Source organism: Wolffia australiana, chromosome 8, assembly GCF_029677425.1.
Source record: "Wolffia australiana isolate 7733 chromosome 8, ASM2967742v1".
Taxonomy (NCBI): Eukaryota; Viridiplantae; Streptophyta; class Magnoliopsida; order Alismatales; family Araceae; genus Wolffia; species Wolffia australiana.
The window spans coordinates 2,695,694-2,767,782 of record NC_135842.1 but is presented as its reverse complement, the minus strand read 5'-3'; the positions used below and the strand labels follow the sequence as shown (position 1 = coordinate 2,767,782).

General features: G+C 39.9%; 2 protein-coding genes and 1 pseudogene across 2 annotated transcripts; 2 read left to right on the top strand and 1 right to left on the bottom strand.

Annotated features, from left to right (window-relative positions):
- The first annotated feature begins 30,420 nt into the window (after positions 1–30,420).
- LOC144707061 (expansin-A10-like) lies at positions 30,421–32,086 on the top strand. The gene is made up of 2 exons (XM_078580183.1): positions 30,421–30,679; positions 31,263–32,086. Exons 1-2 carry the CDS (start codon positions 30,547–30,549, stop codon positions 31,877–31,879), a joined length of 750 nt encoding a protein of 249 aa, XP_078436309.1. The 5' UTR covers positions 30,421–30,546; the 3' UTR covers positions 31,880–32,086.
- A 16,970-nt stretch (positions 32,087–49,056) lies between these two features.
- LOC144707290 (small nucleolar RNA R71) lies at positions 49,057–49,150 on the top strand (annotated as a pseudogene).
- A 14,075-nt stretch (positions 49,151–63,225) lies between these two features.
- Positions 63,226–65,016, bottom strand: LOC144706580 (putative WRKY transcription factor 35). The gene is made up of 3 exons (XM_078579575.1): positions 64,943–65,016; positions 64,020–64,160; positions 63,226–63,672 (listed from the first exon to the last, which is right to left on the bottom strand). Exons 1-3 carry the CDS (start codon positions 65,014–65,016, stop codon positions 63,363–63,365), a joined length of 525 nt encoding a protein of 174 aa, XP_078435701.1. The 3' UTR covers positions 63,226–63,362.
- Between the last annotated feature and the right edge of the window lie 7,073 nt (positions 65,017–72,089).

Genomic DNA, 72,089 nt, shown 5'->3' with positions numbered 1-72,089 from the left:
CCCTTAAGTATCTCCATTCCCAGCAGAAGTTAAATTCATGCACATTAAATGGGTTGAGTTTATTCAATCATATACCTTTGTCCTCAAACACAAGAGGGGTGTAGAGAACCGAGTCGCGGATGCTTTGAGTCGAAGGGTCCATTTGCTGAATGTTATGAAGGTTGAGGTTATTGGATTTGATCACATGAAGGACCTGTACCCTGATTGCCCTGATTTTGCTCCCATTTTGCTGACTTTAGGCAAGAATCAATTCTGCTAACCAAGACTATCTCTTAGAAAACGGATTCTTATTTTATGATCGACGCCTTTGCATACCCCGCCCCTCTCTTAGGGACTTTCTCGTATGGGAAACACATGCTGGAGGCCTTAGTGGTCATTTTGGGAGAGACAAAACCATCGCAATGGTTGAGCATCGATTCTACTGGCCCTCCCTTAAGCGAGACGTAGCTAATATAGTGTCCCAGTGTCGTGTGTGTGCTCTCGCCAAACAGGTCAAGCAGAATACTGGGCTCTACACTCCATTACCAGTTCCTCAAAACCGTGGGAGGATGTGAGCATCGACTTTGTGCTAGGGCTTCCAAGGACGAACAAGCGCCATGATTCCATCATGGTGGTTGTGGATCGTTTCTCAAAAATGGCTCATTTTATTCCTTGTTTTAAAACGTCTGATGCTTCTCATGTTGCTCAATTGTTTTTCAATGAAGTAGTTCGTCTCCATGGACTTCCAAATAGCATAGTGTCAGACAGAGATGTCCGATTCACTAGCTACTTTTGGAAGACTCTTTGGCATCTTTGGGAACAAAGCTTAAATTCTCTACAGCTTTCCACCCCCAAACTGATGGACAGACCGAGGTCGTTAATAGGAGCCTCGGCAACCTATTACGATCATTGGTAGGAGACAACCTCAAGTCTTGGGATTCTGTCATTCCGCGTGCCGAATTTGCTTATAACGCATCAGTCAACCGTACTACCGGTATGAGTCCATTTGAAATAGTGCATGGTCACCTTCCACGTACCCCTACCGACCTCATACCAATGTTACCGCATGCTAGAGTCTCAGATGACGGTCATGAATTTGCGCATCATATTAGAAGTCTGCATGAGGAAATCCGTACACGCATCACCCATAGTAATGCCTCATATAAACAATCCGCAGATTTGCACCGTCGTTTTCGTGAATTTAAAGAAGGTGATATGGTGATGGTGCGGATTAGGCCGGAGAGATTTTCTTCCAAGCGGGCTACTAAGCTTCATGCTCGTAGTGCCGGGCCGTTGCCGATCCTCAAACGAGTTGGGGAAAATGCCTATGCCGTTGACATACCCTCTTCGTGGGGAATAAGCACTACTTTCAATATCTCAGATTTAGTTGCCTTTAAAGCCCCACCTCCTTCGTCTGATAGCCATGTTCTACCCGCGGACTTTCTGGTGAGCGAGTTTGACTTGTCCACTCCCCCGTCTCTACCTTCTGACTGGCATGAAATCATCGAGGAAATACTGGACGAAGTAATCACCGTCACCAAAGGTGGAATGGTGCGGAAGTTTCTTGTTCGTTGGCAGGGCAAAGCCGATGGAGGACACGTGGATCACGGAGGACGACTTGGCTCGCTGCGCCAGACTTGGTCAGGCCCCTGGAGCTCTCAGCTGCTTACTCGACAGAGTCGAGTTCTTCGCACCCCGGGGGAATTGATGGCGAGGACGCCAATGCATCAGCCCGGGACACGTCACCGCAGGCAGTCGGGGTCAACACAGACGTTACGGATCCAAAGATGAAGTCAACAGAAGTCAATCTACCTCGGTCAACAGGAGTCAACGAAGAAGTCAACACGCCACAACCGTCGTCCGCCACGTCACCACCCGCGCACGTCTCCACGCGCGTCATGACACGACGCCAAAGGCAGATCCACAACTGCCCTTTGGCGTGACGTGATGCACGTTTTCCCTTGCGTGTCTTATTTTCTAGTTATTTTCTCTTTCCTCCAAGGCCTATATAAGGTCATTTGTTTCAAGAACTCATTAGGCAATCATAATTCAAGAATTGAGTTTTCTTTCTAACTCTTCTTGGAGGATTGCCCTACCCTTATCTTGCCCTAACCTTCCCGCCGCCGCTGCGCCGTCATCGCCGCCGCCGCCATGCCGCCATGCTGCTGCCGTCGTCATCACTGCCGCGCGCGTGGTCACCGCCGCGACCGCGACGCACGCCACGCGTGCCATCCCCGCGCCGCCGTGCGCCTCGCACGCCGCGACGCCGCGGGCGCTGCGCTGGCCGGCGGCGCCTTGCGCCGCAAGGCTCGCGCTGGGTGCGCTCCGCAGACTCGCGCACTCGCGCGCGCGCAGGCGCTCGCTCCGCGCTCGCACTCGGCGCTGCCGCTCGCGCTCGCGCGCTCCGCGCGCTCCGCACTCGGCGCTGCTCGTGCTGCTCCGTGCGCTCGCGCGCACCGCGCGCCGCGCAGCGCGCTGGGAGTTCGCGCCCGACCCGGCGTCCCGCTTCATGCGTCAACCAGGGCGGACAACGCCCGAGCGCCCGTTCGATCACGCCGCCGTGCGCCACGAGCAGAATTACCTGCAGCCTCTACACGCACTACGGTGCTGAGGTATACCTGAACCCTGTGGTGTCGACGTGTTCTCCGCTCAGTATTTTCTCGGGAAGTTTCCACCGCCGTCAGAATTAGACCTGGATTTCCTCTTCTTCTCTCCTTTTCTCGAGTGTTTCTTCGCGACGTGAATTCGAGGTATTGATTTCGGTGCTTAGGCATCGTCGCGGTGGGGGAAGACAGTACTCCCGCCCTCGATAAGGGTCGGAGCTGCACCACCAGATTTCATCGGTTTTAAGTCCGAGAATCGACCGTGATTTCTGTGGATTGTTTTATCCCTTACCCATTCCTACCCATAGCCTCGTCATCCGCCCTAAATCGTCCATCCCATAGTCGTCCTACGTCAAGATCATTATCGGCTGGAGGTTTTCATTCCAGTTCTTGACCAACTCCGTTCCGAACTTGATTGTCGGTTCAGTGAGACTGTGGGAGAGTTAATGGACTTAGCATCGTGTCTGCAACCGAATGACAACTTCCATCGTTTTGACTTCCTGAAAATCCTTCGCCTTGCAAGAGTGTACTCAGAAGATTTCTCGGACGTTGATCACCTGGGTTTGGAATCAGAACTCCGTTCCTTTAAGTCCACTCTCATATCCCATCCAGATTTTGGAGTCGAACTTAAGTCAATCGCTGATCTGCATCCCATCATCATCAAGAGCGGACTTAGTGTCAACTTTCCTCTCTGCACTCACCTTATTCGACTGATTCTTACATTGCCCGTCTCAACCGCCACAACGGAGCGATCTTTCTCTGCTCTTAAGATTGTGAAAACCAGACTGAGGACATCGATGGGTGATTCATGGTTGGTTGATCTTCTTACGCTCTACACAGAGAAGGGAATTGCCCGCAACATCCCCGTTGACAGTGTCGTCAGTATGAAATCGCGAAGAGTGTAACTATTCATTGTGAAATACATTATCTCTTTTTGAATTTTTTGGGTGAAATACATTGTGAAATACATTAACTATTCATGATATTTTTTAAGGCGGATCACTGACTACGGGTGGCCTTCCTTTCTCTTTCAAAAAAAAAAAAACAAAAAAACAAAAAAAATAATTTTGGGTGAGCCCCCCTTGGTGCGAAATCCTGGCTCCGCCACTGGTCACACATGCACATCTATGCACTATATGTATGCGTCAATTTGGTATTTGTGTGATACATGGTTGGTTGGGAAATATATGTGCTTGCAAGCCAATCACGATATCCACATCTCGTTTGGTAGTATAATTGTAGTTCTTGAATACATTGGATCAATAAGTGACTTATGATGACATCATAATACAAACATTACTAATCGTTAAACATATGTTCTAAAATTCCTATTCAAATGATACTTGAGAAGGATATCAAAACTTCCAAAAATAATATCACTATATATTTCCATTTGTATGACGAGAATGGAAAATACAATAGCCATTAATGAGGATACATTAATAACATATATTGTGTGCTCTTGGGGAAAAAGTTCACCGAATCGATCCCTATGAATTTATGACTAGTATTATACCTAGTGCCAATCAAGTTGATTCATGCCATGGTTGTATAAGTGGTGTTTAGGCTTGAGACACTAAAGGCACTTGTGGATGGATGGTTGCGTTTTGACAATGATCTACAAGTACCTAGCTTAGATGCTTCAACAAGTCCACAAAGGTGTTTGTGTGATCAATACAATATCATCTGCCTTTGGTATTAAAGGAGATGGACACAAGGAAGATGATGTAGTTAAATTCCAGACCAGGGTATTAGAAATGTTGAAGGAGGTTTTCTCAAATGATTTTGCTATGTATCAGGATTAACCAAAATGACAGATTAGAGTTTGATTGTTAATTAGGCCCTAAGTCATTAAGAAGCCGCGTGTAGATGAGGGATTATACATAAACAATAACTGATTATGAGAAAACTTCCACACAGGAGTTAACATACTCCTTTGTATATTCTAGGACAAGAGGTGTAGCTTGGCACCTCATGTGCCGATGACATGGGTTAATTCGATCCTTAATCAATTAATATATAGGTGATATATTTAATTCAAAAGGTAGGCTAAATAAATGTTATTCGGCCATTGAAGTTATTAACTAGACTAATACATGATCCTAGAAGGCAACACCCACAATATTTTTTGGAATGTTGGTTGATCTAATTAACTTTGAGGATTTTTTTATTAAATGTTACAATATAAGGGGACTTTGTAGATTTTTTGTATGGACTTTTATGAAAAATTTCCCAAAGAATATAAATAGAGGGAACACCCGCTTTTGATACCAGTGTGCCCCTTTCTTCTCTTCCTCTTACCAAGTGCTGCTTCTGGTGAGATTGGATGTAGAGGAAGTTTGTTTTTCCAGAGTTCAAGTGCCCTGAATATCATATATTCGATTCCTTCCAAGAAGATGGTGGATGCATATAAAGGCTAGACAAGAAATCATAGATTCGATTCCTACAAAGATGATGCTTCTGGTTTTTCTAAGTTTTTTATTCTTAGATCCATCTTACATTCAATATCCCATTGTGAAATTAAATTTAGAAAATGTTGATTGGGACCCCGAAATCCCAATAGTTGGCGTCACCATCTTTGATCATTCCACTAAATAATAATCATAAAGTAATGACTATTAAGATTTAGCAGATTCTATGAATGCATTTATTGGTGCACTTCCCCCCGTGATTAATAAATTAATCAAATCCTCAGAAAATGATCAGCCATTATGGCATATCTTTGTTATAATTAGGTTTGGAAATCATTGCACACAATATGACTGGTTCCATTCGACGAATCAATTGGAAACATGGTAAGACATGAATATTAAATCTGTAAATGTTTAAAAAATAGTTTATAATATGGATAATATAGACATTTATTTGTTGACTTATAAAAACAACATATTCAAGTTAATGTTCTTGATATTCAACTTGGGGAACTTTGAGCATTAACTTTGGAGAACTTTATGAAATCTTGATATTCTCTTGCTCTATTCCCTAATTGGGAAGAGATTTTTCTTGGAGGCTGAAAGCATTGATTCCTTTCCCTTCCTCGATTGTTACTCCAATTTTGAGAGTAACCCCTCAGCTAGTATTCTACTATGGAGCAAAAGCTTTGGTTTAAGGTAGATGCTTGTTTGCATGCATAGTTTGTCATTAGGGGAAATCCACTTCTCTTTCCTTTTGATGATGCATCAGGTATGTATCATGGGATTTAAGATTAATGAGAATTTTCTCAGAGTTCATGTGACCAATGTTTGGATTATGCTGATCAAAATATCAGAAAATTACATGCCTAATCTTCTCAATAAGGTACATGTAATAGAGGTTTCACTGACAACATGACCTAATGCTAACACCACTTCTGTAATAGATCTGAAGTGCTTGACATACTCGTCTGCCATCCTAATGCCTTTATCAATGTTGTGAAATTACCTATGAACCTCCATAACTATTGATTGTGTTCCGCTTGCAAATGTGTTTTCTAGTTTCACCCAAGCTTCTCTTGAGGACTTTGCCTTTGTGATGCGTGGACTGATTGATTCTGAAATCGTCCAGTGTAAAAACTATAAAAGTTAACGGTCAATTATCCACTAGCTTTTGAAATCCAGATTGCCCATTGTGTTTCCTTGCTTATCTCGAATAGATACAGTAGGCTGCATGCCGTCTATAAATTTATTCAAATCATACCCATTTAGCATAGGTATTATGATCCATTCCCATATCTGGTTGTTGTCATAATGCAGTTTGAAAGAGATGGACGTTTCAAGAGGAATCACAACTGGCATTTGTCTGAGATTTTTCATGCACATCATGCTTGAGGCAATAATGGCCATTAGCTTTGAGTAGTGCCCTGGCTCCGATACCTTAATATAACTTCTATGAGTAATAGACTTCCTCAAGAATGAGAACATGGATGGTTAAGAGGAAGATATGAGAGAAGAAGAGGAGGAGCACACCAAGATGGGTGATTAAGAAGAATGCTAATTATTTAAATACCACACAAGAGTACACAGATTTGCGCATATTTATAGGTTGCGCAGTAAAGTACGGAAGAAAGGTTTAGCCATTTTAATCTAGTCATTGTAATGAACTTTAATGCCTAAATTGAACTAGATCTTGGCTGTTATATATTTCGTATATATAGGTTAATCCTTACTGATGTTACTCAACATGTGGAGGGTAGGAGTCTAGTTTTGAATGGCAGATCTTTATACAAGCTCCTATTGGTTTTCTCTATGGTTGATATGGTTGGATAGTTGCTGACTTAGCATTCAGGATTCATCTTCCTCAACATTCAGCAACATTCATTGTTGTCAATGATAATAGGAAGAAATCCACATGACTAGTGTATGGGAGAAGGAAAGATTAGGCTCTCACTCTGCCAGTAACTCACAAGGGTATGGGAGCTCTCTCGCTTGGTAGCTTGCGCAAAAAATGGAAGAAGATAAACCATGAGAGAGCACTTTGAGAGAGGAGGACAACAAGGAATGCCACTTGATCAACACAACATACATTCACTACAGAACTCATATATATTTACAGACATTTTTCCATAACTTCCTGTAAATACAAACTGATCCTATCCGCACAGTTGTCTCATTACTTTCTCTTCCCAGGACACCTGTACTACGTTTCCTAAATAATTTGTTGACCCTTTCCAAAACTTGGCCCATTCAGAAACTAACCTTGTTAAATAATTTACTCAAGATTAAATACGAACGCTATCTAATTTGATCTTCCTTTAAACTTTTTTATGGATATTCTTTTGGTTTGTGCCTTTTTAGATAATTGATATCTTTTGCCACAATAAGTAATAATTAGCACAAAGATCCACAGGAAAATGTTATCAGTGTTGTAAAAAGTATCTTCTAGAGTACTCTTGAAGTTGACATTATATTGGGCGAGGAATGAAGTCGTAGAGCTCAATTGGGATATCCGTCTATTCATTTGCTGATGACAGTCGATACTTATTTTTATGCAGGAATTGTTATATCTGGAGAAACTCGATACAACGCTCAACAAGAAATCAGCTGGACAGAAGCCGATCAGACACCATGATGCAGGTTTTTATTTATACATATAATCGTTCGTGGCCAGCAAAGCAAATCTTAATGTTAGGAAGCTCATGATCTCAGCCTTCTAAGAACAATGGCATGTCCAAAAGTGGTAGTGGAGGGCATATTTGTGCGGATAAGAGGAGAGAAAAAATATAGAATGATTGCTCCTCTTTAGATCTAACCCTGATGTAAGAGCTAGGAATTTTAGAGATCGACAAGCTTCATCCATCACGTCACATGTTACCGTGACAGAAAAGTGACAGATGACGAAGTGGGCGTGACGGTGATAGGGTGCCCAGGACACGTGATGTGACAGAACGTCCGTCACAGATGACAATCGTGACGTTATTTCTGAATAGTTTTTACGGACAGAAAATACATTTAAAGATCATTATTTTTAAACATTTCGATATTCTGGCATTTTGCACATAGGTCCCTTTTTTTGCGTCTACAAACCGACACCGCCTATAAATAAGTGGAGATATATTCTTAAAATTTTCTGTCCTCTAAATTTTCCAAGTAAAAACCATAGGAAAATTTAACAATTATACCACTAAGTGTAGAAATTACCATAATATCCTATTTTCTTGATAAGTATATCTATTTTCCACTAAAAAATTAATTTCTTCAACTAAAAAATTCCGAAAAATTCATTTAATTTCCAGACATATTATAAAAAATTCAGGGACCCTTCCTGACATTAATTAATATTAAAATAAGTTTGAAACTTGGGTGAACCTAAAGCAAAGGTTTGGGCTAAGTATTAATATTAGTTTCAATTTGATTTTTTCCTGGTTATTTTGCCAATTTTGTAATGTATATATTTGAAATTATGACATAGTATGTTCACATCAAAACATATGTCGGATTGGTAGAAATTTTTCAAAGAATTTGACTAAAACATATGCCGAAATGGAACACACCATATAATTAAAATTTCACTAATTTTTGTAATTTTATTCAGTAGTTTTAGACATTTATCCAAAGACTTTCCTCAACGAACTTCAGCCCAGAGCACCAATATTTTTCAAAACTTCTTCAAATGCTACATTCACTCATCAAGAAAAGCTGCTAAAGTGCTATCCACCCATCTGCAAGGACGACAACTCGTGAAAATTGAAAAAAGTAAGTTACTAATTGGGTTACTTTAAAGTAATGTAAACCATAAAAATGACAAAATAGTTGCAATTATGACCATGAAAAACATACATGAGTAATATGTTCCTGAGGAAAATTATAAATGATTGCAGCCTAAAAATTTGTAAGAAAACAAGACTTCCTACAAAAGGGACAAAACCAGTTCTAGGCATTGGGATAAGAAAGGGAGATAAAGGATTTTCATGGGTTCATGCTTCCTGTCTCTTCGTACAAAGGGAAAAAACCAGTTCTAGGCATTGACATAAGAGAGAGAGAATTAAAGGATTTTCATGGGTTCGTGCTCTGTCTCTTCCTAGGGAGAGAAAAACCAGTTCAGGTATTGGCATAAGAGAGAGAGAGTGTGTGAGGATTTTCTTGGGTTTGTGCTTTCTCTCTCTTCCTAAAAAGATAAAAAACATTTCAGGCATTGGCATAAGAGAGAGAGAGAGTTAGAGGATTTTCAGGGGTTCATGCTTTGTGTCTCTTCATAGAAATGGGAAAAACCATTCCCAGGCATTGGCAAAAGAAAGAGAGAGAGAGAGTGATAGGATTTTCATGAGTTCGTGCTTTCCCTCTTCATAGAAAGAGAATCCACTTCCTTCCCCCCTTCCTAAAGAGAGCGAGAGACAGTCAGGGGATTTTCATGGGTCCGCGCTGTCTTTCTTTTCCTAGAGAGAGAGAATCAGATGGTTCTTCACTCTTTCTAATGAGAGAAAAACAAGTGCTTGGCATTAGCATGAGGGAGAGAGAGAGAGAGCGAATGAAAGGATTTTCTCGGGCTTGCTTCTTGTCTCTTCCTACCAGGAGAAAAACCAGTAACAAGCATTGGCAAAAGAGAGAGAGAGAAACAGAGAATTAAAGGATTTTCACGGGTTTGTGCTTCCTGTCTCTTCCTACCAGTAGAAAAACCAAGAACAAGCATTGGAGAGAGAGAGAGAGAGAGAGAGAGAGAGAGAGAGAGAGAGAGAGAGAGAGAGAGAGAGAGAGAGAGAGAGAGAGAGAGAGAGAGAGAGAGAGAGAGAGAGAGAGAGAGAGAGAGAGAGAGAGAGAGAGAGAGAGAGAGAGAGAGAGAGAGAGAGAGAGAGAGAGAGAGAGAGAGAGAGAGAGAGAGAGAGAGAGAGAGAGAGAGAGAGAGAGAGAGAGAGAGAGAGAGAGAGAGAGAGAGAGAGAGAGAGAGAGAGAGAGAGAGAGAGAGAGAGAGAGAGAGAGAGAGAGAGAGAGAGAGAGAGAGAGAGAGAGAGAGAGAGAGAGAGAGAGAGAGAGAGAGAGAGAGAGAGAGAGAGAGAGAGAGAGAGAGAGAGAGAGAGGAGTGAAAGAGAGAGCAAGAAACGAGGGAGAGAGAGAGAGAGGAGTGAAAGAGAGAGCAAGAAACGAGGGAGAGAGAGAGAGAGGAGAGAGAGAATGAGCAAGAAATGAGGGAGAGAGAGAGAGAGGAGTGACAGAATGAGCAAGAAATGAGGGAGAGAGAGAGCAAGAAACGAGGGAGAGAGAGAGAGAGAGCGAGAGGAGAGAAAGAGAGAGCAAGAAACGAGTGAGAGAGAGAGACGAATGAAAGAGAGAGAGAGAAATGCGTGAGAGAGAGAAGAGTAAAAGAGAGAGCAAGAAACGAGTGAGAGAGAGACGAGTGAAAGAGAGAACGAGAAATGAGTGAGAGAGAGAGATGAGTGAGAGAGAGAGACGAGTGAGAGAGAAACGAGTGAAAGAGAGAGAGACGAGTGAAAGAGAGAGAGACGAGTGAAAGAGAGAGAGACGAGTGAAAGAGAGAGAGATGAGTGAAAGAGAGAGCAAGAAACGAGTGAAAGAGAGAGAAACAAGTGAAAGAGAGAAATATGAGTGAAAGGGAGAGAGAGAAACGAGTGAGAGAGAGATGAATGAAAGAGAGAGAGAAAGGAGTGAGAGAGAGAAGCAAACGAAAGAGAGAGAGAATCGAGTGAAAGAGTGAGAGAGAAACGAGTGAGAGAGAGAGAAACGAGTGAGAGAGAAACGAGTGTGTGAGAGAGAGAACTGATTGAAAGAGAGAGAGAAATGAGTGAGTGAGAGAGAGAAATGAGTGAATGAGAGAGAGAAACGAGTGAAAGAGAGAGAGAAACGAGTGAAAGAGAGAGAGAAACGAGTGAAAGAGAGAGAAATGAGTGAAAGAGAGAGAGAAATGAGTGAAAGAGAGAGAAATGAGTGAAAGAGAGAGAGAGAAATGAGTGAGAGAGAGATGAGAGAGAGAGCAAAATGAGAAAGAGAGAAATGAGTGAAAGAGAGAGAGAAACGAGAGAAAGAAAGGGAGAGAAACAATTGAAAGAGAGATGGTATAAGCATCCACAACATATTCTTGAAACAGCCGGCCAGAAAAATGAAGCACTCTTGATGAGTCTCGAACCATGAAGTGGTACGCATAAAACTGGTTCATCGTCACCTTTATTCTTTCCTTTAGTTATAGGCTCCACCCCAGACTACCATACAGAAAGAGGAGCACAAAGTGGAGCGGATCATAATTCCTGTCGAACTGATTCACGAACTGCAGGCCCCCACCACACTTCCAAAGAACAATGTTTCGCCTTCCATCTCCTTCGTTTTTGTCTCCAGGCATAAGAACAGAAACTTTAAAGCCTATGGGTTGCTCATAACGCCGGTCGGGGACAGAAGGCTCGCCAACTCATAGCCTGAATTTGGGTGGATGTGGTGAGAAGTGCTTCTTCATTGTTCGCTTGAAACTGGCAAACAAAGGGATTGGCTACACTCAGACAGTAGTAGACCTTTTTAAGGATGCTGTAATCCAGATCGGGGAAGATTGAGCTTCGTCGTTCGATCTGGTAGTCCGCGTCATAGATGTAGATTTGAGTAAAGCAGGGAGCTTGACCAACAGGGGGTAGCAGAGCATTTGAGATCTGATACCCCCTAAAGCAGAGCAAGAATTTGTGCCGACGGGTTTGGAAACGTCGACAACGCGACCTCGCCATCCTCGCAGCATAAGTGGAACACTAAGTTTCGCTGACTGGAGCCAGGTTTCGTTTCTTATCCTTGATGGATCTAAAAAAAACGTCGATAAAAAAAAATCGTGGATGGGCAGTCATCATAAATCCCTAGCATGAGCCATGCCTAGCTGTCTCCGCGGTGTGCTAAACCGATCTTCACTTAAAGGTTTGGTGAAGATGTTTGCAACTTGCTGTTCAGTAGCTATGAAGTGAAGATCAATGTCACCTCTATTGGTATGATCTTTAATGAAGTGATGCTTCACTTGAATGTGCTTCGTTCGTGGATGCATGATGGGGTTTTTGGCCAAATTAATGGCACTTGTATTGTCTCACATTATAGGTATTTTATTTAGTGTGACTCCATAGTTTTCTAGGTGTTGTTTAGCCCATAGAGTTTGAGCGCAACATAGTCCACCTGCTATATATTCATCCTCAGCTATAGATAAGTCAATTGAGTTTTGCTTTTTAGATGTACATGATATGAGACATCCCCCAAGAAATGCACATGCGCCGCTTGTGCTTTTCATATAAACTTTGCATCCTAGAAAGTCTGAATCACAGAAGTTGACCAATGTCAAATCTGGATTCTTAGGGTACCAAATCCCTAAATCAGTCATCCCTTTGAGATACCGTAGTATTCTCTTCATCTTTTGGATCACTTTGAAATCTAGCACAAAGACATACACTAAAAAGTATGTATGGTCGGCTAGCTGTCAAGTATAGTAGGGATCCAATCATTCTTCTATACATCCGTTGGTCAATACGCTGACCAATGATGTCTATGTCCAGCTTAGTGCTTGGACTCATGGGAGTGCCTTTGGCTTGGCAATCCTCTACTTGGAAATTTTTCAAAAGTTCCTTTGTGTACTTCTCTTGGCATATAAATATGCCATTTTGCTTTTGTAGAATTTGAAGTCCGAGGAAATAGCTTAGTTCCCCCATTAGACTCATCTCAAATTCATTTTGAATAAGCTGTGAAAATGCTTTGCATAAGTTTGGATTCGTTGATCCAAATATAATATCATCAATGTAGATTTGGAGTAATATCAAGTCCTTTCCCTTTCTCTTAATAAAGAGAGTAGTATCTATACTACCTCTCTTGTAGCCATGCGAAGTTAAGTATGTACTCAACTTCTCATACCAGGCTCTATGTGCTTGCTTGAGACCATAGAGGTCTTTATGTAGCTTTAGGACCCAGTCAGGTTTCTCTGGATCTTCAAAACCTGGTGGTTGCTTCACATATACTTCTTCCTTAATCTCTCCATTAAGAAAGGCACCCTTTACCTCCATTTGGAACAGTTTAAAATTGTTGGCACACGCGAAGGCCAATAATATCCTAATGGCGTCAAGTTTTGCCATTGAAGCATATGTCTCCTCATAATAGACTCCTTCGATTTGGACATACCCTTGAGCAACAAGCCTCGCCTTATTTCTACTGATTTCTCCTTTTTCATTTAACTTATTTTTAAACACCCACTTACTGCCTATGACATTCACACCCTTAGGTTTTGCTACTAGCTCCCAGACCTTATTCCTTTCGAATTGGGCTAACTCCTCATGCATAGCATTTACCCAATCAGGATCATTTAATGCCTCATCCGCTTTCTTTGGATCAATGTGAGATGTAAAGGGTACATCTACATTGTCTTGAAAGGTGGATCGAGTTCTGATTCGATCAATACGACTGCCAAGAATGTTCTCTCGTGGGTGGTCCTTAGCTAGTCTGTTTTTTCTTAGTTTCTCTCTAAGTTCAATCATCTCTTGATCTACTTCATCCTCCTTATCATCAGGTTCTATAAAATCTGTAATTCTTTCTCTCTCACTAATCTCTTCATTTATTGTCATCACCTCCTCATTCTTATCATTATCTTCTAGACCATCATGTGCATCATCTTATTCGACCTCTTTAAATTCTACAAATTTAACATGAATAGATTCTTCAACTTTTCTTGAAGCCATGATATACACTCAATAGGCTCTTGATGTCTCTGAATACCCGACTAAAATCCCCTCATGACTAGATGGATTAAATTTTCCTAGGTCCTTTCTATCGATATTCAAGATGTAGCATTTACATCCGAATGGTCGAAAGTATCCAAGTATAGGTTTCTTACCTTTCAATGACTCATATGGAGTTTTCTCCATATGAGGTCTAATGAGCACCATGTTCTGAATGTAACAGGCCGTGCTCACGGCTTCTGCTCGTAGGGACTTCTTAACCATATATTCTTCTAGCATAGTCCTCGACATTTGAATCAAAGATCGATTCTTCCTCTCAACCACCCCATTCTGTTGGAGAGTTCTCGGGGCTGAGAATTGATGTGTGATCTCGTTCTCATCACAAAATTCAGCAAATAAAATATTCTCAAATTCTCTCCCATGGTCACTTCTAATCATCTTAATCTTAAAATCAAATTCATTTTGGATTCTATTTGAAAATTTTATGAAAATTTCAAATGCTTCATTCTTATGTGCTAGAAAATACACCCAACTATATCTTGAATAGTCATCCACTAGGACTAGGAAATATACTTTTCCACTCAGGCTTGGAGTCTGGTTTGGTCCAAATAGGTCCATGTGTAGCAACTCAAGTGGTCTCTTAGTAGACACATAAAGCTTTGAAGGAAAACTTTCTTTAACTTATTTTCTCTTAAGACATGTTGAGCTAACTTTCTCAATGTCTTCAAACTTAATTGGCAGGCCTCAAACTAACCCTTTACTAATCAACTTCCTTAGCTGATGATATCCTATATGACCTAGACGTCTATGCCATAGGTCGATAAGGCTCTCGTTGCCTCTCGCATCCATATCTATAACATAAACATTTTGTAATCGCTTTCCATTAAACAATAATTCTCCACTAGTGGAATTAAGGACACTACTTGTGTCCTTTGTGAATTCAACTCGCCGGTTGTTATCACACAATTGCCTAATGCTAATTAAATTATGATGAAGCCCTTCCACGTACAAGACATTCCAGATCAAAACCTCGTGATTCAAAATCACGTCTCCCATACCTAGAATCTGTCCACATTTGTTGTCCCCAAAAGTTACTTTCCCTCCTTTTGTGTTTCTCATGCATGTCAGCCATGACGAGTCACCAGTCATGTGTCTTGAGCAACCACTATCTAAGTACCAGCTCCCCTTTGACCGTGACTGACCTGAAATAAATCTAGGTCAATTTCCTAACCCATGGCATCCTAGCAAGTGGGCAAGGTGTAGTGGTATAGACATGGTGAAAAAAAAACTCAATTCATATTTCCTAGGTATGGTATGTCTAGGAGGAAATGTATATGTCTGAATAGATGTAGGGAGATGATGATACGTGCTAGGATAATTCCTAGGAGAAACATATCTAGAAGAGTAGCCATGTGCAAAGTATCGTCTCGACATATGACCATAGTCAATATTGTCTTAAAACATCATCTATATATGTCTTCAATTCTTTATCATCCATTAAATCAGATTTAGAAGACAATTCATAAGTACATTCACCTGAGGCTGATTTTGCCATGTGGCAGTCATCTGCATATTCACTCTCAGATACGGGCTCCTTCCCATTTGGGGCATCTTCTTCATCTTCTTCACTCCATGTTGCTTGAAAGGCTCTCTTCTTCTTCTTCTTATCTTCAAATCTTCTTCATTGGTCGCTTCCATCCTTTGTCTTACCTCTCCTTTCTTCTTTCTTCTCCATTTCAGGGCATTTATATATGAAGCGTCCTTTTTTCCTGCAGTTAAAACAAGTTTTTACTTTTCAAAAGCTAACCGCTTACATCTCTTCTTGAGGAGACGTCCTAGCTTGTGAGAGAGCATGGCAATCTGCTCTTCTTCATCGTTGGACTGTTCATCGCTCTTCAATGCTATGTCCTTTGTCTTCTTCTCCTTTCTCTTACTTGAAGTAGCTTGGCCACGTGCCTTTAATTCCTTCTTTCTCTGTTTGTTCATCTCATGTGTGATGAGAGAGCCTACTAGCTCATCTACGAGTGTTTCATCCAAGACCTTTGATTCTTCGATTGCGCTCACCTTCATATTCCATTCATATGAAAGAGAACTCAAGATTTATTGGTTAATATCAAAATATGTAAATGTCTTACCCAATGACCTCATGGAGTTTAGGAGCTTGTCTAGGCGTCCCATCATATCCTTAATCGCCTCCCTTCATTCATCCCGAAAAAGCTCAAACTCAGTGATTAAAATAGACAAACTAGTTTGCTTTACCCTTGATGTACCTTCATGGAGAGTACATAATTTTTCCCACATCTGCCTAGCTGTGATAAGAGATGAGATCTTCTCATGTTCTGATGGGTCAATGCAACCTAAGATATTAATCATGGCTCTAGAGTTAAGAGATAACTCCATTTCATCGACCTTATCAATGTCTGCTCCTAACCCATCATACACTATTTTCCATAGTGAACACTAATCCCCATTAGAATTATTAGCATCCTATTCTTCCAATAAGAGAAGTTTGTTCTATCAAACAAGGGAGGTCTAAAGTCACTATCCATAGCCATAGGATTTACTCCTAGACACCAGTTTCAGCTCTAAGTCTAGGTTAGCTCTTATACCACTTGTTAGTTTAGGTGGCCACGGAACAACCTAAGGGGGGGGGGTGAATTAGGTTCTCTATTTATATCTTATTTTTCTTTTAACTGGCCTAGGATTTTTCTACTTTAGAAATGAGGTAGAGGAAATGGAAGACACAATTATTTTTTTAGAAAGATTAGGCTAATCCTTAATGCTGTTCGGGGATATTCGTCCCGAGGTGATGATGCACCCTAACCAAGTTTGTGTGAATGCCCCCAAGAAAATCACTTGGAAATAGGGCTAAACAAGGATACCAAGAAAAAAGAAAAAGTCGATGAAGCTTTGTCATCCTCCACCCTCAAAGGCTTCCACGGAATGACATTGCTTAATCTACTTCAACTTAGCCCCCAAAGCCTTCTTCTTTTGGCCACCAAAGCCTTAACCTGAGTGATCACAAAGATCTAGCAATAACAATATATTTCTGAATAATGTATTCTCCTCAACAACACTTAGTATTGATGGCTACTCATAATAGTATTCAAGACAATGATCGAGTTTAAGTACTTCATTCAGAAATGAAGATTCATAAATATAACTATGACTTCCCTTCAATAATACCTCCTTGTTTGTGCTTGTCCTTTCTTCAGTCTTTTTCTCCTCCACGTTTTTCTTTGGGTAAAATTTTCAATTTGTGTTTGACCTTTGATGCTTAAACTTCCAACTTCTTTTTCAATCCTGCACCAAATGCAATGATTCTACCTGAAACGGTTTTCTAACTCAATTTCGCACAAATATTATCTCACACAAAATATTCAAAAATGAATCACAGAAATCCCCATAGATCAATCTTTCAACGTCCTTTGTTTACCGCTCGATTCCTCCGTGCCCAACTTCAAACCCCTGTAACTCTTTCAATACTCAACCAAATGATGCGATTCAAATTCAGGGTCGAGGATGTGTGAAGTTCGGATCCCAGCCTTCTTTTCTTTGAATCTTGAGAAACCCTGCACCAAAAACCAAGATTCCTAGTTTTATGGACTTGGATTGATGTTACCAACAAATGATATCTTCAAAGAATGCTCAAAAACTTCTTGAAAATTGCTCTAGGACTTGAAAGATCTCTCTAACTTTTATACTCCGATTTTCAAAGGGCAAGAAGAAGGGAGTTTGAAATTAGGGTTCAAAACTACATATATGGACTTGGAAATCTGAAAGGGGCATAATGGTAATCTGTCAAAGTCCAACAGTCATATTCATTGATTATGATTAATTAATATAAAATAATAGTCATTTTAATTTTGATTTTTTTATATTTACAATTTTTCCATCAATTCAAAATTCCTTTCAAGTGTTAAGACCAAAAACTAGCCATTATGTTATACCAAGGACTTGAGATTTAAAATAATATTAGACTTTTAGATATGTTTAACACAACATTTAAATAAAGATATCACTATTGGATAATAGTATCTTGATGTAATTATTTTTCATTAAATTATCAATAAATTCAGTTTTAAATATTTGAAGGTAGTGATTGAGATTCAGATCTATATCAGGACCAGGTTCAACAACTTCTTATTTGCTAAATTATATATTTTGAAGAAAATAGAAAACTTATATATCCCAATTTTTATCAGACTTGGATTTTTCTTTTGTGATCAGGTAATCAAAGAGGAGATTGAGAGGGCCTTCATGTATGGTTATATTATGCCTCCGAAAAATCCTTGAGAAAATATTTTGATATGTGAATGACAAGTTGTCTTGCCTTAGGGCTATCTATTTGGCGGATTTGAAACATTTCTTCATGATTTTCTCTCTTAGGTGGCTTTGAAATGTTCCCCGCCCTTACTTCCTTTACAGTCTATTTCTATAACTTTATACAGCTATTTACCTTTTTATATATTTTTTGCTCTTTAAAATGTTAGTTTTACATTAAGGGTGTTTGACACAACAACCTATTGGAAAAGGAGGCTGTAAACATTGCAATATTTTTCCCAAAATGTTTCACTATCAACCGCTGATCCTTGAATTCTGGCATAAGGAGTGTGTCAGGTGTGCGTGCTGGTTCTAGGTTGATCGAAAGAGTTCTTGATAAAAATGGGTCATGAGTCAATTCTGTGGCTGAGGTACCCATTAGAAGCCTCATAAATCTAAAAAAGACTTTTATGAATAAATTGACTTTTAACTTACCTAGATCAAAAAATTCAATTTCTCTGACCGCTTCATAGTATGGATGAATTTACATTTTAGTGGCTTGTAACTGTTTGGTCTAATTTAAAATACAGCTATATTTCAAGAGTGAGCAGGACAAAGGGGTCTAGTCCATTAGGCTGAGGGTGATAGCAGATTTATTCTATACAATTATCAAAGAAATATAATTTATTCAACGCACTTTTTTCGTTTGACTTAACGCAATCCACCTCAAATTATGAAATAGTTTATTTAGAATTTCGAGAATTTTGAGTAACAGATGCTGTGATATTTAACTGTCTTGGGATGAAATAACTGTAGGGCTATAGAGTAGACTGCAGCACTTGGACAACATATCCTGTTGTAGGTTTTTGCTTCTTGGTGTAGCCTCCCAAATCTACCCTTTCCCACTTGCACCGGAGAATCACAACTGTCATTGAAAAATTTCAAGAGATGCTGGTATAGAAGGTCAACCAATGGTTGTCATTTCTCACCCTTCATTCACTCTCATTTTCTCTACCATGACTACTTTATTCTCTAGAAAATACTCGAGAATTTTGGTTATGCTACCTTCATTTCTCTAGAAAACATGTGCCAATGGATTTTAAATTTTGATTACTTATATATGTTAATAGTATCATCCTTTCCTGATTTCTCATGATAAGATAGGTGAAGGGTCCCCCCATGACCACAAGAAAGCCCAAATAGCTCCAAATTAGAGAAGGATCCTTCCATGTCCAGCCAAATCGACTGATATTAGTCACAGATAGTCAAGAAGGGATTGAACTTTGAATATTAATGTTATTTTTCTTATTTTGACTGTTGGGATTTTTTTTGTGAGTTGACACTATCTTGAGACATGTACTGTTGAGGATGTGAAGACAGTTGAAAAGAAAGAGGTTGTGACCCGGTACAACACTTATTTGGTGACATCATCGCCCAAACACTGGCAGCTCGCCAACCAAGTATGCGGCTGCCACCACAGCAGAGCATGCCAGCGACTATGGATCACTTACATGGGATGTTGAATTGCTCCAAATGGGGTCAGTCTTCTAGCCATGCGTCAACTAAGCTCTATTTGAGCCTATATTCCTACTTTGGAATGGTGAGTTATTCTTTTCCCTTTACTCACCGATAAGACAATAGAGATGTTTCTGTTACACCTCAGATCATGAGGAAAGATACCTTGTCAAGCTGGCCTATAACTATATAATAGCTATCTTTTAACTGGCTGTTTTTCTTTGTTTGTCAACGCTATAGGGATCTATTTCCTACTTGAATTATTTCAAAATTTAAATGGATTATTCACAAAATAAAATGCATGACTTGTGGAGCGATGAAGATAAATCAGAACCCGCTATAAAACTCACGCCCGCTCGTAAACTGGTGCCTACTTTTCTTTTTTTATTAGGCACTTGCGGAGCGAAGAAGAGACGCCTCTTAGGAGTGAAGGTTATGTTATTTTTCACATAAAACATTCTGCAAGGCACGAGTTTCCAAGCGGGAGCAAAAGCATTTATGAGCGGGTTACGAAGTAAAGATGGATCAGCAATGAAAAATTATGAAGATAAGAGTTATGTTTCTGTCTACCACCATTGGATGTGTATAAGAGTTATGGCATCAACCATTTAATTAAAACACAAACTGAAAATATTGTCAAACTGACAACTCGTTATTATCTCCTTGCCATACCCACAAGTGGACAAGTCTGTAGTTATATTTTCTAACATTTTCTGCATTAAATCTATGGATGTGTATAGGAGTTATGGCATCAACCGTATCACTATGACACAAAAATTAAAACCGCGTAGCAATCACATCAATTATTATCGTCATGCAGTACCCACTGAAATATTCATAAAATCAATGCCATATCTATATTCCATAAAATATTCTCCATAAAACATGTGTGTGTGACTTATGAAGTCAACCATAAAGTTATAGCCCAAAAATTGAAACCGTGGAGAACTCACATCTTTTTATTATCTCTCTGCATTTCCCACATTCAGATTTTACCCAATCAAGCCAATAACTGAATTCTAGAAAATTTTCTGCATAAAAACTATGGATATGTATGTGGGATAATCCACATAATTACAGCAAGAAAATTAAAATTGTGGATAACTAACATGTCGTTATTAGATCCTTACAATATCCACTAGAAAATATTTCACAAAATCAAGCCAATAAATGCATTCCAGAAAAAATTATGCAGAAAACTTATGCATCTGAGTAATGAGGTCAACCATAGCATTAAAACACAAAATTTGGACGCGTGGAGAACCCACGGCTCACCATCTTCTCATCCCCAATACCCACCTCGAGATTTCATGGAATCAAGCAAACAAATAAAGCATCAAGATATAATGAGGTCATCAAGAGAGTGCTTTGAAACAAAACCGTCTCATCTTTCTCTCTCTACCCTCCTCTCTCTATCTCTCTCTCTCTCTCTCACTACTACTATCGTGGCCACTGGTTCACTCTGATGCAGGACAACTAATGCAGGATGACTATGGTGACGGTAAAGGGGACGACGAGTGGGGAGGAGTGTAGACAACTGATGAGATTGGGAAAAGAATGATGAGGTGCTATATATGAGGGTTGGTTTTGGGAGGAGTTGGATAAAAAAGACCACAAATTCACACAGTCGATCTCAAGAAATTCAAATCCGATGAAATAATGGTGGTGCAGCCCCTTTCCTCGTCGAGGGCAGGAGAACTGTCTTCAACCACCGTGATGATACCAAGCACCAAAATCAATACTATCAAATTCACACTCACAGGAAAACTCAAGAAATACCTAATCCACTAGTCGTTGAAAATTCCAGAAAACCTAAAACAAATCCGACGGCGGTGGAAGAACTTCTCGCGGAACACTGGACGAAGAACACGGACACCAAAGAGTTTGAGGCATACCTCTGCACCAGGAGTGCGTGACGAGGCTACGGGAAATTCTCGACGCATCGTTGGCTGGACGATTGACGTGCGCTTTGATAGGGTGTCGCGGATCCAACTATGGCGGCATGGGCATCCGGGGCATTGGCAGTTGGCGTGGCAGCCTGCGCGGTGTCGCTTGCGCGGGCGACTGACATGGCGGCATGTGCGGACAATGTCAGCGCGGGTGCCCGGCGTGGAGGCCTGCGCGAGCAGTGCTTGTGCGGGCGCTGGCGAGGCAGTCTGCGTGGGCGACGCTTGCGCGGGCGGCCGGCGTGGCGGCCTGCGTGGGTGGCGCTGGCACGGGCGACCGTCTTGGCGGCCTGCGCGGGCTGCCGTCTTGGCGGCCTGCACGGCCGGTGCTCGTGCGGGTGGCCGGTTTGGCTGCCTGCGCAGGGGCGACCGACGATGGCGCTTGGCGGTCTGAGCGTTGGGCAGCTCTAAAGGGGCGGCCTGTTGCTTGGGCAGTGATGCAGCAAAAACGTGCGGTTGTTTAACACAGGATTCGATCGTCAAAAATATAAAATACTGAACTCAATACAAGGTTTAAAAAAACTTGAGTACAGCGATGAGTATGGGTCGAATCCACAGAGAACGCGGGTTGACTTAATTAATTTGGTTGACTCGGTCAACTTAGATCGAATTGAACTTAGAAAGAAGGAGATTTTTTTAGTAAATATATATATTTTTAGAATAGGGAGAATGATGATATATATTATAATAATGATCAGAGGAACCCAAGGAAACTGATTTTGCCCAAATCTAAGGTCGGATCGTCGAGATATCGCGATCGGAAGCGCAAACCCTAATTTTTGATTTCAGAAGAGTCAATGGTAAAAGAAAAATTCGGGTGGCCAAACCTTAATGAAAGTGAGCGATTTAGGTATTCACGGAAAGAGGACTTGACAAGGAATCCAATGGTACCAAAAGGGTGAAATTCGGACTTAAAACGAGAGAGAAATCTCTGTTTGAAGTCAACCAAAGAAATCGCGGATGAAAATGGAAAAGTCACGGTCCTATCTAATCTAAAAATTCTAACTAATGATAAGCCGAAAAATCACGTAAAATTACGTGGTCGTTACGCTTTTTAGACTTATGCAATAAATTTATAATTCCCTTAATTACTAAATAAGAATATAGAGCAAGCAAGGGGTCGATCCGCAAGGAGGCAACAATTCAGAATTTTCAAACAATTTTTATGAATCAAGTCAAGTAATTTTGAATTTTGCAATATTTAATTCAATTAATATTAAATAATATTCTTAAAATAATCAAAATTAAGTAAAACTTAATTTTGATTTCGGTCAGATAATTCCAGATAAGAATATTATTATTATTTTAAGCTCATAAATTTTTTTTATATAAATTATTAATTTCCCAATTTAGTAAAATTTATAATAATTTTCAGAATTAAAATTGGGAATTTAATAATCAAGAAAGTGATTTTTGAATTGGAGTTCAAAATGGATGAATTTTCGGTTCAAATTTTATTTTGGGTTTTTTATATATTAAATTAAATTCCTAAACAATAAAAACCGAAATCTAGAGAGAGAAACAAATCAAATTAACCTAGAGAGAGAAAGTGAAGAAATTGGGGAAAGCCCCAATTTCGACCCTAAATTAAAAATGTAATGAAGCAGAAATGTCCTAAAATAATTAAGAATTAATTATCAAAAGTCAGATCTCGAATCCAAATCAAAAAGAAGTGCTGATGCATTCAAAACATGAATCTAGGGCATGTACATTTCGCCCATGCCAAGCTGAATCGTTCTAGAAGATGATCAAATACAATTCAGAAACTTACAAATTTGATAAAGAGATCCAGATCTGATGACTTCCAGAATGCCTCCTGTGTCCTTCCTGGCCAATTGCTTGGGGAGAGCCTCCAAAAGTGAATTTCGCCTTTTTTTCTGACCTCTATTTAAAGATCCAACCGTCCAGATTGTAGAGGAGGAAAAGACGAACCTGCCCTCAAATTTTCAGCCCAATTGGAGTTGTAGATCTCAAGATATCGCAGTTTTAGTGAGATCAAATGTGGGCCGTTGGATCTCTTTTATTTTCTCTAAAAAATCAGAATTTCCTATTGGCTGGGCTTGATTTTCTCGCTTTCCGTGTTTTGGGACACGTGCACCCTCGTTGTCCGCGTCGGCCGCACTTTTTCGCTTAAACCAAGCAAATAAAATCATGTAAAAATATTTCTTCACTGAAACAATGTCAAATTCCATGTAAAAAATGATAAAAAATATGAAATAATAGAAAAACGACATGTTAACTGATTTCAATGTATTTTATCATGATAACATGCAAATATGACCATTAAAACACATAAATAGAATGTATAATTCAGTAATTAAGTATATTAATTTGCATGTTATCAACTAACGTCTAATCTAATCTAATCTATAGGGTAAGGATTGCGAAGATTACGCGCTACTAGCCCAATTGCCCCGAAGATGTCGTCGATGTTGTCAGTTCCTTCTTCGGCGGAGTTTCGGTGTTCAAGGGGCGATCCTCAAATGCTTTCTCACCCTCTTCGTGATTGCTCGCACAAATCCTGAGGAAATGCTTCTTAAACGTGAAACAAATCACTTTTGACTCAAGAAACTTTCTGACAAGGCTCCAAGATGCTCAAAGACTTGAGATTTCAAGAGTAATCCGAGAAGAGAGAGAAAACGGGGGTTAAATAGGGTTACATGGGCATTCTAGGCATTTTAGGAGCTTTTTAGAGGCATTTTTCCCATTTTAGGCATTAGTGGGCCGTTCGTGGCCCACTAAGGCCACAATTTCCTCTATTTTTGGCCTTATTCAAGGCTGGGAATTATCTGGGCATGAGTAATGGCCTCCACGTGGGCTCGCCTTGGGGGTCCACGTCTGGGCCCGCTATTGGACCTGGTCTTATGCTCGCTAAATGGGCCTCGGCCTTGAATCCTTAATGGGCCGGTGGCCGGGCCCGGGCCCGTTGGCTGGCTGGCTCCTCGTGACCCACCCCGTGGGCCCAATAATCTCCTTTTTGGGCCCAATAGCTCCGTTTGGCCCCATTTTGGCTGAAATTTTTTTCCATCGGCTCAGATTTTTGTTCTCTTCTCTCTTCTTCATTAAGCATCCACTTAAGTCCTGAAAGTCAATCTCAAGAATATCGTTAATTTCAAGTGGTTTGACCTTGAAAAAGGTCAAACCTAAATTAAACATGAAATTAAGCGTAAAAAGTGCATAAATGTGGACTTAATGAAATGGCACGGTGATAGAGAAAATGTCATGAAAACATGATAACATGCATCATATTCATGATAATTAAGCATTAATGATAGTGAATTATGATCAATTCGCATATTAAATATGCATGTTACCAGGCGGCTAGGCGCTGGGCGGCCCTGGCGGGGGCGACCTGGTGCTGGATGGCCCTAACGTGGGCGACCTGGCGCTAGGACGGCCAGGTGCTTGGGGCTGGGCAAGAACAGGTAGAGAGAAAGAGAGAGAGGGCGGTGGTCGGTTGCGTGTGGCGGCGATGATGGCGGCGGCGGCGGCGATCCAGAGAAAGAGGGATGGAATAGGGCAAGTCCTCTAAGAAGAGAAAAAACTCAATTCTTGAATATAACTTTGCCTAAATGTTTCTTGCAGCATTGGCCTATATATATAGGCCTTGGAGGAAAGAGAAAATGCGAAAGATAAAAATAAAAGTAAAGATAGGGGACGTGATATCATGTCAGGTCAGTGGGTAGTTCTTGATCTGGCATTGACGACTGGTCATGACGCGTGATGGGGTGTGCGTAGGTGGAGACGTGCTTGAAGGGGCGTGCGTAGATGGAGACGTGCTTGATGCTGGTGCTTTGACTTGGTCGGTTGACGGTAGCGGTATGTCCGTAGAAGTCGTGTTGACGTCATCACCACCACACTCTCTCTCCACACCAAAACCATCCCTTTGTCTTTACTCTGTCATTCTTTCTCTCTTACGTCAGCCTTCTTACTCTCGTGACCATTTTGTCCACCCATGTATTTCCATCTATCTCGTTATCACCTCTTATCAAGAACACGTTCTCCGGCCAAAGTCAAACCGAGACCCTTCTTCTCTCTATGCGCTCTCAGCTTTTCTTTTCTCCCTCACTTAGACCCTCTATTTCTCATTACCATTTCTCCACCGACGTATCTATGTCTACCTCTCTCTCTCAATCATCAACTCTCTACTTATTGCAACCATTTGTCCATCTCTATCTCTCTTTATATCTGCTCATTAAGTTTTCTTTCCTTGACCGTAGCTTATCGATTTATCGACAATACCGCCACTCAATATCATTTCCTGGGGGCTACTTCTAGACTATTGGCATCCACTGCATTCCGATCATTTATTGGATAAATATCCAAGGTATCGATCTATTTGTCCACAAGTAGACGCATTTGATAGTATTGAGGTGTTTTACTCGCCTCGCCGTCCGCCGAGTCAAAGTTATGGAGTCAGCAAACTCGGCATCTCAAGCGGTCAGCTTAGCGACCTTCTGATAGGGACTTAAATGAAGATTTGTTAGTAAAATCTAATAAATAATATATACTCGTTAGAGACTAGAAAGTAGGATTTAAAATAATTTCAAAGATAGAATAGGATTACATATAGAATAGGATCCAATATAGACGGTCAGAATTAAACGATAGGGAGTTATAACGGTCTGGATTAGATCTCACTCATCCGTTATAAATGATGGGTCCACGGCACCGATCAACGGTGGTGATCGGTGCACCCAAGGTGTTATAACAGGTCAAGATTAAATAAATATATCCGTTACAATGGAAGGGGACACGGCACCAATCAACGGTTGTGATAGGTGCACCTAAGGCGTTATAACGCTCAAGATTAAAAAACAGTAATTTGAATTTGTATATCTGTTGTACATTGTTACAACCGATATATACGTTACACTAGTTACTATTTTTAGCTAACTAAATACAGTATAAATTTCCAACCAATGTTACGATAATATTTGTGGGTTAATACAGCGATCTTGATCTTCTTGTGTCTTCTTGCCCTCTTCTTCTCCCCTCCTCTTCTCTTTTCTTCATTCTGTTCTTTCCGGAGATCAATCAAGCTTAACAGATAGTACCATTGAACTAGATATTATCAGCTGTGTCTGATGCAATATACGAAGTCCCTCTCTCTACCATCACTCTCTCTTTTCCGTCACTTTCTCTCTCCACCACTCTACCATCACGCTCTCTATGGCTCTGTCTCTTTTTCTTTCTTTTTGTCGTGAAGGAGATAATCCCTTTGGGTTTCTCAACAGAATCGAGTAACATGAGAGAGAGAGGAATAGAGAGAGATAGAGAGAGGAATAGAGAGAAAAGGGAGAGAGAGATAGAGAGAGAGAGAGAAATAGAGAGAGATAGAGAGAGAGGAATAGAAAGAGAAGGGAGAGAGAGATAGATAGATAGATAGATAGATAGAGAGAGAGAGAGATAGATAGATAGATAGATAGAGAGAGAGAGAGAGAGAGAGAGAGAGAGAGAGAGAGAGAGAGAGAGAGAGAGAGAGAGAGAGAGAGAGAGAGAGAGAGAGAGAGAGAGAGAGAGAGAGAGAGAGAGAGAGAGAGAGAGAGAGAGAGAGAGAGAGAGAGAGAGAGAGAGAGAGAGAGAGAGAGAGAGAGAGAGAGCACAGAACACACAACTTGCAGCTGTGAAGGAGTTATCAAGGAACAGGAGCATGGGGGAGACGCAGTGTGACTGGTAGGAAGAACACACAACTTGCAGAAATTAGCAGTGCATATAGTTATCTTCTTAATCACAACTCTTTATATCCATAGACTTTTGCTGATTATCACTCGATAATTAGAGTTAAGTTAGTAAACCAGAATATTTACCCAAAGTATAAGGATTTGGATGAAAATTCCTATTAATTAAAAAATGGGGAAAGGCTCGATCAAGAAATTTATATTAGTGATAAATAGTGGAACACTTGAAATGTGATCTGATGTAACATGACTGCCAGTATCGAATGGCTCGTGTTACAACACAATAGCAGGATATGATTCAACTCTAGGAATGCAACATGACAATTAGGTGAAGCAAGTAAACCAATCAGAAGACAATCAGCAGTGCTAATTAGTCGGAAGACCAGTTAAAGACACAGAGTTTTACTAATCCAACTCAGACTTCTCGATGTCCCTTTAGACCTGACAGATGTCTAAGCAGTGAGCGGCAGTTTGATGCCCATAGGCGTCCACGTCCTCTACCGTTAATGTCTAGCGGTATCATAAAAAATTTCCTATCTCTCTACAAGGTGGCTAATCCTATCTCAGATTTCGGTCTTAGGCAGAGGAACACGTAATCAACAGCAGTGAAAGAAATAACTTGACTGCGAGTGTAGGGAAACGGAAAAAACCTATATGGGTTAATACCCGAAGTCTGTGGCGATTTAGTCTGAGTAGAGTACACGTCCGTAATTGTACTCTCTAAACTTTTCTGCATTAAATTTATGGATGTGTATGTGAGCTATGGTGTCAACCATATTATTAGAACAAAGAATTGAAACCGCATAGAACTTACATCATTTATTATCTTTTTGTAATACTCACCAGAAAATTCTTAAAATCAAGGCCATATCTGTATTCCATAAAATTTTCTCCAGAAAACACGTGTTGTGACTTATGGAGTCAACAATAAAATTACAGCCCACAAATTGAAACCGTGGAGAACCCACATCTTTTTACTTTCTCCCCGCAATATCCACCTCCAGATTTTACACAATTAAGCCAATAACTGAATTCTATAAAATTTTCTGCATAAAAAGTATGGATGTGTATGTGGGATTATCCACATAATTACAGAAAGAAGATTGAAATATTGGATAACTCACATGTCGTTATTAGATCCTTGCAATATCCACCGCAAAAGATTTCAGAGAATCAAGCCAATAAATGCATTCCATCAAAATTTATGTAAAAACCTTATGGGTGGGCGTCCGAGTAATGAGGTCAACCGTAGCATTAACACAAAATTTGAACGCGTGGAGAACCCACGTCTCAGCATCTTCTCCTTGCAATATCCAACACAAGATTTCACACGGGGCCGACATTGATGGCCCCGTTGGGTAGGGCCTATTGTAGTAAAGTTATTGCAAGGCTGATAAACGGGTCGGAAAGCCGACAGTACAAGCTCACGGTGTCTTCCGTGGGGCCTACTATAGTTTAGTTGTGCCCACCGTTTACCCCATAGTTTACATCTCTTTTCGTCTAAAATACAATCGCCTGAAAACTCCCTTTCATCCAGATGTCTCTCTCTCTCTCTCTCTCTCTCCATCTCTCCCTCCTTTTAGTTCTCTCCGTTCGCAATACAGTAGCATGAAAGCTACCTTTCTATCTCTCGATTGTCCTATCTCTCTCTCTTTCTTTTAATCTTTCTCCGTCTGCAATACAACATGATTAAATTTTTAAAATCCCTTTTCATATCCATCTCTCTTCTCTTTTCCACACCCTTATCTTTTAGGTTGATTACGCAAGGGATGTCGTTATAAAGGTTGGTTCAATAAGTAAAGGGTTCGTCATGTTTGTTATGAATCCAGAGAAAAAGGAGTTTTATTTATGATGATGGAGAGGCTGGTGGGAAGAATGTTCCTGGTTGCAACAGGGGACGGTCTCGCTTAAATTTCTACAGGTCAAGTACCGGGTGCTTTGAAACAACACCGCCTTTCTCTTTCTGTCTCTACCCTCTTTTCTCTCTATCTCTTTCTCTCACTGATACCCTCTTATCTCTACTGATCATTTGCTCACTCTCTCTCTAGACCAACACCGACATTTTGTCTCAACCCTGTCGTTTTCTCTCTCTTACATCAGACTCCTCACTGTCGTGACTATTTTGTCCACCATGTGTTTCAATCTATCTCTCTATCTCTCCGTATCAATATCACGTCCTCTGGCAAATGACAAACCGATATCTTTTGCTCTCTCTACCTTCCCTGATCTTTCCTTGTCTATCTCGCCTCGACCAACGTATCTATCTCTCTATCTTCCTCTTCCTCTCACTGTTTCTCTCTCTCTCCCTCTCTCAAACTATCAACCTATCCATCTATATTTCTTTCTCTTTCTCTCTCTCTATTTATCAATTTCTGTATCGATCTATATGTCTCTCTCTCTCCATCCTCCGGTATCTATTTGTCGTGACTATTAATCCTTCTATATCTCTTTCTATCTTTCCTCGTTGAATTTTCTTTCCTAGATTATAGCTTATCCATTTATCTACAACACCGCTGCTCCATATCGTTTCCTAGGAGCTACTTCCTGACTATTGGTATTCTCTGAATTTGGAATCTGATCATTTATTGGAGAAATATCAAAGGTCTCGACCTATTTCTCTAAAAGTAAATGGTTTTGATAATACCATCGAACTGGAAGTTATCAACTCTGTCTAATGCAATGCACCAAGTCTAGCCGTACGATCCGGATCTTCAACCGTCACTTTCTCTCTCGGACTACGTCTCTTTTTTTGTCACGAAGGAGAGACTCACTTTGGATATCTATACAGATAGAGTAACATGCGAGCTGGAATATTTGCTCCCTGATTGGGACATGGAGATTAGTTTTGTGGATTAAAGAAAGGGGATAGAGAGAGAGAGGAAAAGAAGGAGATAGAAGGGAGAGAAAGGTAGGGGGAGGGAGATAGAGGGGGGGAGAGGGGAAGAGAGAGAGAGAGGAAAAGGAGACAGAAGGGGAGAGAGATAGAAGGGGGGAGAGGGGGAGAGGGGGAGAGAGAGAGGAAGAGAAGGAGAGAGAGCGGGGCAGAGGAGAGAGGGAGAGATGGTGAGAGGGAGTGAGGAGAGAGAGAGAAAACCGCTTCAACGCTGGTCTCCGGCGGCGGTCCACATCGGCAACAAGCCAGCCCATGTTCCTGGTGGGCCCAACCAAGAAAGACAATCTTATGATCTCCCAACTAGAGAAAACCGCTAAAGTATTTGCATAGGACCCACCGCCCAGGCTCCCTTCTCCCTTTATAAAACCAACCGACCTCCCCTCCACAGCCCATCATCAACTTCTCCCTTCAGCTCTTTATCTCTCTACAGCTCTTTATCTCTCTAGAGCTCTTCTTCTCTCTACAGCTCTTCTTCTCTCTTACAGCTCTACATCTTGCTCTCTAACTCAGGAAAGAAGAAGGCAGAAACAAGCCAGGTTTTCTCTCTACACATCCAGCCATGGCACCAGCGGCGGGCTTCGTACTCGGCGTTCTCCTCTTCGCGACGGTTCTCCGGCCGAGCGCCGCCCAGGGCGGCTGGCAGAACGCCCACGCCACCTTCTACGGCGGCGGCGACGCCTCCGGCACAATGGGTACGTATTTCCCCTCTCCTTGGAGAGATAGATAACGAGATGCGCATGAGAAGAGAGATGGACAGATCGCCAGTTTCTGTGAGGGATCGATCCTTTTCTCTCTCTCAGCTTCGGTTGCCAGAGACAGATAGGCAAGTAAATAAAGAGATGATAAAAAATTGGGTAGCTAGATGGAGAGACATCGGTACCCAATAAACATAACGAGGGAGTGACTGAGTGGCAGAGAGGAAGAGAGATAGATGGACGGAGAGAAAAACAAAGAGAAGAGATGAATCTCCTGCATCACTTCTCTAGAAAATCATGACCCAAAAGGAGTTCTCGAGTTTTAGAGTTCTAGAAAAGTAAATAAATGTAGAGAACTGTAACGAGAGATAGCGAGCTGTACAGAGTTGTAAAAAGAGATAGAGGGAGAGCAATGGAGGGACGTAGAGAAATATAAAGGAGAGAGTACTAGAGACTGATATATGTAGAGAGTTGTAGAGGGAGAGATAGGTGCAGAGATTTGTAAAGAGAGAGTGAGGGTGTAAAGACAGAGATAGACACAGAGGAAGAAAACTGAACTAAAAATTGGATAATGATGCAGGTGGGGCATGCGGATACGGAAACCTATACAGCCAGGGTTATGGGACGAACACGGCGGCGCTAAGCACGGCGCTGTTCAACAACGGGCTGAGCTGCGGATCCTGCTACACGATCAAGTGCGCCGGCGACCCAAAATGGTGCTTACCCGGAACCATCACCGTCACGGCCACCAACTTCTGCCCGCCCAACCCTTCCATCCCCAGCGACAACGGCGGCTGGTGCAACCCCCCGCGCGAGCACTTCGACTTAGCCCAGCCCGCCTTCCTCAAAATCGCCCAGTACCGCGCCGGCATCGTCCCCGTCGCCTACCAGCGCGTCCCCTGCGTGAAGTCCGGCGGAATCCGCTTCACCGTCAACGGCCACAGCTTCTTCAACCTCGTTCTCGTCACCAACGTCGGAGGCGCTGGCGACGTCGTCGCCGTTGCCTTGAAGACTCCCACCTCCGACTGGCAGGCCCTCTCTCGCAACTGGGGCCAGAACTGGCAAAGCAACGCCAACCTCGGTAGCCAGAGCCTCTCCTTCAAGGTCACCACCAGCGACGGAAGGACGGTCGTCGGCTACGACGTCGCCCCTCGCGGCTGGTCCTTTGGCCAGACCTTCGAGGGCAACCAGTTCTAGCCGGTTCCGGCTGCGGCGCCACGTCTGGAGCCCGCCTGCATACACTTTAAACTGTTTTACCGATTTGTATTATTCATGGAATGGGTGCCCTCGGCTGGCCCTGCCGCCATTGGCAGGGCCCAAGCTGAAGGGGTGATCTTTAGTGGTAGAAGAAAGTGAAAGAAAAGAAATTGCGTCAGCAGAAAACATCGTATCTATTGAATAAACAAATGTCCTTCCAAATTTAAATGCCCTTCTATCGACAATTCAAAGTATGCAGAAGACCAAGGAAACCTAGTGGAAAACATATAATTAGACATAGAATGGGAAAAAACCCTCAAAACCTAAACGGCCTACTCTCATGTAATTTACGTGTTTAATATCACTCAAATAAAAATAAATCATGGTTGTGAAGGGTTTAAATAATCTATTACACCCCTAGGACGAAGTGTAATTTTGTTTTTTGTATTTGATGGCATTTTATTAATTTTTTTCTGACATTAATTTTATAATTTTAAATGCTAAAAAACAGAAATTACCTGCTTCGGTGATCACTAGGGGCGACTGCGGCGGTGGCATTGGTAGAGTGGCGGCAGAGCAGAGACGCGGCGGTGGTGAAGCGACGTTGGAGCATCAACACAACGGTGGCAGAGCGGTGGTAGAGCGGCGGTGGGATTATATATTCTTTTAATCAATGAATATTATTTTATTGTTTTTTTTTTCGGTTTTTATATGGCGGGTTCGACCTTGTACGATCCAGTTTTGGACCAGTTCAAACTGGTTGACCTCTTTTGGACTTACCAAAAATCAAGTAAGTGCTTACCGTTGATGCCTCCGTGCCTGGTGGGTGCAGCTGTGGCGAGCGCACGTGACCGGCGGGCAAGTGTGCTCGCTAGCGCACGCGTGCTGCCGTGCAGTGCACACCAATGGACAAGGACAGCGAAGATGGGTGGGCGCCCAAGTGGCAGGGGAAGAATATATTAGACATAGAATGCGAAAAAACCCTCAAAACCTAAACGGCCTACTCTCATGTAATTTACGTGTTTAATATCACTCAAATAAAAATAAATCATGGTTATGAAGAGTTTAAATAATCTATTACACCCCTAGGATGAAGTGTAATTTTATTTTGTATTTGATGACATTTTATCAATTTTTTCTGACATTAATTTCATGAATAAAATATCTTTATAAGTTAGAAAATATTTATTTAGAGTTGTTTCAATATGTTAAGGGATTTTTAATGATAATCTGATTTTATGGATTTATGCTATATAAAAGAATTTGCTAGCGCTAAGTTCATAAAGAAAATGAATACATGAAATGACTGAGTGAATTATGTTGAACTCATAATACATAGACCACTAGTATCTAATCATGCACTCTAAATATGCATATTCAAAGGATACGCAAAACAACCATGAAAAATACTATGATATAGTGACATTTTCTACTCTAACTGGTGTGATGATTATGATGAATTCTATGATAGATGATGTGTGATCTTTAAAGTAAATAAATAACTAAATTTATCGATATCAATCCCAGAACGGTTTTATACCACCTTTCAATTAGGCTAATTCAGACCATGATTGTTCAAGTAGTCTTTATTACTGAGACACCAAAGACGAATTTCAAATGGATATGTTTAAATTCATAATTGTGGAATTTCAAACATTTGTAACTTGGGTGTAGTAAAAAGGTCACAAAGGTGATTGAGTGGTGAACATGAAATTGTTTTCCCTGATTATAAGAGGAGACAACTTGAGAAAGATGATGCATGGAAGTCCTTGTCCAAGGTAGTGAAATATCAGAGAAAATGTCTTTGATGATTTGCGATTTCATTAGTACCAAACTCAGATGACTGATAGGGTTTGATACTTGACCTGTCAGCGTCAGTACTAAGTCATCCTATCAGCATTATGAATACGAGGGAGTACATTGTTTTATGTTTATCGTCATGAGGTGTAGCTTTGCAACAACTAGCGCAAACATTAACCCTATCAGTTCAGATAAATCTACCTTTCATTACAGTTCCAATAAGTTCAAAATGGGGGAAGAACTCAAAAACAAATTTCTATGAATTATAAATAGTGGAAAGGCTTGAAATATAATATTTCCCCACAAAGTACATGCTCTATCGAGGGTGATCATGAAAGAATTCTAAATATACAAGAATTGGTGAAGCTTTCACCCTATTTTGGTTTGTGGTGCAAAAGATGTACGGTTTGAAAGCTATGAGAAAAGAGAGGATTTTTGAAATAATGTTAAAAATTAAGAATTCTTGTGCGATGTTTTTTCTCAAGCTTGGAATGAAGTAAATGAGTTAAAAAATGAATAATATATATTTTCTGGGAATTTTCTGGATTTTTAGTTAACTTCTGTAATTTCCTACGATTTAGATTGAAGTAGAATACAAAGAAAAACAATAAAAATATTTTACACTGATTTTCCTAATTTTAATTATACCAGAAATATTTTTAATAATTTTCTAGATGTTTAAATCACTCTAAATTGATTATAGTAATTTAGGTATTTTTTCTATTTTTTTGGAAAATTTAAATGCATAAAATAATTTTTCCTTATTTTTCCTCATTGTTTCTGATTTTTTTATAAGTTTTAATGCTAAAAACAGAAATTACCTGCTTTGGCGATCAGCGGCGGCGGAGTGGCTGCAGAGCAAAGACGCGACGGCGACAAAGCGATGTTGGAGCAGTGACGCAACGGTGACAGAGTAGCGTTTGAGCATCAACACAACGACGGCAGAGCGGTGGTAGAGCGTTGGTGGGATTATTTATTCTTTTAATCACTGACTGTTGCAATCATGCCTCCGAGAGAATGTGGTTGAACATTTGCCACATTGCGGGTAGCTGCAAGGAGTGTCCTCATGTTGGCTGATCATGTCAATCAACGATACGCAATTCGCTCGGCCCTACAGTTGCCCTCAACAACGGGCGCAATCAGCGTCCGGAAGGGTACATGAATTCCTATGATTAGTAGTATAGATAAATCTTTAAAATGAAATATCCAAAATAATATGGGGAGATGTAATATTTCATTACTCATATAGTAGAAGTGTAGAGCGGCATATAAAAAATATTTCATATTTTTTACGCCCATTATCTATATTTTATTCACAATCAGATGAAATCCAGATTGAATTTCAAGAACAGATAATCAGATCTAAATTTCACAATAATAAATAGAAATCCAATTGATTTTAAAGAACATATAAAAGCATATCATCATTAATCTGATGAATTATAGATGAATTAGAAGAACAGATCAATGTTTAAAATGAAATATCCAAAATAATATACGACCAAGGCCCATGTGGCGCCCAAGTGGCAGGGGACCCACCTTACGGATGAGCGCCACGTAAGATTCCTACCTAGATGGCACCTGCCACGGGGCAGCCCGCCTAGGTGGCAACCTACATGCAGGCGGTCCGCCTAGGTGGTGCTTGCGTTTGAATGTGGGGCCTGCTGTTAGTGGACTGGGTCAAACCTAATCCACTAAACACGGGCCCCGCGTAGGCTGGACCTGCCCGTGGGCTCGGTCATACCAGCGGCGGGTCTTCGGTAAGCCGCCAAGGCCCACCGCGCTGGAATGGCCCCCGTTCCATCTGAACGTGTCCTTATTCCACCTTGAGAAGGCCCCGTTCAAGCTGAACGGGGCCCTCGTTTTGCTTCGCAGAGGCCCCGTTCAGTACAACGGGACCCATTTTGACCTGCAGATGCTCTGTTTCGTTGAACATGGCTCGTTTCGCCCAAGGAAACCTCAGGCTCCGTTCAAGATGAATGGGGAATGCGGCTCCGCTCTAAATAGAGTCTGTTCAGCCACTAGAATGGGACCCGTTCAAGCTTTATAGAGCTCAGAACGGAACAAGGTGTTACTCCGAACGGGATTTAACCAAAACAATGCGAAAAACATCTTTTTCCACTCCGTTTTGGACGATTTTGATGATGTTCTTCATCCTAATCAAGGCATAACCTGGTTCTGATACCACTGTTAGGTTCTACAGGCCTTGACATGGATGAACAAAACAAAATATTCTGCAGGGAAAGCCTTGAACATAATCGAACGACATCATTAAGACATAAAAGGAAGTACCTTTGCATGGATCCAAGTGCTCATTTGGATCTCGAAGCCAGGTGAGTCGAGCTGCTCATGTGTGCAGCCTCTAGACGTATCCACGCAATCCTTGGCACGTCGAATCTCCTCCTTCTCCTTGATGAGTGCTGTTCTACCTCCACCGTTGTTATTACGCCGTTCCGATCGCATCGGGCATAGAGAGGGGGTGTGGGGAGGGTGGAGAAGAAGGGGAAGGCCCCTGAACAATTTTGGCCTGCGTGAATTTCGTTCAGGGCCTTCCCCTATTTATACTAAGTGTGTATTTTCATAAAAATCCCCAAAACTTAAGTATATCTTCCGACGTCCAAAAGACCATTTGCACGTGACCTTCTAGGCCCATGTATCAGTCTAGTTAATGACTCCAGAAGCCCAATAACCTTAATTGGCATTCCAAATTAATTAAATATATCATCATATAGGTTAATTAACATCAGATTGATTTAACCCAATCGAAAGGTCGAGTCTCCAACACGTGGTGTGCCAAGCTACACCTCGTGTTCTAGATGATACAAAGGTGTGTGTATCCACACACTCATGGAACCTGTTTGTCATCGTTTACCGTGTATGTATAATCCCTCATCCACTTGACGCTCCTTGGATGACTTAGGGTATGATCAACTGTCAAACCCTAATCGGTCATCCGAGTTAGTACTAATGCATTCAAAAATCATCGAAGAACTCTTATCCGATATTTCACTCCCTTGGCCAAGGACTTCATCGCATCATCTTCCTTGAGCTATCACCTCTTATACTGAGGGTGGACGATCCCATCTTGACCCCTCAATCATTTTTGTCAACTTCTTGATGTACCCGAACTAAGACCGTTTAGAATCCCATGATTAGACATTCGTTGGCCATAGTCAAAGTACAATCGTCTGTCCACAGACGTCTTTGGTGTCTCATGTCTAAGGACAACTTACACAACTGTGACATGAATCAACCTGATTGACAGTTTGGTATAATATCATTAAGGGATTTGTACGGATCAATTCAGTAAACTCTTTCCACTAAAGAGCACCCACTATCTATCCTTAGCGTCTCCACACTAATGGCTATGGGACCGGCCATACTCATCATATGAGTGAGCCTTGATAATATTATTCTATCCGGATACTTTGATGTCCTTCTCGCGTATCCTTCGAATAGGACTGTTTAGAACACACACTTAAAGACTAGTGATTTTCGTATTGCGATCGCATCATAATTCAGTAAGTCCGATCATGTATTCACAGACTTCATTATAAGCATCACACGTGCACTATAATGAATATGTTGTATTAAAGAGCATGGAACAAGATGTGGAATGTGTGATTGACTTTATGGCCACATATATTTCCTTCAGTACCATAGTTCAAGACCATTATATGCCTAATTATCTTCATAGTTTATTATAATAGGCTCTCATTTGAATATCTGGTGTAATACGATGACACCGAGATCGACGGTTCATATTACAACACAACGCAATAGTAATGAGTTGATTTAAAATCTATTTAGATGGAATGAATATTGAAAGAAACCCCAGATGAGCAATAAGAGACGTTACGAACTAGGCTGAACGACCAAGGAATTTCACCGAGAGAGGGGATAGTCAGGCTAGACTCCCAATGACCCTCCAGATTAACTACGGTGATTACGACGTAAGGGGCGTTTGACGGCCCACGGTTGTTCCAATTCTAAGACCAACGAATAATCGTCTACCTCAAAAAATTCCTATCTCACGATAAGTCGCTATCGTATTCAAGTGACGTCTTCGATCTAGACAGAGGAAATGATAGGGGAAGACTGCACTGCACTAAGTAATCAAACTGAAAAGTGAAAAGGGGAAGACGAGAAGATACCTGAGTGAAGCTAGTCTGTCGGCAGGCTAACAGGGGTGGCTGAATTCGGCGGCATCGACATATGGCCCGAGAAACCAGCCACGAATGTATGGTTGCATAGTAGAGCGTCGGGGATCGGCGGGCGGGGTGGAGAGGAATCTCGTGCGTGCCATAGGGTACGGGGAAGAAGGACGGCAAGTGTGGATGGCAGTGCGCGGGGCGCCGGCGGGCGCACGCAGTCTCGCACAGAGGAGTACCCGTCGGCGCACAGCAGCAGGGCGTGGGGCATTGACGGGCACGCGCAGTCTCATGCGGAAGAGTCCCGCGGCCACGGTGCAGCCGGGCGCGGGGCGCCGGCGGGCGCATGGGATCTCGCACGAGTGAGGGGCCACGGCGTGGGCGGCCATGCGCGGGGTGCTGGCACGGGTGGCAATGCACAGGGCACAGGCGCACGTGCGAGTGGCAGCGCACGGGAGAAGACGCGAGCAGGTGCTGTACGGTGGCCGGTGCAGGTGCATGCGCGAACGACATGCAGGAAGGGCGGTGCAGGATGAATAGCGCGGGAGACCACCCAAGATCTCCAAGAATGGGAAACCCTCCACGTTTCTTGAAGGTTCTTGATGGCTAGATCAGGGCGGCTCCAAGATTGGGGCTGCCGAAGAGGGAAGATCAACGACTCGGTGTCCTCAGAGTGACCTCGACGAGGAGGGCGAGGGCGGCGATGGCTCCAAGAAACTACAAGTGTTGAAAGTCAAGATATCTACCAGGGCAGGAGCAAGGCATCCCTGCGGCGTCGGAGCGACCTCGGAGTGATCTCGATGAAGGCGTTGACGGCGGCGGTTCACGGAGTTATCTCAGTGTGAGGCGGGACGATGCAGCCACGTTCCCTCTACTCTCTAACTCTTATCTATTCCTCTCTATCACTAAGACAGAAGAAAACACAATCTTTTAATTCATCAATTGCCTACCTTCTCTTGGAGCATGCTATCCCTTTATATAGGGAGGATAGGTGCCAAGTGACATCTCTAGAGGAGGAACCGTCGTGATATGTGGTCAGTCCTCTAGGCAGCGGTTACAAATCAGAATTGAAAATATCGTGGACAAGGCCCAAACACGCTGGCCCGGTCCGTGAGTTCAATAAAACGAAAATACACCCAAGAAAATAAGGTGCAAAATAAAATAACCACCTATGCGGGATACTTGAATGCAGGGTGGCGAGCGTCGACGCGAGCAACTTGGTGTGGTTGAACTCGTCCCGTCCGGGTGTCGTCCCTATGGTCCCCCATCAATATCGTAGCTATTTATAGCAATTGAAGGACACCTTTACATTATTTAACTAGGATAGTTTCAAGGGATAACTAAGGCAATAACATCTTCTAGTTGCTGTATGGTACTGTCTACAAACAGGTTATCCTACCGTGGCCCTTAATTAAACAGGCTGGACACAAAGGTTGACTAGGATAGGGCAAGGGAAGTGTACATAACCTTTTAGGAAAGCAGGGTACACATACTATATATTCATGCTTTCTAGTTTTTTTACTCATCTCCAAACATAAACATAACGTTTAAGTATTTATCAGGTACTAAATGTTAGGAAAATATAATATTTATTTAATAATTGAATCAATAATCCTTGCTCTTCATTTTAAAGTACAGAAACATATCTCCCATAATATGTGAAATCTTTATTATTTTCTCATTACCTATGGAGATCAACATGGAAAAACATCAATCATGTCTACTCCACGGAGTCCAAGAAAAGCAAGGAAATGTCCGCAAACCTATTGACAGAAAATATTTATAATTGGGTTTATTTTACAAGTGGGCTCTTATTTTATGTTCTTCATAACCTGTTTCGCTCACTTGTTATTTGTGGTTAATAATGAGGAAAATACAACAGATTTGATTTAGATTCATGTTTTGCTGATCATGTAACGCCAAATCTTCAAATTCCTCATCTTATAGCCCATACCCTAATGATAGGAAGAGTCAAGCAGCTCTTGGGTCATAATGGATGAAAAGAATAGGAAATATACAATTGAAATACTTGGGTATTATTATATATTTCAACAGTGATAATAGTGTGTGAATTTAACAATTACGTAGAAGTTAACCAAATGGGTGTTGTTACTGATTATGCAGGAATCCAATGGGAAGATTCGATGAGAGAATATCCATCAATAACTCAACAATCATTCACACACTAGACAATTTCCACACATAATGAGAAACAAAATGTGAAGGATCCACATGTACTGAAGCAAGTTCACTAACGGCAGGAAATTGCTTCTGTTAGGGCGCTCCAAGTTTTTCTTCACATTTATTATTCACAAGTTATAAGTGTCACTATAGTGTGTATGAATTTAAGATACCTTAAATATCTCAATACACTCCATCTATAATTCGATAACGGTTCCCATGTTAAGTCATTGATCATCCCCCGTGGAGTGCAACATTAAATGATTATTTAAATAAGGAATGATGTCTTGTTTTTGTTGATAACTGAACACAACGTATGTCATTCATCCAAATTAAAAAATTAATTTTTTCAAATTACTTTATGAATTAATATTCAACACTTAGTGTCGAGTTCAATGTTTCTGGGTCGAACTATGCCATTGATTATTGCAATAAATAAATAATTTTTTGGGTAAGATATTATAGATAAAACATCATGTACCAATATACGTAGGCAAAACAGATGATCATAAATGAGGATAAAGTGCATTCTTCAAGAAACCAGTGGTCCACTCATTGAGCGCAACACACAACAAAAAATGCTGAAAAATGCATAAACATAAATTATAATTTGTTACCATCAATATATAATACTGTGTTGGCAATTAAAAAAATGAGTTTGTTTTATTCTCATGTAACCCCAAAACAATCTCAGCCCTATCATATATTGATGCCCATGTTTATTACCAAACTAAGTGTCGGATGGATATTTGATAATTCAGATATTGGGGTAATTAGTGATGAGTTAACTTCACTAATTAGTGTCGTTGGTTTATCCGAATTAAAACAACAAAAAATTATAATAACCTTACTAGCGTAGGGAGAGTAAGGGTCGATCCACAGGGAGCAAGGGTTTTTTTCTTAGGAATTTGTGCTTTAGTTATGTATTTTTTTAATAATTTTAGAGGAAGGTTTACTACATATGAAGATAAATAACTAATTAAATAAAAATATATAACAAAGAAAAATAAAATATTATTATAATATTATAATAATATTAATAGTCAGAAAATAAATTTTTTGTATTTTTTAGGAGTATTTGAAAGCTAAAACAAAATAGGAAATGAAACAGTTTGGCGCTCTGGACTTAGTCAAAATTTGGCTAAGTCCGGATGCCAAATGGGGAAGGTGCCTTGGTGGAGGAGAGAGAAAAAATGGACTGTACTAAAATCACTCTAGAATGAGTTCTAGAACGAATTTTAGAGCGTGGTTGGATGCAATGGAACCGTCTGGATATTGGCTAGCTGATCCAAGACTAACCAAAAGACAAAAGATGAACAGAAAAGAATAAAAAAGGAGAAATAAGAAGGTAACCTCTTTGTCACACCCGCTAAGGTCCAAGGGACTTCTTCTTCTCCTTTCCACCAGCTTCTTCAGCCCTGGATGCTTCCTGCTCAGCCTGGCACTCACTGAGGTGAATGGATCTATGACTCAATTGCACTTAGGCCACCAAACATTACTTTGGATTGAATCACAAGATGAATTTTACAATAGGGTGAAGGGGTTTATATAGGGAGAGAGAGCAAAGGAGAGCCATTGGATTTTTAATACAATGGATGGACAGATCTTCTTTTCAGGGTCATGATCCATGTCCATTATTGTCCTCCAATCAGCATTGAGACCTTTGAAATACCCCCTGGACGTTCAAGGCTTCTTTCCTTAATTAGCATTAAAGGTGCTATCTTTTAAGTCTCCACCCTTGGATGTTTTGTGGATTGAATGGCTGGATCTTCTTCTCTGGCTTGGATCCCCGTCCAAGGTTGTCCTCAAATCATCATTTAAGCCCCTGAAATATTCATAAATAATCATGACTGGACCTTCCCCTTGCCCTCCTTTCTTTGGCCCAACATGCCTCTCATAGTGGGCTTAGTGGAGCTTCCTTAGTGGGCCTTTAGACTAGGGCCAACTGTCTTGCTTTGGGCCTTCTTTCTTGGCCCAGGGTTGTGGCTGAGCCTGCTCCTCTGGTCCAAATAGCTTCCTCTTCATTTAATTATCCCCTTTATTCATGAAAGTTTCACCTAATTCCTGCATCTTCCACATAAACTAAGAAGAGAGTGAGAGTCATTCCACTTAACTCATTGAGTTAAGTGGGGTTAGTCCCACAAATGATAATAATTAACTCCAAATTAGAAAAAGGTGATTTTGTTTCATGATGTTTCACAACTTAACATAAATGTTGATAATATATCCAGATAAAGATAAAGAAGTACATAAATTAGCTGAAATTGCACATATATATTACTATCATTTTGGATTTATCAGATACCCCCCAACTTAGATCATTGCTAGTCCCTTAGCAATGCCCTTCGATCTTCTTTGGACTTCCCTTCTCGCCTTTACACGAAGAAGGTATCTGCATGAAGCGTTAAGTTTATCAATCACATATCTAGATGAGCATTTTCCTTCGACAATCTAGTTCAAAACCTTTGCAGGAATACATGAACTTTTTTCTCATGGTCTGAGCAGAACTGGTGGTCATAATAGGGCAGCTTACTTCTCTCTAGGCTCGACACCATAAAAAAAAGATTTCCTCACTTCACACATTGAACTGGGCCTCACCCCTCTTGGTTCACTCGCTCACAAGAGAAAGGGCTACCTAAGTGGTGATGTCCCTAAAAGCTTCATCAGACCTGAAATAGAGAGTATGCACTCTTCGCCTCTTATTATGAGCACAAGGTAACAAGGCGTGTTAAGAAATGGCTTCCTATCTACTCTAAGCTTCAAGAGAGATGAGAAGAAAGGTTTAAGGAGAATGGGCAAAGTCTGAGTTAAGAAAGTCGGAGGAAGATTACTTATGTAGCCTACTCCCAAGATTCAAGAAGAAATGTGGAAGGTAGAAGAAGGTAAAGATGATCCTCATAAGTTATTCTTCTAGGTAGAGAATGCATTAATTATGGAATGATAGGCAGTTCATAGGAAACAAATAATAAGAAGAAGAAGAAACAAGCCCCATAGTAATTTTTCCTTTCTTTTTTCATAATTTTGTAAAATGTATTCTTCATAGTAATTTTTCTGTATTTCCTGTTTTTTTTTTGGGCCGGCAAATAGAAGAGAATAAGAAAGGATGTATGAACTACCGTAGTCAAATAATTTTTCTTGAATGAATGTCAATCACAGATTTCATGCAATCACTCTACCCTCAAAGAGGATTTTTTTTTTTTTACTTAGAGGATCAGAAAGAGGAAATAGATTGAGAAGATGTAGAGTGAATATCAATGGAAAAGATTTAAAATCAGATGACAAATATCAACATGATATTGTTTTTAAAGATAAGAGAGATAAAACGACTTGGGAGTAAGGCATTTCATAAGCAAGGAGGTGGGGTCGTATATAGGTACGGTGAGGTAAAGGTGGTAAAGGGTCAGTAAGCATAGATGGATGAAGATGGCAAATGAAGAATTGTGGGATGAAGATTTTATAAGAGGTATGAAATGGAGGGGTAATGTGCTCAAGACTTGAAGAAGTGCATCTCACTATCTAGCATATGATTAGGCTGATAGGTAGTCATTCACATAGATAGGTTTGGTTAAATCAAAATATGGGTGTAGTGGGGGTGTCACACTTTCACTCAACACTCAAATCCTTATCTATGGGGTATACACCTTTTGATTTTCAGATCTGTCCTTCACCCTACCATGTACTCTCGCCATTTGGGGATAAGATCATGTACTACCTAGAAATCAACATTGATGCCCCTATAATATGATCATGATGCGCTCAGTGAGCCTAGCTTCCCCACATTTTCTTCTAAGGTAAAAAGATAAAAGGGGCTGTCCAAAGTTTGGTTATGGCATGATGTTGAATTCAAGAATCTTTTATACCCCCCATCTTATTAAAAAAAAAAAAAAAAACATTGAGACATCATAGAAAATATAAAACTTTTAAGGCGGATTGAATCTCCCCCCACATAGTAGTTGCATAGTCCTCAATGCATAGGAAAATATAAAAAGGAGTTTAGAGGGCGCAAACAGTGGGTTGAGCGCTTTCATGTAGGTTCCTTCACGTCCATTTCATGTATTGGTGGTAGGCATTTTCTGAAACCAAAGAAAAGAAAAGAAAACAAAAGAAAAACAAAGAAACAAAAGAAACAAAAGAAAATAATAAAGGTAAAAAATAGAAATAAAATCTTTAATGCAGCTCTATGGATGTTACTAACCTGCAGGTTTTTCCAATATCATACTAAGGGGTTGATGAGGAGGATCATCATGTAAGTAAGGCTTCAGCCTTTGCCCATTCACTATGAATTGTTTATGGGTTCTAGGATCCGAAATTAAAATGGCCCCATTTTCATATGATTCTACTACCAAATAAGGTCCATTCCATCTACTTTTTAGCTTACCAGGAAAGAGTTTTAATCTTGAATTGTAAAGCCATACCTTTTGATCTTTGACAAAGGTCCTTCTTCTGATGTTTTTGTCGTGGAAGGCCTTCATCTTGGCTTTGTATATCTTGGAGTTTTCATAAGCCTAATTCCTAATTTCTTCAAGTTCTTGGAGCTGGAGCAACCTGCATTTTCCTGCTTCATCTAAAGAAAGATTTAGCTTTTTAATTGCCCATGAAGCTTTATGTTCCAACTCCAATGGTAGATGACATGGTTATCGAAATATCAACCTGAAGGGGGACATTCCTACGGGTGTTTTATAGGCTGTTCTATAGGCTCATAATGCTTCATTTAGTTTGTATGACCAATCTTTCCCATTGGGCTTCACAATTTTTTGAAGGATTTTCTTAATTTCTCTGTTACATAATTCAACCTGCCCATTAGCTTGCGGGTGGTATGGGGTAGTTACTCTATGTTGTACACCATATTTTTTCAAAAGCTGTCTAAAATTAAAGTTTATAAAATGTGACCCCCCATCACTAATTATAGCCCTAGGACATCCATATCTGCAAAAGATGTAAGTCTCCACAAAATCAGTGACAACTTTACTGGTATTGGTCCTAGTGGCTATGGCTTCTACCCACTTTGAGACATAGTCTACAGCCATTAAAATATACTCATATCCACTCGAATTAGGAAATGGTCCCATGAAATCAATGCCCCATAAATCAAAGATTTCTACTTCTAAAATGGGTTTTAGAGGCATATGATTTTTTTTATCAATATTTATAGATGCTTGACATGCTAAACATTTTAAATAAAAATCATGTGCATCTTTAAATAAAGTTGGCCAATAAAACCCACTTTCCATTACCTTATGGGCTGTTACCTTAGCTGAATAGTGACCTCCTCCTGGGTTGGAATGGCAGAATTTAAGGATGCTGTTCTGTTCTTCTTCTCGTACGCATCTTCTAAGAATTTGATCAGCTCCTTGATGGAATAGCTCTGGTTCTTCCCAAAAATAATCTCGCATGTCCTTGAAGAACTTCTTTCTCTCATTGTAGCTCCATCCTGAAGGGACTCTTCCTGTCACCAAAAAATTCACAATGTTTGCAAACCATGGAACATTTCCTGTTTGGATAGCCAGAATTTGCTCATCCGGAAATGCTTCATGGATAAGTGAGGAGTCATTTACTTTGATCCTAGAAAGGTGATCAGCAACATAATTTTCACAGCCCTTTTTATCTTTAATTTCTATGTCAAATTCCTGTAATAATAAAATCCATCTGATAAGCCTAGGTTTAGCTTCCTTTTTAGATAAAAGATATTTTAATGCCGCATGATCAGTGTAGACTATTATTTTACTACGAAGCAAATAAGGTCAAAGTTTTTCTAAAGCAAAAATTACAGCTAGCAGTTCTTTTTCTGTGGTAGAGTAATTGAGTTGTGCATCAATTAAAGTTCTGCTAGCATAATATATGGCCACAGGTTTCTTCTCTTTCCTCTGTCCTAAGACTGCCCCTACAGCAAAATCAGAGGCATCACACATGATTTCAAATGGCAAGCTCCAATCTGGAGCTTGCAAAATAGGTGCATGTGTGAGAGCCTTCTTCAGCTCTTCAAAAGCAGAAATAGCACTTTTATCCAAAGTGATTTCTTTATTTTTACTAGAAAGAAAATTAGTAAGAGGTTTGGAAATTTTAGCAAAGTTTTGAATGAACCTCCTATAGAAACCTGCATGGTCGAGGAACCCTCTAAGGGTTTTTAGATTTGTGGGGAGTGGAAGGCCCTGGATGACTTCTATTTTGGCCTTGTCCACTTCCAGTCCACGATTGCTGACCTTGTGCCCCAATACCACTCCCTCCTGTACCATAAAATGAGATTTTTCCCAACTTAGCACAAGGTTACTTTCAATGCATCTTTGAAGAACTTTAGTAAGATTTAGAAGGCAATTTTCAAAAGAATCTCCAAATACAGAAAAATCATCCATAAAAATTTCTAAACAATCACCTACTAAATCAGAAAATAAAGAGTTCATGCATCTTTGGAAGGTGGCTGGAGCATTACATAGGCCAAAAGGCATGCGCCTGAAGGCATATGTACCTACATGGCTAGTAAAAGTTGTTTTCTCTTGATCATCAGGATGAATGTTAACTTGATTATATCCTGAATAACCATCAAGAAAACAAAAGAAATTCTGTCCTGATAGTTTTTCTAAAATTTGATCAATGAAAGGAAGGGGATAATGGTCTTTCTTTGTAGCCTTATTTAATTTTCTATAGTCAATACATACCCTCCATCCAGTTATCAGCCTCTTCTGGATTTCTTCTCCCTTTTCATTGATCTCTACTGTTACTCCAGATTTCTTTGGCACCATGTGAATAGGGCTGACCCATTCACTATCAGAAATGGCTTAAATAATAACTGCATCTAACCATTTTAATATTTCATTCTCTAATACTTCCCTCATATGTGGGTTCAGCCTACGTTGGTGCTCCCTAGAAGGTTTAGAATCTTCTTCTAAAAATATTCTATGTTCAAAAATTGATGAAGGGATTCCTCTAATATCCTCAAATGTCCATCCTAATGCTCCTTTATGCTCTCTCAATACCTTAAGCAAATCATTTTCTTGAGAAGGAGTAAGGGACGAGGAAATAATCACAGGTAAGGAATTTCTAAAATCTAAAAATGCATATTTTAAAGATGATGGGAGAGGTTTAAGTTCTAAGTTCAAATCTAGGGAGAGTGTAGGAGGCTCAGGTTCTACTCTTTCCTCGTTGGCATCATCTACTCTCAATAAAAACCCTCGAATAGCATCGACATCATTCTCCTCTTCATCTCAAAATTTTAACTATTCGTTACTCCCTTTAGGACATTTCATCATCTTGGATATGTCTAATTTAACTCTTTCCTCTCCAACCTTAAATTCAACAGTCCCTTTTTCCCAATCCATGATTGTTCTAGCTGTCACCAAGAAGGGTCTTCCTAGAATGATAGGCGCTAAACTTAGATCTCCCTTTACCTTTACCTCAGTTACAATAAAATCGACGGGGATCTCACAATTTTCAACGTTTATCATCACATCAGATAACCTACCCTCTGGTTGTCTAATTGTTCCATCAGCTAGCAATAGATCCATGCAGATTTCCTCTAATTCCCCAAAACCGTATTCCTCATATAAAACTTTTGGAATAATACTAATACTAGCTCCTGTATCTAATAATACTCTAGTAAAAATCTTTCCTCCAATTTCACATGTAATAAAAGGAGCTCTTGGATCTTTCTTTTTAATGGGAACAGAGTTTAAGATACTAGAGGCATTTTCAGAAAGCTTAACTACCTCCTTAGTTTTTCTCGATGTGCACGAATCCTTTAAATATTTCTTTAAAGAAGGTGCACATTTAATCATATCCTCTACGCCTATTGACATAGTGGCTTTCTTGAAATTCTCTAGGAGTCTATACTCATAATCAGGAGAAGACTTAAGGGGTTTTAAGGCCGAAGGATAAGGAATGGGAGGGGTGTAGGTTGAAGGTAGGGGTTCCACACTAGGTGATGGAGCCTCTCCTTCTCTTAGGTTATTTTCCTCCAATTTTGTTTTTTCCTTGCCTCGGTGAGGATCTTGAAGTTCCTTGCCATTTCTCAATTTTGAAATGACTTGAATTTCTTCAAGATCTTCCTCATTGTCATGATATAGGGTTTCCTCTTGTAAATGACATAAATTTTTGGGATTAATGGAAGGTTGAGTTGGAAATCGACCTGAGTGGGAGTTGGATTCAACTCCCTTACCTCCATGGTCAGCTGTTCTTTGCTTCAAGCTCTCCAATAGCTGTCTAGTCTGCTCTTGCGCATCCATCATCATTTTTGTCTGTGTTTCCATCATGGCTTGCATGCGCATCTCCATTTCTTCCCGTAGCCTTCGATTCTGCTGCTCTATCATGTGAGAGATCACAGGTGTTAGATTGGACAAATCTTGTACCTGGTTTTGTGGAGCTGCTTGATAAGACTACTGTGGTGGGGTCTGGAATTCCATCATGGCTTGCATGCGCATCTCCATTTCTTCCCGTAGCCTTCGATTCTGCTGCTCTATCATGTGAGAGATCACAGGTGTTAGAGTGGACAAATCTTGTACCTGGTTTTGTGGAGCTGCTTGATAAGACTGCTGTGGTGGGGTCTGGAATTGGACTCGTTGCTAGAAAGGGGCCTTGGTTCCTTGGGAATAGATTCCTTGGTTGTTGTAGATGGTCCTCTTTGGTCCTCCCCAAGGCTGTTGGTTGTGGTTCAACAAATGGACCTCCTCCTCTCCAAGTTGGCATGCTCCATCCTCATGATCTCTGCTAGAACATATAGAACAAATCTGTGCTTTCACAAGGGGTGAGTTAGGGAGAAAAGCATTCTTTAGAGTGGAAGTTAATTCTTCAAGTTTCTTGTTGGTTTCTCTTATCCCTGCATGAAGATCAGCTTCCTTTGAAGTTACTTGCAGCACTCCTCATTTTGGGTTGGCATTTCTTCCATTTTGACTTGCTCCTATTTCCTGTAGGTCAGTTTCCGCCACCCTTTCCAAAAGATCAAAGACTTCATCCTCATAAGCCATATAGAACAAGCCACCAGCTATTTGATTCACTTTACTTTTAAAAATATTAGGAAGTGATTCATAAAAAATTTCAGCTAGCTGACATTTTTCTATTCCATGGTGAGGGCATTTTCGGATTAATTCATTGAACCTTTCCCATGATTCATTAAATGCTTCATGATCATGGGGATAAAATTTCTGAATTTCTTTTCTATTAAAATTAGTTTTGGAAAGGGGATAAAATTTATGTAGAAATTTATTCTGCATTTCTTCCCATGAGTTAAATGTTATGCCTAAATTTCTATACCATGCGAAAGCCTTATCTTTCAATGTAAGAGGAAAATATTTCATTTTTAAAGCTTCAGCAGTTAAACCAGGAATATTTTGAGAGGAACATCGAATGTGAAAATCATCAAGAAATTCTATGGGGTTTTGAGAAGAATGACCAGTAAATTCAGGGAGAGAGTTAAGTAGGGCATTGTCATACCTAAACATAACCCCCTCACCTACATTGATGTTGATGCCGGTTTGCCGTAGACTTCCTGATGGAGTAGATCTATCCAACATCGTCCTTCTCCTCCCTTGTTGTGGTTGACCATCTTCTGCCATATCGACTTCTTCTTTATCTTGAGCTGTAAGTGTTGCTGGAAGAGCATGATATTGAGTGTCTAGATCTTCCTCAACACTAGTCCTAGCCTTAGACCTTGTTAAGACCATCAATCTCCAAAAAAGTAGTTAGAAGTACCGTTTGTTGAGGGTTAGCTGCCCTCAACTTTGGCAAAAGGGGAAAAAATACAAATTCACTCAAAACAATCACCGTGCTCCCTGGCAGCGGCGCCAGTTGATAATTCAGATATTGGGGTAATTAGTGATGAGTTAACTTCACTAATTAGTGTCGTTGGTTTATCCGAATTAAAACAACAAAAAATTATAATAACCTTACTAGCGTAGGGAGAGTAAGGGTCGATCCACAGGGAGCAAGGGTTTTTTTCTTAGGAATTTGTGCTTTAGTTATGTATTTTTTAATAATTTTAGAGGAAGGTTTACTACATATGAAGATAAATAACTAATTAAATAAAAATATATAACAAAGAAAAATAAAATATTATTATAATATTATAATAATATTAATAGTCAGAAAATAAATTTTTTGTATTTTTTAGGAGTATTTGAAAGCTAAAACAAAATAGGAAATGAAACAGTTTGGCGCTCTGGACTTAGTCAAAATTTGGCTAAGTCCGGATGCCAAATGGGGAAGGTGCCTTGGTGGAGGAGAGAGAAAAATGGACTGTACTAAAATCACTCTAGAATGAGTTCTAGAACGAATTTTAGAGCGTGGTTGGATGCAATGGAACCGTCTGGATATTGGCTAGCTGATCCAAGACTAACCAAAAGACAAAAGATGAACAGAAAAGAATAAAAAAGGAGAAATAAGAAGGTAACCTCTTTGTCACACCCGCTAAGGTCCAAGGGACTTCTTCTTCTCCTTTCCACCAGCTTCTTCAGCCCTGGATGCTTCCTGCTCAGCCTGGCACTCACTGAGGTGAATGGATCTATGACTCAATTGCACTTAGGCCACCAAACATTACTTTGGATTGAATCACAAGATGAATTTTACAATAGGGTGAAGGGGTTTATATAGGGAGAGAGAGCAAAGGAGAGCCATTGGATTTTTAATACAATGGATGGACAGATCTTCTTTTCAGGGTCATGATCCATGTCCATTATTGTCCTCCAATCAGCATTGAGACCTTTGAAATACCCCCTGGACGTTCAAGGCTTCTTTCCTTAATTAGCATTAAAGGTGCTATCTTTTAAGTCTCCACCCTTGGATGTTTTGTGGATTGAATGGCTGGATCTTCTTCTCTGGCTTGGATCCCCGTCCAAGGTTGTCCTCAAATCATCATTTAAGCCCCTGAAATATTCATAAATAATCATGACTGGACCTTCCCCTTGCCCTCCTTTCTTTGGCCCAACATGCCTCTCATAGTGGGCTTAGTGGAGCTTCCTTAGTGGGCCTTTAGACTAGGGCCAACTGTCTTGCTTTGGGCCTTCTTTCTTGGCCCAGGGTTGTGGCTGAGCCTGCTCCTCTGGTCCAAATAGCTTCCTCTTCATTTAATTATCCCCTTTATTCATGAAAGTTTCACCTAATTCCTGCATCTTCCACATAAACTAAGAAGAGAGTGAGAGTCATTCCACTTAACTCATTGAGTTAAGTGGGGTTAGTCCCACAAATGATAATAATTAACTCCAAATTAGAAAAAGGTGATTTTGTTTCATGATGTTTCACAACTTAACATAAATGTTGATAATATATCCAGATAAAGATAAAGAAGTACATAAATTAGCTGAAATTGCACATATATATTACTATCATTTTGGATTTATCAATATTCCAAGTTACTCTCCAAATTTGAATTAAACATTATTAATTTCATATTTTGTATGATAGTCGAATAATAAAACAATGATACATAAATTTGAATGTATACCTGGGAAATGTTTAGTATAAAAACGTTAATTTTCAAGAGAATGTCATGTATTGTATGATTTTCAGAACTGCTAAAGGAAATGGTAATGTGGTTAGAAGCATAGGTATCCACAAGGAATACAAATATATCTCAAATTCAGATATTAATAGTACTGCATTAAGCTATTTCTTCTCAAAGTATGTAACCATTTCTATCTTCTCAGACGTAGCAGACATATGATTTTGGAAAACATGTGAATGAAAAGGATGTCAAAGACAAATATCTGAAGATTATGGTGTATAGGAAAAATAATATCAAGTTCTAAAGCATTGTCAATCCCTATAAATACAAAAAGTTATATACAATAAAAATATCATAATGATTATTAGTATTATTACATTATAGGACCATTAAAGAAAAAAATAAAATAAATGATGAATTAAGACCATAAAATAGAATGATAATGACACATTAAAATTGATGATCAATTTTTTGATTCTTGAAAAGAAATTATTTGATCTATTTTTGTGTTGTGCTGTAGATTGATCCATGTAGTACTTGACACATCATATCTTGTCCATCTTTATGATCCATGTTGTTCTTTATATTACTGTACCATCATGATGATCTCAATACAATCATTCCAGTAGCTGAGAGGGCCCAATGGGAAAACAGAGAAGAACCTTGGGCATCTTGAGAAGTTTTGGCATAGAAAATTTTGTTCAGGACTTTGTCTATTCATAGTTGTTAGGCCCCTAACTAGGCGGTATTCCCTGCCCAGAGGCCTACGTGCTTATTGGGAGGGTGTGTCCGTTGTATTTTGGCTCACAACATTTTAAGGACTGAGTCATAATGGATAGTGATATCCAAATACCTGATCTATTAGGCCATTGCCACTGTCGATGGTGATTCACGGCAGACTCCGCACGTGCCCGTCCACGCCCAGAGCGGGACGGATCAGGTACGGTCCGCGCATGCTGGGCGCCCCGGCTCATCGACGTGTGCGCGTGCGCGCCAAGCGCCGCGCACCAAAGCCAAGCGCTACGTCGCGGGCGCCAGTGCTGAGCGCTGCGCGCGGGGGCGGGAAGTGCTGGGAGCGGGTGCGGGGCGCGCAGGCCGGGCGGCATGCCACGGGTGCAGCGCGCGCATTGCGTGTGTGGGGCACGCGATGGGGAGACATCTCGCCAGGGGACTAAGGCAAGTGGTGCACAGAGATCGCCGAGACGGCACAGCGGGCGCGCAACGCTCCTAGGGGTAGTGCTGGGCGCGCAGCGCCTAGCTCGGGGGCATCGAATGCGGCGGCGTCGCGCAGACTGCGCGCTAGAGTGTTAACATGGGTGCCGGTGATCGTCAAGGCAGGGGTGGCATGTGTGATCGCCAGGCCCGCGGGTGCACGGCGCCTGGCCCGGCGCTCTTGTGTAGCGGCAAAGCGGGCGCGCACGCGGGGAGCGGCGGCCCTGAGGCGGTGTGGTGACATTACCTCGGCGCAAGGTGCCTCGTCTCGTTCCTTGTAACACCCCTCGTCTTCCCCCATGTAATCTTGATGTACTCTTTAAGATATCAATGCAATGACCCGATTCACTGACGGTGCGTAGCACCAACATCTCCTCTAACCCCTCTCAAGCGATCTTAAGCAATTGCACAAGCTTCCGCTGTAAGAGATCAAGGCTGCTCAGTGTTCTGCTCCAAGCACTAAGGCCGACACACGCCAATTCCGAGCAACAAACTTAGCTCGAGATTTGACCGTGTGACAATAGTTCATGGAAGGTTTTTATCAAAACCCCTAAAAGAATTAGGTATATCTTTCAACATTCATACAGACGAATAAATCATGAACTCAGTAAATGTCTCGGGTCGGGGTTTCCTCCCCAGGGTTGCAAGCTTCACCTTGTGCTCTTGAAGACACAAACAAGTAGGGTTTGACATTTTGGACCGGGGACTGATCGGACCGGACCGAACTGGGACCGACGGTCCACCATTTCCAGGGGGACCTCTTGATCGGTCCGGATCGTGTCTGAAGGTCAGACCAGACCGGTACCGGTGTATATTTAACAAGTATATAATTTTTTTTTGTTGGTCAAACCTGAAAGCATTGCCTCTCACCCCCATGCACGATCCACCTCCCACGTACTGCCCATCTCCTTCCCCATCGCCCCCTACTCCCGCGATCATCCGCCACCCCCCGCTCGTCTGCCGCCACCTCCCTTCTCCCCTCGCGCTCGCCGCCCCCCCTTCCCGCCGCTCTCTCGCCGCCGACCCACCTTCCCTCCCGGCTGCTCTCTCGGCGCTGCCCCACCTTCCCCCCTCCTGTCTCACCGCCGTCCCCTTCCCTCTACTCACTCGTGGCCCTCTCCCCACCTCCCGCCTGCTCTCTCGCCACTGACCCACCTCCCCTGCGTTCGCCGCTGCCACCCTTATTTCGAGTTTTCTTCCCGCCTGTTCTCTCGCGGCCCCCCACGCTCGTCGCTGCCGCGCTCCTCCCACTAGTACTCTTATTTCTGAATATGTTCGTTGATACTCTTATTTCTTTCTATGCTCGTTCTTTTTCTTTTCTTCTTTACTTGGTTTGTTCTTCTCTTCTTCTTTTCATCTTTCTTTCCTCTTATTTTCTTCTTCTTCTTTCTACTACTTCTTTGTGTTCTTCTCTTCTTGTCATATTCCTCTTTTGTTTTTATCTTGTCTTCTTATCTTCATTACTTCTTTTCTTCCTTTATTCTTCTTTTTCTTGTAATTATCATATTCCTTTCTTCTTCTCTTCTCTTCTTATTTTCATATTTGTTTTCTCTTATCTTGTTTTTCTTTTATTCTTCTTTTCCTCTTTTCTCTTCTTCGTTTTTTTTATCTTTGTTACCTTCATATTTTTGTTCTCTTCTTCTTTTATTCTCCTTTTATTCTTCTTATTTTCATCTACCTTCCTTTTTATTGTTCTCTTCCTCTTTTACTCCTCTTTTATTCGTCTTTTTTTCATCTTTTCTCCTTTTATTGTTCTCTTCTTCTTTTTATTTTATTCTCCTTTTATTCTTTTTTTTCATCTCTTTTCCTTTTTTTGTTCTCTTCTTATTTTATTCTTCTTTTTTCATTTTCCTTTATTTTTATTGTCCTCTTCTTCTCCTTTTATTCTTGTTTTTTTCTTATTATTTTATACTAGAAGAATATTTTTTTTCATGTTCTAGTTGGTTTTGTTTTGGTACTCTTATTTCTTATTATGTTGGTTAATACTCTTGCACTATCTCATCTTGATTAGTTTTCTATTATTTTCTCTTTAAGTTCCAAGTCCAATCAGCTTTGGATTCATGGATTTGGGTGAAGACCATGTACTAGACACTGAAAGAACTGAATTAGAGATGGTGTTTTTCACTTTCCAAAATGGATATTGTAAATTGCCTTGTAATGCAATATTCTTTTAGGAAAATTTCTTGCCAAATTTTCACCTTTGACTTTGACTAGTCAAGTTGACAGGACCAGGACCGGGCCAGTACTGAGCAAGACCAGATCCGAACTGGACCGAGCTTTAGGTAAGGTTTAGGTCCATGCCAAAAAACCAGACCAGACTGGGTCCGTCAAACCCTACAAACAAGTAAAATGCCTGTGTTCCTAAACTTTAATCTCATTGGTTACCTTGTATTGATACTCTCTTATACACTAAAAGCTCCTTGGAAGACTTAGGGTTGGGCCAATTACCAACCCTTAATCGGTCATCTGAGTTTGCGGTAATGGATTGTGAAATGATTGGATAACTTTTTTTTGATATTACGCTACCTGTTGTATGGGCTTGATCACATCAACATTGGTGCACCCTTTCTTCTTATCTGGAAGGAAGAAAATCCCATCATGACCGAATGGTTTGTAAGTTCTTGCCCCACCCAAGCCAGTGATGTTTCTAGGATAATGATTTGTAAATTGAAAGACGCCATCCATAAGTAACCTTTGGTGATGTACATGTAAGGATCATTCACACAAGCATGAATTTAGTCCACATGATTCACAGTATGGTATGATACCATTCTTCCATTCATAAAGATCAATTTAGTGAAGTGTGTACTCATCAACGACTACTCATCATATGAGTTAGGCATGGTTTAATGATGAGAATCATAAAAGGGAGATGATCAGTTTTGACTCTATAACCACATAAGTTAATACCCCTTTCATTATGATCCATACTACTATGAGGCTGGTATGGCTAGAAATTTAGCATTGATTGGTCCATTTATGATGTTAATACTTCACCAAATTAACATGGGGCAACAAAATTCAAAATATGTAATTAGTTTCACAAACTATGGGTTATTTGGATATGTTCTATGAATCTGATGAAGTTGGGATTTTTTTCTTCTTTGAGTCCTGAACCTCCATCTTGTAGCGATCAAGTGTATACTTTTTCATATCTCACATTTTCAGATATAAAGATGACATCAAAATTGTGGATTTCAATTGACTATATATATTTTTATTTTGATGTTGTATAAGGGCTACCACATAGTTGTAACATTTCCATACACATGTTAATGGTTTAATAAAATGAATGAAGAAGTTATTATTCCAATAGAACCTTTTACTAGTTCATATAGTTGTAAGAAAATTTTACAAATTTCAAGCATAATAAATTATAGTGAGCATTTAATTTAAATTTTACTTACATATGCATATGCCAGTTTCAATGTCCTTTAACTAGCAAAAAAAATTCACAGCATCGATACATCAGAGGTTTCATTATGTTTTTAATGGCAATGACAGATTTGGATCTTGGATAGCATCTTGGATCATTGAATAGATAACAACCAGATGAGAAATTAAGTAGAATTAAAAAGTAACAAAGTTACATTGTCGTCACAGGAACTACAATAGCAGGTGTTGTCTTACATTATTCATACTCATATTAAAAGATTTGGATTTCTCTGACACTCTTGCGTAATATTCAAGAAAATAACAATGACAATTTCAGACTACCCATAAAGTAATAAGATGGAATTGGATATTGGATACAAAGATCAAGGCAAAAAACTATGAAAAGATGACTGCTAATGTTGTTTTTATATGTATTTAATAAGGCATACCTAGGGAAAGTATGCCTTCAGTGTATAGTGTTAGTTGAATAAATTACTCCCCCATCTCATATCAACACTAAAAGTAGGTAAGTTGACTTCTTCGATTAAATATTTGTCCTCTCCATTTATCATTTTCACATATTGAATGGAAATTTTTTATTTTAATAAATATTTTCATTAAAAAACTAAAAAATAGGAAACAAAACTTCCACTTAACTCAAGAAGCATTTGTAGGGTTAGTCTCATTATAATAGAGTTAAACAAAGTTGAATCATTAGCTACAAAATCATCAATATATTTCATAACATATTAATTGATTCAACAGGACTTGGGGTTCAAAATATCATGTAAGCTTATGATGAAGAAAACATATTTATAGAACTTCTAACTACTAAGGTGTTAATACAGAATCATAGGAATTAGGTATTAAAAGAGAATCTTGCTCCAGATATACATTGTTTTTGAAAATTTTATCCAAACTCACTAAAAGCAGATTACGTTTAAGCATCAATATTGGCAAGCTTAGATTGAAAAGGTTCCATAGGTTTATAGGATTGTCTGGAGTCTTCCAATACTGGCAACGAAAAACACTGTTAACAAGGAACTAATATAATCTTGTCCCTGATTTGCCTGATGTAGTTGTAGGTGTTAGTGGAACAACTGGGAAATAACGGTATGGAGCATTGTGCACGAGTGATGTAATGCAAACTGACATTCCAAGCAATACAATGTTTTAACCTTTCAAGAGTAAAAGTTAGATGTGGGCTTAAAAGCCTTGGAAATGTAGGGATACACTGATCATATAAAATACCAAACTAGATTTTTTAAAAGACATAAAATGATGCCTCGTTCTTTCTTATCATTCTCCGGATAGAATATTTTGAATTCTATTATCTGAATACCACAACATTAAGAAAGTGTAAAGCATAAAGCATAAAAAAATATTCATTAAGGCATCAAATTATAAACAAGGACCCAGTATAGGGATCAGGAACAGAGGTAGGACAATAGAGGTTAAAAAAAAAAATCCCAATGTTCTTTGCAGTTAGATATAATTAATGTGCACTAGAAAATAGTATGGCTTCAAATGTAACCAAGATATATGTGTTTGTTTGTCATGTTTTTAGTGATTTTTTCTCCTTTTTTTAATCATAGGTTGCTTATTGTGATCTATGTCTTAGCATAACATTCAACATGTCTTCCATTTGCATTTAGTATTTAATATTTTATTTACCTGACTTTCATAAAATCCAATAAAATAGTAAGAGTAATAGGATTTAGAGTCATCAATTTATGTTTTCTAATATTAGCCAGAAACTGTGAAAAACATGCAAATAGAACTACACCATCGTTAAGTCATATTTCAACATGAAAAAAGTCAATGGGACATTCTAAGTTGGTATACCATATTTTGAGGATTATAATGTCAGTACAAGATTATGATATCTGGATAAACTTTTGAAAATACCTTAGATAACTATATATTACATAAGCTTATTAAAGTTTCAAAGTTTTATTTCAATATTAATTTTAAGATTCTAAGAAATGTTAAATTATTATATATTAAATCAATAGAGAAATATGAAAACAGAAGCAAACTTAGGATCAAGTCCGTTGGGAATTTTGTCAATATTTGATATCATGATAAAAAATTTACATGTTTAGAATATTTGAAGGAATGTTTTTTATGAAATTATATTCCACAACAAATTCAAAAATTAGGTGTTATATATTTGCTTATAATTTGGGAGGGGGTAGTTTTAGGGAATCTCAATAAAATGACTGAAAACTCTGATTACCACTTCACAGCATGAGTTCTGATGTGTTGAATGGTATATATCACCTGACTAGGACTCTAGTCCAGGCCCCATATGACGTTCTTTCTTCTTGTTCTCCAATTCAACCTATTACAAACTATATGTTATAAATAGGAGACCCTTAAAAAAGGCTTGACCCAATAAAAATAGTACAGTACTGCAGCATGCAATCTATTGTGTCAGACGTCACTAATAGAGTAAAACACCTGTCCGTAGGTAATGTTTTTAGCTCCTAAGTGTGAGACAAAAAACACCTGTCCAAGGACTTGGTCTTGGAAGACACCTAGTCCATTCTTTTTGCCTCCACATCTCCCTATAGACCAGTGATCCATGCTGACTTGGTATTACTTGACCCATTCAAGACTAAAATAACTGACTTGAGGTTAACTACCCAACACTCTGTTTGAAAGATAAATTTTCAAATGAAAGTTTGATGTTTATTGCTGAAATTCTTAAAAAATAGCAAATTTCCAAGATTGATATCCGACTCTGATTTCCCATTCAATTTCTGGGAGTCAACGTGCAATGGTAGGTAGAGATATGAATGAATCCTAAGGCAATAACTCGGAACTGTCGATGATGAGGAAATAATGAAGAGGATAGAAGGCCACAATTTCTAACAAGTTTCTGTGGCTGGAACTTACACAAGGTCATTGAGCACTTTTAAATGAAAAAAAAATGGCCGGGAAAAACATTCTTCTTTTGCATGTTGTCATTCTCATTGGAACCACACATGCCAAAAAAATACAGGGAATGGTCCCACATTGACAGTCCATGATGAACTCTCCCTCCTACTAAATAAAACCAGATTTGTGTCAACCTTAGATGTTATCCTCAGCCAAATTAAAAGTAATTCCTGAAATTTATACTCTAGGATGTTATTACTGCACGTTCGCCATGCATTGGTCTAAACAATCAAGTGGATGACAGCCTGTCCCGATTTCAAGAAATCCATTTAAACAATGAGTAAAAAATCAGAAACTTATTGACTTTCATAAAGAAGAGCACCCCCAATGGCCACCCCTAACGTGGCAACAAATTCTTGTATGCAGATATTTTAAAAAACATAGAGGTTACATATATGAAACTAAAAATACTAAGGCTAATCAGTGATTTCACAAAAAAGTTCAAAATTTAGTTTTGAGGTTTTTATAGAAAATTTTGGGACTTTTTAATTCCACAGCGTTTTCTTATTTTTGTCTTAATATCACTTTTAAGAAAAGTAATAAAAATTACATGCCTCCTTTGCTCAAATTCTCATCTTCATTCTTTCCTAATAAAATTACATACCTCCTTTGTAAGACCCAGGATGGTGTTTGAAGTGAAAGGATAATTTTATGTTGACATCATTCTCCTGGTGAATTTTATTATCGAGAGGGAGCTTAGGAGAAGGAGAATAGAGATAGAGGGAGAGGGAGAGAAGAGAGAAGAGAGAGATGGAGGGAGAGGAGAGAAGAGAGAGAGAGGGAGAGAAGAGAGAGAGAGGGAGAGGAGAGAGAGAGGGAGAGGAGAGAGAGAGGGAGAGGAGAGAGAGAGAGAGAGAGAGAGAGAGAGAGAGAAAATGAGCGTGACAGAGCGAATGTGATACAGCCTGCGTATACAGGGAATGGGACGTGACACCCCGGACGTGATGGGACGGATAATGATAGATGATGAACGGTGATGTGACGAACTGTTGGTCACGTGACTGTCTCGTCACACGTCTGAGGAGTTTGGAAAAGATCCGTCACATACCCGTCACGCGTCCCTCTTTCGTCATTCTGTCATGTCACCATCACCGTGATCCCTCAACTTCACCAATGATGGAAATAGTATAACTATTTTACTATGTTTCTAACTTAGAACTTCTAATTTCTATGAGGAACAAGGATTTCCCGTTGGGTTGAAGTGGAAAGCCCTTGTTCAAGGCTTCCTCGAGCCAGGTCGAACGCTCCTATTTCTCTCCTATTTCTCTGGGTTGCGCACTGTTTTAGACTTGATCGAGGATATTGTTTGTCGCGTGAATCGTTGCTCTTCCCCGGTGTGAAATCTCAGACGCGCAGGTTCCTGAATTTTTTATTATGTCATTTTCTGCATATGAGGAGAAGATCTCCACCTTCCTCTTGCCCGTTTTGAAGCTCAGTTTGTCATACGATTGTTTTATCGCGTATTGTTTTGTAGACAAAAAATCAGAAACTTGTTCAAGATTATGAGCATTTAACTCATATTAGAGGGATAAAGATGAAAAAATTTGCATATTGCAATCACACCGTTAAGCAGGCGCGTATTCCCTTCAATGCTTTCTGCTAAGCTTCTTTCAAGTAGAGACATGAGATATCTTGGCGTGGATATCTGCATATTGGTCTTTGGACCTGATAAGTTGGATGAAACAGATGACTTTTCCCAACCCTTGGGCATTTTTTAAAATTTCCGACTCTTCGTTGGATGAAACATATGAATTGATGCACAAAACCCAAATGAACTTGGAGGAGTCAAGATAAACTAGATCATGGATGGTCTTGATATTTGATTCATTGGCACGGAGAGTTTAGTAGCTGTGGCATTTGACGCATCGCGTTTTTTTAGGATTACTTCAATCCAGACTCCTTGAAATATCCCGTGCGCCAGCTCTCTAAAGCCTGACTCTGTGCTTGATCTTGAAACCACATTGGGATTTTTCGCTGCATCGTGTGATTTAGTTTTCTAACATGAATGAGAAGCAACTTGATGTTCAGATTCTTGTATGTTGCATAATAAATGACGTTTGAAAACACACCCAAAATGACGATTGATGCTCAAAGTCTTGTATGTTGGATAATAATTGATGATAAAAAGTGCACCCAAAATGATGATTGATGTTCAAATTCTTGTATGTTGCATACTAAATGATGATTGAAAATGCAGCCAAAATAATGCTCAATGTTCAAAGTCGTGTATGTTGCATAGTGTAAGTTGCATTTTAATTATTAAAATGTATTAAAAAAACACACAAAATCATTACTTTTTCCGTCAAGAAATTAGTTATTACATTCATTATATTCATAGTTTTCTGTCATTAAATTACATTTTAAAATGTAATTAAAATAACGTCACCAAATCCTTAAATTAATTTTCTGGAGAGACAGTAATTAATAAACTAATTTCTGTTCATAATTTTCCTCCCGTAAACTAATTATTAAATTGTGTTTAAAATACGTCTCTAAATCCTTAATTTCTCCATCAAGAAATTCATTAATAAATTTTTTATACACATTTTCCATTAACAAATTAATTACTAAAATGTATTTAAAAAAATGAACAAATTTCTTAATTTTTCCGTCAAGTAATTTATTATTATATTCATGATTTCAATTTCAATATAATAATTATTAAATTGTTTTCAAGAAAAATCTCACTAAATCTTTAAGTTTCCCATCAATAAATTAATTATTAAATTTATTATACTCACAATTTTACGTCAACAATTTAATTATCACAATATATTAAAACAAAAATCACTAAATCCTTAATTTTTCTATCATATTAATTTATTAAATTCATTAAATTCATAATTTCAGTCAATAAATTCATTATTAATATGTATTAAATAGACGTCTCGGCTGTCATCCGTGACGGACATTTCGTCATGTCACACGTCCAGGGCACTCCGTCACCATCACATCACTGTCAGATCACCGTCATGTAAATCTTGTCACGCATCACTGTCACTACCCGCTGAATTCCATCCCGTCACCGTCACGCCATCCGTCACGTCATCCGTCACGTTTCCGTCACGGTGACGTGTGACGTGATGGATGACAATTGCCGTTCCCTAGCCGTATACTGTTTCGACTATCATTTATTCAAGATGATTGTGGCTGACGGAAAGCCTTGATTTTGTTTTCCATAACCCTATGATTTTAATACTCAATTGGTCCAATGGAAGAAAGTCAAAATGGGCAGAACTTCGAAAAGTTAAGCGTGCATGGCTGAATGCGTGATGTTCATGCGCATGTGCATGCCCCAAATTTGTCCCACACGTAGAGGACTCATAAAAATTTTCAATGGAAAAAAAAATACAAGATATGTCGGGTTAGAATGGCCAGCGTGATCTAGAATTAATGGTGTCAAAACATGCTGTTTTCTCATATTTATTCAAGTTCAACAACCAGCATTGGCATTCTGTCTCTCCCGCCCTCCCTCCCTCTTTCATCTTTTCTTTTCGTCGGTCTCTCAATATTGGATGATTTTGGTGATTATGCACGATAGAACAGTTTTGTCGCTCCAATTGACCTAAATTTCGTCATTCATCTATGCCACGTCCGTGAAAAAATACTCATATTTAAGACAACAGACACCAAGGAAGGCACTTGTTCTGTCATACCTGAGAAACGTACGTTTTCCAAACTGTGGGATCTTGCGGTTTCTCAGCTTTCTGTCCCATCCTGCCATGGAACTAGTTTCGAGGGATCCAGTTCCCGTCGGAGCTAACTGGCGCCAACTGGGTCGAGCTAGGCAGCCACTTTCTTCCCTCAGAAATTAAATTTCTATCGCTCAAATATTTGGAGCAGTATTATAGGGTAAATAACACAGGCCAACGTTAATTTGTGTAATTAAAAAATAAAAATAAAGGGGCAAAAGGATCCAGAAGAGTAGTCTGAAAGTAAGACATTCGGAGAGAGCATAATTAATCAATTCTTCTTGATTTCCCATGTTTATTGTGGAGACCCCATCAATAGCTAAATCTTTTCTTCGGTGGCAAATCGTTGCCTCTTGGGAAAGTGGAATTATGAATCATACCATAAATGCCATTTCCTAAGATCATTAACTCATTTGATGTGCACTCCTATAAAAAATGTAATTTCCAGAAAACGCTCCCAAATGTATTTATATTTTAGAGTTAATTAATCAAAATAGCCACCCGAGTGATTTGTGCGGGTTTTGGAAAGGCAGTAAGTCGCATTCATATAATTCAGGTGGTATTAGTTCTAACGTCGTTCTTACAATACACACTGGATGACCAGGTTGGCCTTTCAACAATTAATATTGAAATTTACTAAGCGAAAAATGGGGACAAAACTGGAATGAGCTCGAGAATGTTGGTGACGAGTAACTACATTCTGCCTACAAACACCATCCTGTCTCCCCCGTCGACGGTCTAATGGAAGTGGAGTCATCTTTCTCTCTTTTGTCGTCTTTAGTTATCCCTTCCCTCGTCGTTGACAACTGACTGAAAGATAGCACACCAGTTTTGGACGCTTCGCTTCTAGGTAGTGGAGACCGTGAGCATACTACCGTTGACATTTTTTGCGTTGGCCATGGATGATTGTGTTCAGATGTATAAGTGATAACCAGCATCCTTGGGTCTGACCGACTTTTCTCCACTTGCTTTCTAGCTGAGCATTGTTTGGAGCTGCTGCATCTGTAATAACCCCTGCATCGAAATGATTCTCCGCCGTCAAATGTTTTCGTCGAGAAAACTCTCTGTGCTAGTTCCATACGAAGTCAGAAATCAATGTTCAATCGGAAGACTCTCTAAAGTGTTTATTCCCCGATTTATACCATTAAATAATATATCAGTCTTACCCTGGAATAAATTTCTGATTCTCTGATTTAGCTATCTGCAATACTGAACTTATTTCGGGGTTACTGCTGAAAACTATATTTGTCTATCCATGTGCCACTGATAACCTTAAAGAATGAAACTATATGTTTGGTGTATCCCACGAAACGTGTTGTAATACATTCTCAATAACCATAAGCAAAACATAATTATGTTACCTTGGATAAGGTGAACCCTTAATGGGCTTCTGACCATACTTTCTCCATGCCCAGAGGTCTGGAGGGATCACATCTCCGCCTGGCTTACCGCTGCCAGCTTCAAGTGCAGGGATGCAGACGACTCTTTTTGTATGGCTTTTCCTGCGAGAGTATTAGATTCATGTGTGCTCACAATTTAGGGCTAAGCTCGCCACAAATATAATACAACGATGCGATGAATTTCAATAAATACTTTAGGGCAATGAAATATAATTATGTGCCAGATCCTTCGGAGTTTCAACAAATAATAGATAATAGATTTTAGGAAATTGTATGTCTGATAGCTCGCGAAGCAAACCATGCTGATGCAAATGACTTTATGTTTAAACCAAATCCGGTGCGATGTGTCCTTCAAATCCTTGGTAAAAGTCGCAGAAATAGAGACATGTAGATCATTTGACAGTTAGGCGAACCAAAATGGAGGGAATTATATGTCTGATAATAGATAATGGATTTTAGGAAATTGTATGTCTGATAGCTCGCGAAGCAAACCATGCTGATGCAAATGACTTTATGTTTAAACCAAATCCGGTGCGATGTGTCCTTCAAATCCTTGGTAAAAGTCGCAGAAATAGAGACATGTAGATCATTTGACAGTTAGGCGAACCAAAATAGAGGGAATTAAATAGAAACTCTTTCTGATCTTTCTTTCATTCTTTTTAATAAAAATCCATCGACATCAAAAGTAGTCGACAAGATACTCATTTGCGAGCTGATAACATTATCCAGTTAACGTCATCTGTATTTGTTAGGAGAAGATGCTCACAAACGTTGAAGGTAGTATGTTATTTTTCATACTGCTGTGCCAATCCTCGTTTTGGAAGAAATATAGAATTTCGGGAAAATGAATATGGGAAAATTAAATTAGAAAACCAGGTGAAGACCTTATACAGTCCGGACTTCCAGGCGATAAGGATGAGATCTGAAGTTCTCCATGCTCGAGTGGAGTGCTCTCCATCACACCGCTGACAACGATCAAGGGTGCCGAAGCAGAAGCAAAAGAAGAATTTTGAGGAAGCCTAGAAAAAATTGACAGAAACATAGAATCATAAAAAAATAGCGTCCAAAGAAACAGAGAATCATAAACGTAAATATGAGAAAATTAAATTAAAAAACTAGGTGAAGACCTCTTCCAGTCCGGACTTCCAGGCGATAATGATAAGATCCGAAGTCCTCCATGGTCGACCAGAGAGCTCCCCATCACATTGCTGACAAAGGTCGAGGGTGCAGAAACAGAAGCAAAAGAAGAATTTGGATGAAGCCTAGAAAAAATTTCACCGTCGATTTCCGCCATCGTTTCTGGAGGGCCGCCAAAACTGTTATCGCCCGCAAGATCCGACGAAAAGGGGCCTGGAAAGCTTGAGAAATGGTCTCCAAAAGGGTCATCGGCTTCGTCCGAAGTTCTGTGTACGACACGTGGGGAATACCTATTTGCAGAGCAGCTTCTACCACGGCGGACAACGTCCCCGAGATCACCTGTGCCAGCGGTGGTCTTCTCCCACGGCCTACCGCACAAGTCCTCCATGGCAGAGCTTCCGAGACCGATTAATAAGTTCTTAAGTGCAAGCTGATGGATTGGAAATCATCACATCGAAGCAAGACTTTGAGCTTAGGAATGTCGCTTCGTCGAAGACTAGTGCAAAGCAATCAGCACTCTTGGTCTTGTCTATATTGGAGTAAAGATGGAGAATGAAATAATGTAGGAAAATTATCGTAGACCTATTGCAGGAACCAATGAAGGGTAACGTCAGCTGAGCGTGTACTCTGACCCAGGACACTGTTGGACTAGGAGTTGTTTTTATTTTCTTGAGTGTTTATTTTAATATATTGTGTTTAGATTTGTTTTACTGCCCCGTCCTTTCTCCTACATTCTACCCTCACTCATTTTGTTCCTCTCACCTCATCCCCGAAGTATGTTTAATTCCCCCTCTTCATCTATTGCGCTGGGAAGAGCACGTCAAAACTTGACGTGAGAAGTTGTTAAATCGTGAATGGAGTACTTTTTCTTTATCCATATCATCTCTCGGGACACAGAAAGCACAAGAGATTCACGTATGCTCAATCTTTTTGACTAACACCGTTGACATCCCATTTGCTTATCGGCTTTACATCCTTAAATTTTATCTACCCAACGACCAATATAAGAGGAGAATGCTTTTCCCTAAGGGACAACCTCCTTCAGGTGATCGTTGGTGAGAGAATGAGAGAGAAGGCGGATGGGGAGCGACAAAGAGAGTGTATGTCATATAGAAAAAGAGAGGGCAAGTAAGAAAGAGACGGTAGGCGAGACAAAGAGATAAACATACAGAGGGACAAAGTTTGTATTCGTGTTAGAGATAGAGATGGAGGACAAGAAATAAAGATAAATAAAGCCTTACAAAAGCGGGATGTGAGAGCGCAAGCGAGAGGGTGAGGTAGAGAGTGGTGGGGATAGGGGAAGAGGGGAAAAAGCCGCTTTGGAACTGTTCCCCCATTTCGTAACTGCCACAACAGCACTCTGTATGGTATCTTTGAGGGACGACCATAACTGCTTGAAGAAAGTACTCTTTACGCTATAGAGAAGCAGAGTGCATTAAGTATAAGATATGAGCAATGCTTCGCTAGGAGGCATATAAAAAATGGGGACAGCGAGGAAAGGCTTACTTTTTCTTTTGCCCTTACTATTTACTGAGGAAAGACATACTGCATCCTGCTTTTAGGTCCTTTCAGCATATAATAAATATTTAACAAAGATAAGACAATGACCCTTATTCTAAGAAATGATATAAGATACATAGTCAACTACTGATTATCTTTTAAATGTTGTGCAGAAACCAATTCCGCCAAGAACCCTGTGAGATTGTTTGAATGAAAATTTTCCAATATATATTGATAAAAATATCTACTTGAACGATGGACAAAAGATTAGTTTATACAATAAATAGTTGGTGTCTGGGACTCAAATCAATTCCGACAGACCCTTTCAAAAATAGCGGATGATTTCTTGAATTTCAGCAAGGACTTTACAACTCGAGGCAACGCACATCCTGGCCATCATATTTATTCTAATAGAAATTCTAAATTAAGCAGACAGAGTGCACCCAACTTATCTGCTTAAAATAATCTATTAGACTGAAATAAATGATACATTGAAATTAAGTGCAAAAACTAGATTTAACAAATAAAAAGTAAACAACCATTGTAAGAAATCGTTTCAGATCCTCAAAATTATATACCACAGTGTTATTAATTTCAACACAGAGTTTGAAAGTTTTTCTAAACCTTATCATATACAAATGGTCTTATATCAGAGACAATCTGACGCAGGCAGATACAGTGCTGGCTTGTTGTCTCCATTACATACCACAGCAGTGCAATCAGTTCAGGGAACACTCACAATGTGATGATACGATGAGAACCATATGAAATATTAACATTTTTAAGTTAACCCAGGATTAAGCTGGATGACAATTTTGTAAATTATAAAATATTAACATCATCTATGCATACCCCTGTATTTCAATCATAAGTAAAGATATGTTATTTATCTGATCATTTTATTGTCAGGAACTATAATGCACATAATTTACAAATACTTTAATTATTAAATAAAACAAATCTAATTATAAAAATTTATAGATGCACTGATTCATCAAATGTGCACAATAATATCAAAAAATATTTTTAAAAGAAAACTTCAATCTCAATAATTTAACTGTTGTAAAAACCAGTTATCTGACAGACTGTAAGAACGAGATTTCACTAGCCGAGTCAAAGAGCATTAAGTATAACTATTTTGATTAAGTTAATTAAAAGTTTTAAGTAAATGTTTTGCTTAATGTTTAAGATCAAGGTTTAGTCTCTGATATGTATAGTTTAATCCTAAAACATTTATAGTTCTCCAATGCTATAGGTAAAACTACGTGGAACCACAGTTTGTTGTGGACGAGTTATCACTTCTATCATGAAAAAATACTATGTTTGTGTTATGTAAGACAATAACAATGGAATATCTATTTTACCATGAGGATACTAATTAAGGAAAAAAATAATTTTGGTATTTTAATTTAAAATATTTTGTTTTCGGGAATTGGCAAGTCCATAAAAAATAATTCCTTTTACAACGTTTACCAATATTTATTCATAAAAAACAATAATCTTCCAAAGAGGGAAACATGAACATTAATTTTTGAGTTCCGATTCGAAAAAAAACATAGGTCACCTTAATAAACGTATACTAGGAATGGACATTTTGGGTCTTTAAGGCTTTCAAATCTCCTGGATAGTTTGTACTAAATAGAATGAACATCTTAAATGAAATAACAATGTAGGAATTCATCATTTACATTGATGCAGGACAACTAGGGAAAAAAGACAACTGTGGGGATAGGTATGACAACGACGGGTGGAGGATGCAGGACGGGTTTGTATGGAGGGATAAAACAGACCGCAAAATCCACACGATCGAATTCGAAACTTAAAACCGATGAAATAATGATGGTGCAGCCCCGTTCCTCATCGAGGCCGGGAGTACTACTTTCAACCACCGCGACGATGCCGAAGCACCAAACCCAATATTACGAATTCATGTCCACGGGAGATCTCACAAAAGAAAGAATTTGTGGAAGTTCCAAGAAATTCAAATCAAATTTGACAGCGGTGGAAGAATCCTCGCGGAACACTAGACGAAGAACACTCAACACCAAAGAGTTCAGGCGTACCTCCGCACGTAGTGCTTGATGAGGCTGCGGGAAATTCAGGTCGTGACGTGACTGGGCGATCCGTGCGTTGTATGGCCCATTGGACGAAAATATCTGGGCGTTCTGGGCGTTGAACGGCCTTGGTATTGAGTTGGGCGTAGTGTGTGCGGCTGCGCGGCGCGGCATGGGTTGTCGGCGGCGCGGGCGTGCGCTGGCGGCCGCGGCGCAGCAAGGGCTGGCGGCCGCCACGCGACGTGCGCCGGCGGCCGCATGCGTGGTGAGGGCTGGCGGCCGGCGCGCGGCATCCTGGTGCTGGCGGGAGAGAGAAAAGGAAAGAAAGAGAGAAGGAAAGGGATTTTTTTAAGGGTGGGTGGTAACCGGCGGCGACGGCGGCGATCGGAGGAGAAGGGGAGGCTAGGGCAAGTCCTCCAAGAAGAGTTAACAAAAACTCAATTCCTGAATTATGACGTGCCTGACTGTTTCTTGAAACATTGGCCTATACTTATAGGCCTTCGAGGAAAGAGAAAATACAGTTAAAAGATATAAAATAAAGACGAGCGACGTGACGAACGATGCGGTTTCATGTCATATCAGGGGGCAGTTTTGGATCTGCCTTTGGCGATGTGTCAGGAAGCGTGAAGGAGCGTGCGTGGATGGAGACGTGCCTGATGTTGGCGTGTTGACTTGATCTGGTGACGTGTCTGACGCTGGCGTGTTGACTTGATTCGGTGACGATGGCGGCATGTCTTCAGCGGTCGTGCTGACTTTCGATGATGGTGGTGACGCATCCGGTGTCGATGCGTTGACTTCATCGCCACCATACATAATGGGTAAACAGGGTTAAACTTTTGAGAAAAAAATACAAGATATTAAATGGTCTATGATGTAAACAAATATTAAGCTCTTTCCTTTAACACCGATAATTATGCCATTCTCTTGATTATCAATTATAATGATTGATTATAAACATTGGGATTGGCAGAATCGTTAAAATCAAGTAGGAGTTCAATATGATTAGCCAAAGGATAAAAAATCTCAACATGAAATAATGTTATGATCATATGATTTATTATTATTTTTTAATTTTTTTGTGTGTATATTCAAGTAGTACACAAGTTTCAATATACTTAATAAAACCAACAAAAACTTTGAATAAATTTATATGTGTTATAAGTTATCAAAATGATCTCTTATATTAGGTATTCATGTATGATATGGTCAGTATTTGGGATGATTATTTTATTTGTTTTGGTGTTATTTAAGAAGGTAATAAGTCTAGCAACAGTCTCCTGATCTAGACAGGAGTTTGATTTTTTCACTTGGGGACCTAAACGTTGAGTTGTTATTCTAGGATAAAGAGTGCTGTTGAGGGAGCATTTCATAACCCGAAAGAGTGTTTTTAATTGAGCAATTTAGATGGATATGGAAACAAGCCAAAGCATAAATTTACCCGATAGACCGGAGAATGAAGTTCCACTTCAAGGTACCCTGTCAAATGGGAAAATAACACAAAATAAATGCATGTAAGCAATGGAAAATGTAAAATTTTAATTAATAAGGGGATCTGCATTAACCATGAATGTAAGGTAATTATTTTTAAATTTTCAGAAAAATCACCAAGGAACCAAAAGTATATCAGTATTTCTGATAATAGGGTAGAGAACTGGTTGACTATTGTTCTTGCCTCTTATCACTCGCAATTTCAGAAAAAAAACCATAGAAGAAATTCTTATTTGATGAAAAAAGTTGATAAGTGAAGAAACATGACTTACAGGTAAAAGTATATATTTAGATATTCTAATTTATGTGTACAGCTTGTCTAATCTTTCTCTTAACGAATGGTAAGGCTTGAATCCGCATGGAAAGGACACAGAGATAACTTTCATCAAGTTTTCTAATATTCGAGAAATTTAATTGAATTTGGTTTTAACTTCATACGCGCTAATTAATGAAAGACTGCAATGTACTTTCACATAATTCTTGTTACATGCACTTTCCTGTCGGCATAGGAACCATGTAGGTCAGGTAGTTATTAGTAAATAAATAGAAAAGCAATAGAATCCAAAATATATTAGTATTTAACGATAGGGTTGAAAGCTGTTTGGCTAATGTTGAAAATTTTAAGGTACATTGGTTGAAGCCATATAAAATTGAACTAAACTTTTACATAAACTTGTTAAACCTTATGTAGTACATATAATAAACCTAACGAAATACAGAAGTAACCCCCACCAATGCATGAAATGAATAATTTTGAATTCCAAAATCCCTGTAAAAAAACAAAATATCTCACGGAGCACATGAATTGATCCGATTTCATTGCTATTCATTGATACTCGTGAAAATGAAATTTTCGAACATCAAGCAAGTGAAATGACCTTTAAGTAAAATACATCTTCTTGAAGGTCTTCCTGCTCGTGTGGTCGGTCTTAATCTTTTTGTCAGTGTGCAATTTTTTTGATCGCACGAAATCCCTGTTCGATGTAGACATGGTCGTTCTGTTCGTTTGGTGCGAATCTGTGCAAATTGTTCGTTCTGTTCGGATTTCCGAACAGAACAAAAATGAATTCGAACAGAACATCGAACAGACCCGTGTTCTGTTCTTTTGTTGGCTTTGTGCGAATTTCAGTCTAATTTTGTGCGAATGTGCGAATTTGTGCGGATGTGCGAATTTTGTTCGTTTTTGTAAAAGAAAAAGAACCGAACAAAGAACAAGGGCCTGTGCGGTTCTTTTATGCGAATTTTGTGTTCGTTTCAAATGAATAGAACAGAACGACCATGTCTAGTTTAATGGCCGATGCGAATTTGTGCCAAAAAACTGACCGCACATCGTACAAATTCGCACAAAAACTTGAGATCAGAGGCGGAGGGGAGAGGGAGAGAGACTGAGAGAGAGAGAGAGAAAATTCGGAGAGAGATGAGCGGGAGGGAAGAGTGAGTGAGAGAGAGATGACCGAGCTGAGAGAGGGAGGGAAGAATGAGCGGAGGAGAGAATAGGGAGCAAGAGAGAGAAGCGAGATAGAAAGAAAGAGAGAGAGAGAGAGAGAGAGAGAGAGAGAGAGAGAGAGAGAGAGAGAGAGAGAGAGAGAGAGAGAGAGAGAGAGAGAGAGAGAGAGAGAGAGAGAGAGAGAGAGAGAAAGGGGGAGAGAGAGAGAGAGAGAGAGAGGTATAGAGAGATAAATAGAAAGAGAGAGAGAGAGAGAGAGAGAGAGAGAGAGAGAAAGGGAGAGAGAAAGATATATATATAGAGAGAGAGAGAGGGAGAGATAGAGAGAGAGAGAGAAAGGGAGAGATAGATAGATAGAGAGAGAGAGGGAGAGATAGAGAGAAAGGGAGAGATAGATAGATAGAG

Coding starts and splice junctions, on each gene's coding strand:
- LOC144707061 (XM_078580183.1), top strand. CDS start 30,547: ATGGCACCAGCGGCGGGCTTCGTACTCGGCGTTCTCCTCTTCGCGACG. Junction 30,680..31,262: donor CGACGCCTCCGGCACAATGG/GTACGTATTTCC, acceptor ATAATGATGCAG/GTGGGGCATGCGGATACGGA.
- LOC144706580 (XM_078579575.1), bottom strand. CDS start 65,016: ATGGAGAGCACTCCACTCGAGCATGGAGAACTTCAGATCTCATCCTTA. Junction 64,161..64,942: donor GGAAGTCCGGACTGTATAAG/GTCTTCACCTGG, acceptor ATACTCTCGCAG/GAAAAGCCATACAAAAAGAG. Junction 63,673..64,019: donor AAGGGTTCACCTTATCCAAG/GTAACATAATTA, acceptor ATTTCGATGCAG/GGGTTATTACAGATGCAGCA.